Raw genomic sequence first — 68,854 nt, 5'->3', positions numbered from 1 at the left:
CAGCACACGGAAACGCTGTTTACCTTCCCGCCAGAGTGGTACCTCTTTATCTACTTGCACTTTGATGTGCTTTCGAACTGCTAGGTGGGCAGGAGCTGGGACCGAGCAACGGGAGCTCACCCTGTTGCGGGGATTCGAACCGCCAACCTTCTGATCGGCAAGTCCTAGGCTCTGTGGTTTAACCCACAGCGCCACCCGCATCCCAGAGTTCATCTTAAATGATTATTAATTTCAGTCAGCTCAGTGTCTGACATGTTGCATTGTTTCTGTTTAGTTGCATGAGGTGTCTATATCCCACGTGAATAATGTGATCATTTAATGCGTCCCTCAAATCGTAATCTTGGGTAATGAGGGCCAATAGAATACAGTGGTACCTCGGGTTAAGTACTTAATTCATTCCGGAGGTCCGTACTTAACCCGAAACTGTTCTTCACCTGAAGCACCACTTTCGCTAATGGGGCCTCCCACTGCTGCCGCACTGCCGGAGCACTATTTCTGTTCTCAACCTGAAGCAAAGTTCTTAACCTGAAGCACTATTTCTGGGTTAGCGGAGTATGTAACCTGAAGCGTATGGAACCTGAGGTACCACTGTAGTTGCCAAAATGGGGCAAACGGGGTGAGGGAAGAGAGAGTTAACAACATGTTCAGAGAAGCCTTCAGCTTTGCAGAAGGACAGAAAATATTTTTTTAAAAAAACAACAGCATCTGATGTCCGGGCCTGCCCAGTAGCTACAGAATAGTGGTCATTTTAAAAGAAAAATGGGTGTGTTATGTTCTGCTGGAGCCTAACAGCATATAGCATCCTGGAAAAAGGGAGACCCACCTGGCAGATCCCTGAACAAAAGCATTCCTTCTAGGAAGTGAAGGTGCATGGCAACATTTTGTGGCTGGGCCCGTTTGTTACGTTTTTCGGATCCTGCCGCCCTATTGATGTTCACAGTGCAACTGCCAAGTGTTTCAACATGCATAGGCCGGATGAATCGCAGCAATGTGACGGGTAACCGGGGCTGTGGAGGGGCCATTCTCCTGCAGGCAGCCCTCTGCTGGCCGCCAATGCTCTTTCGCGTAAGCACACCGAACGGCTTTCTCGCTGCAATCGCTGTGCTCGGGAGATGCTGGCCTTTGCCCTTTGTGCACTGATGGCAAATTGCTTATGTGTTCTTCCCATGGGATAGAACAGGGGTAGGCAACCTAAGGGCCGGGGGCCGGATGCGGCCCAATCGCCTTCTCAGTCCGGCCTGCGGACGCTCCAGGAATCAGCCTGTTTTTAATGTGTCCTTGTATTTAAAATGCAACTCTGGGTGATTTGTGGGGCATAGGAATGCGTTCATTTTTTCCCTTCAAAATATAGTCCGGCCCCCCATGTGGTCTGAGGGACGGTGGACCGGCCCACGGCTGAAAAAGGTTGCTGACCCCTGGGATAGAATAAACGTTCTGAGCGCAGTTTTCGCTGTAAGAAAAGCACCCCGTGCAAAGCAGCCTCTTGAGGTTCTGTGTGCTTGTTCTGACTGCCTCCCCCTCTTTGCCTGTCTCTCTTTCCAGGGTATTTGACGATGTCGAAAGTTGTTGCGATCTCTCACTATGCCGGGACCATGCTGCTCTTGCTGGCGGGAATCGCCTGCCTCAGAGGTGAGCGTTTCCTGGAGTCTGAAGGCTCTTGGCAGAAGTGGGGAACCTATGCCCCATGCCCAATATCCCCAGACTACAACTCACATTATTCCTGGCTAGTGGCAATGCGTGTTGGGGCTGACGGGAGCTGGGGGTTGTAGTCATCTATGTTTTACTCAGAGCAAATCCATTGAAATTGATAGACCCAAGTTAGCCATGTTCATTAATTTCTGCAGGTCTACTCCAAGTAGGACCAGCATTGACTGGAACCCAACAATGTCTTGGAAACCTTATCCATTGAGTCAAGAGCCATCATTGCCTTCCTTGGATTTTGGTGGCATGAAATTGTCCGATTCATATTTTTTCTGTAGGGCCCTCAATGCATTTAAACATTTGCATGTTTCCTTCGTGGGTCTTGGAAGGCAGTTCACAACATGTTGGGGGCGGTGGGGAAGCTACCTAGAAGCTATCACGCCACACCACAATTATAAATTCAGTAAAACAGAAAGAAAACAGCAGATTAAGCAAAGTAAACATGATGATTTGCATCTAGCTAAAAGCAGACTGGCTGAAATCAATAGACTTTAGTTAGTCGCCACTGGTTTCAGCGAGTCTGCTTCAGATTTTGACTTACTTGGATTCAACCCACCTTGGCAGGGTAGCACAAGGGAAAAAGTCACGTCTGTGCCCCAAGGAGCTTCCAAACAACACTTCGACCAGGAGAACGGCCAGTGGGCGAGAACGACAGCAATAATATTTGTGATATCAAGGGGTTAAACGAAAGGCTTCATAGAAGAGAGAGCTTTTGAGGAGGGGTGGGAAGAAAGTGAGTGGGGAGGTGGTGCTTTGTGGGTGCTGGAGCAGAAGAGGCAGCCAGATGCTGTAGGGCTTCAGTCCTTGAAAGCTTTTCCTCTTCTCAGGCATCGGTCGCTGGACAAACCCCCAGTATATCCAGTTCATCACCATCCTAGAGGATGCACACCGATATGGCACTCCTGAGCACAAGGTAAGAGTGGCAGCGATTGACAGGCCCCATCCTGATTGTCTCCCAAGGCCCTCCCATCATCTCCTGACTACCCTCTGGGAGCTGCAATCCCAACATCTAGAAGGCCGCAGGTTCCCCATTCCTGATCTCTTTAGACTTACTCCTCGCCAGTGGCAGCCACCCCCTCCTCCTGATCCCGAATCTTCCCAGAAGCAGGAGGACAGTATAGATTTGGAACAGTGCCTTGCAGAGGGGCGTAGTTCAGAAGGCAGAAGCTGGGAAATACTGGATGGGGAACAGCTTGGAGAAGAAACACTGGAAGAGAGAGGCTTAACAGATTCACTGTCTCTGGAAAGCATCCATCCGCTTTCCCCAAGGTTAAGGAGAGCTGAGAAAGTGGCAGAACAGAAAGCACAGAGGGTACAAACTCAGGTTACAAGACATAGGAGTGATGTAGGTTAATAGGGATGGAAGGGGAGTAAGCCTTAATTGGGAGCGCCGCCGTTCTAGAGAGATGCGTTCTGTGTCTCTTGCTGTAATTCTTAAAGATTCTAACTGGTACAAAGACTCCTTTTCCTTTGTTCTGCTTATCTGTGGCCAAGGGGGAGGAAGCTGATTCCCAGAAGCCTGACACATGCTTCTCAATTGATCCTGGGAAAGGTTGGTTGATCCCGGGGGAAATATTGAGCGTCAGCTGAAATAGGCGAAAGGTTTGCCTCCTTCCCAGCCTGTGTCTGAAAGGCTATTGAGCCAGAAGCTTTGTTGACCCATTGATTCAGCGTCTACATCCGTGATTTTTCTCACGCTTTCTCCGCATTGCAGAAGAAACTCGCCAGTTACAACTTTGACTTCCGGAGCTGGCCTGTGGATTTCCGGTGGGATGAAGCTACGAGTCGGTGAGTGGGTTGGGAGGAAACAGGAGTCTGGCCTCCTAGTCTCTTCTCCACTCTCCATATTCCTTACCCATGAAGGCAGCTCTCGCTTAGGAAAAGCCGGTGTTTCCTGCTATAGGCTTCCCTTATATAGTTAATCATGTTATGCTTCGGTAGATGTGAATATGCATAAAGGTCCAGCAATGTCCACAATCCTAGGATTGTAGAGTTGGAAGAGATCCTGAGGATCATCTGTTCCAACCCCCTGCACTGCAGGAATATGCAGCCATCCCATGCAGGGATCAAACCTGCAACCATGGCGTTATCAGCACCACGCTCTAACCCACTGAGCTATCCAGGATCTCCAGACATCCCCAGCATTAGCTGGGGATTTGCATGCTAGCCAATGCATGACGTCTCCATGTGATGTGGAAAGAGCATTCATCGGTTGAGACATTTCATACATTTCTGGTTGCTGTGCACATTCTTCCTTGGAGACTTTGCACATTCACCGGCAAATGTATGTAAATTCCAGCGCGTCATTTTTGCACATTACCTAGTTGGGGTAATGTGCAAAAATTAGAAGGGACGCGGGTGGCGCCGTGGGTTAAACCACAGAGCCTAGGACTTGCCGATCAGAAGGTCGGCGGTTCGAATCCCCGCGATGGGGTGAGCTCCCGTTGCTCGGTCCCTGCTCCTGCCCACCAGCAGTTCAAAAGCACGTCAAAGTGCAAGTAGATAAATAGGTACCACTCCGGTGGGAAGGTAAACGGCGTTTCCGTGCGCTGCTCTGGTTCGCCAGAAGCGGCTTAGTCATGCTGGCCACATGACCCGGAAGCTGTACGCCGGCTCCCTCGGCCAGTAAAGCGAGATGAGCGCCGCAACCCCAGGGTCGGCCACGACTGGACCTAATGATCAGGGCTCCCTTCATCTTTTAGTTGGGGTACATAGCTGCCTATTTACCTCCCAGATGTGCATATGTTCTCTGCTAACCTGTTGCCCTCCAGATATTTGGGGCATGGAGCTGACGGAGTCTTGTAGCTCCCCGAGCACCTGAAGGGCACCAGAGAAAAGTCGGGGTAGTCACTTCCAACTCCCTCCTGCAGGTCAGATTCCCGAAACGTTCCCCTCTTGCGGTCAGAACCAAAGCACCGGAGTGCTGTCAACGGCTTCCTCCACGCCCTTAAGAAGCTGCCCTGCCAGATTGCCAGGTAAACCTCCTTTGTCGCTCTTTGCCCTTTTGCAAAGTATAGCTCAGAAGCATGAGCCCCTCCCTGCTAATGCCCACAGTTATCAGCGCTTGGCCTCTGACATGCCAGGAGCCCAACTTGAATGTGCTCTAAAGACTGGCTGTCTCATATCCTACTCAGGGTAGGGTTTTCATAGTTAACCAGGGTCTCTGTTTTCAATTCATAGAGTCCTTTCTACAGGTCAGTTATATTCGCTGTGAGACATTGTTGTCATAGACATGGTGAGGTTGGTGGGGAGAAAGAAGGCGGGTAACGATCCTTATTTTCCTCAGTATATGTGCAGAGTTATTGTGTCGGTGTCATGAGGGTAGGTTCTTTGAGGCGTTCTCAAAGTAAAGGAAGGATTGAACTCTGATTAATAAGAATACACACAGAGGCTTGAACCAGCAAGACTCTGGGAAGGGTGCTGTCAGGGGTGCCTCAGGTCCCAGCTCACAAAGGACCAACGCCAGTGTCTCTTTATATACAAAAGTCTTTATTGAAGTTCATTGTTGGTTTTACATCCGTGGCGCGCATCCCTACGTCTGTATCTCTAGACCGTCGAAGCTCCGTCTGACTCTTCCCCGCCCCTACACCAGTTTAACACCCGAGCTTTGCTCCACCTCTGCTCACCCCAACTCTGCTCTTTTCTCCTCTGGGTCCTCCTGCCCCCTGGGGTCCCACCCTTCCTGGACTCTTCGGAGGCGGATTCCTCTGACTCCTCCCCCTGTCTCCGGCGGGCTTTGGGACCTGGCTCCCAATCCGGATTTTCTGCTGACCCGCGCGCCTGCACATTTGAACTTGGCGCGCGCGCCCAGTTGGCCACTTTCCTCCTAACGGCTACACTGCTCCTGTCACTGCTTCCCCCTTCGGGGGGGCTGGCTGGAACTGACCTCCGCTCCGCCCCTCCACTCTCCGACGGAGGCGTGGTCAGTTCTGACTCACTCTCTCTCCCTGCTGGAGAAGACGCTGGTTCTGATCTGTGGGCTTCTCCCCCCCCCCCCCCCGCTACGCTCTGGCGGGGAAGCTGGCCCTGATCTCCAGCTGCCGCTTGGGGACTCACCGCTGGCCCCCCTTGCCCTGACCCTGGGCGCCTCTTTCTGGGAATCTTCTGATTCGCTGGAGAGACTCATGGAATCTCCCGGTCACTGTCATACCCTCCTAAGCTCCCCTCAGATCCTTCCTCTTCGCTCTCCAACTCCTCTTTCCCCTGTGGCTGAGCCCCTGACAGGTGCGTATAATAATCTGTCTCTCTACCCCTCAGCCCAGGTCGTTTTATTCACAAAAGAACTTTTTACAGAGTGTTCGTAAGAACAAATCAGATTTCTTCTGAGCATTTCAACAAACCCCACGTGGGGACAAAGTTAAACTACAAACACTAGTTAGGCATGCATACTTTTGGGTAAATGAATGAAAACTACAAAGAAGTGCATTCAGCAACCCCGGAGGTCATAAACAATCAATACACATGATAAGAAAGATGGCCAGGAGGACAGCGATCATTATCACCTTTATGTGAGACCTGTTTCCTGGCCCTAAGATTAACATCCTGGGATTAACATATCAGAAAAGCTACAGCAAAGAAACTGCCCACTGTCTTTGATGACCCAGGACGCCTGTCTGTCTGTGTGTACGTGACTTGTGAAGAAAGAGAAATGGAACAGGGATGCAGAGGTGTGGATTGATCAAGAATCATATCAAAATAGTTTAAACCCGGTCAACGCAATGCTTTCACTGCTGACACAGATGGCTTACTCTATATTTGTTATAATTCCTCATAGCAATCCCACCTGATCACTATAGTTCTTCATTTGTCTGCTTGTTTGTCTTTGTCGTGGGTGCAAGAAGTCGAAGAGCCCAGAGCATGGTTGACTGTGGGTGCAATGAGCCCCAAACTTTCCACTGAGTTATGCATCCATGGTTGGAGACTCCCTCAGTGCAAAGCTCAGCATGGCGGATGCATGCTTTGGAGACACCGATCCCTTATTCCTCCTTTTCTTTTCTTTTTTCCTTGACAGCTTCATAGTGGCTCACACCTTTGGACGACGCATGCTGTACCCAGGCTCCGTGTATCTGCTGCAGAAGGCCCTCATGCCCATGTTGCTCCAAGGGCAGGCCCGGCTGGTGGAGGAAGTGAGTGCCAGCTAGCTGAGAAGCTGCCATCGGTTTCTCTGTAGCCGGATGCTGCTTCCCGGCTTCGTTTCTCACCTGGGAAGCTAAGAGGCTTAAATCCCAACCGTGCTCTGTCCCTCTTGTATGTTGCAGTGCAACGGGAAGCGAGCGAAGCTGGCGGCTTGCGATGGAAATGAAATCGACACCATGTTCATGGACCGCAGAGAGACCTCTGAGCGCCAAGGCAGGAAACTGGTGAGTTGACACCCAAGGACCAGCGCCTAAGATCTTGTTCATTCATCCAGTGCTGTGCAGGGGCAAGAGATGAAGGAAAGCGATAATAATAATAATATAATACTTAATAATTTATTTATACCCCGCCCATCTGGCCACTCTGGGCGGCTCCCAACAGAATATTAAAAACACAATAAAACATTAAAAACTTCCCTAAACAGGGCTGCCTTCAGATGTCTTCTAAAAGTCTGATACAGTGGTACCTCGGGTTACATACACTTCAGGTTACATACGCTTCAGGTTACAGACTCCACTTACCCAGAAATCGTTAGAGGGGGATTTTCCACTGGTGGCAGATGGCAGAGACTCTGACTCCATGAGACAGGTGTAAAACCAAATTAAATAAAGGTTTTATTTCAAAAACAACAAACAGCAAAGCTTGTGGGTGTTTTCCCTACAGGCAGGGTTCAAACGGCAGCTTTTCTCCTTTTGTAGCCATGGCCAGCTGCAACCAATTAGCCCAGAGCTCACAAAAACTGTTCTTAAAAGTATAAACATGTTTCTGTTCAGAATGATTCCCAACAGAAATATTACCTCAGGTAAAGAACTTTGCTTCAGGATGAGAACAGAAACCGTGCATCGGCACAGCAGCAGTAGGCCCCATTAACTAAAGTGGTGCTTCAGGTTAAGAACGGACCTCCAGAACAAATTAAGTACTTAACCCGAGGTACCACTGTAGTTGTTTATTTCCTTGACATCTGGTGGGAGGGTGTTCCACAGGGCGGGCGTCACCACTGAGAAGGCCCTCTGCCTGGTTCCCTGTAACCTCACTTCTCACAGTGAGGAAACCGCCAGTAGGCCCTCGGAGCTGGACCTCAGTGTCCGGGCTGAACAATGGGGGTGCAGACGTTCCTCCTGATTTGGCTTACTGCAAGGTACATCTCCTGCTGGCTTCAAACATAATAGCTTCCCTCTCTCCCTTTTTCTCTGCAGGTTATTTGCTGTGAAGGAAATGCGGGCTTTTATGAAGTTGGCTGCCTCTCCACCCCGCTGGATGGTATGATTCAAGTCTCTCTTTTTCCCCACCAAAAAACAAAGCAAAACTGTTAGGGTTAGAATGGAAGATTCTCCTGGAACTTTGCATTGTGCTGTTTGAGAGAGGGAAGCACATTTGGGCGCAACCGTTCTAGTTCCATTTTTCCAGCTTGGACAGAGTTGCTCAGTCAAGACGTTCTGATTCCCAGAACCTGATGCAGGAATTTTTGACTGTGGTGCTGGGGACTTGTGAATTGCCTTTTGCTGCCTCTTCAGATATTTCTGCGACTGAACCAGAAAGCAGGTGACTTTATCATCTGTGCAACTCTCCACTCATACGTGCCCTTCCCTGGGATGCAGAGATATGCTCGGCACTGATACGTTCAAATCTTGCTGGGGAGAAAAAACCGATCTTTCCTTCTTCTGCTCCCCAAATGCTGTACTTCAGTTGCTGTTCCACTTGATAAAATGAATGGCAATTCCTTGTTTATTGCAACTTGGAAGTGGCGCCGCACGAACAGGCTAACAAGTGAAAATGTCCTTCGACCAAAGAAGCAGAGGCGACATTTTGTGAAGCTTGTGGGGACCTGCTTAGGGCAGAACCTGCTGGGCTTTCCAAGCCCTTGTTCATGAGATACCGTATTTTTCGCTCTATAGGACGCACTTTTTCCCCTTCAAAAATGAAGGGGAAATGTGTGTGCGTCCTATGGAGCGAAGAAGCCATAGCCCCGCGACCCTCTGCTGGCTGGAGAGAGGTGATGCGCAGCTATGGCAGGAGCCTCTATAGCCGCGCGTCACCTCTCCAACCGGGAGAGCGCGCGCGGGGCTAAAGCCCTCCACGACCCTCTCCCAGCTAGAGGGTGACGGACGGCTGTGGCAGGAGCCTCTCCGCTGCGCGCCTTTCCGCTTCTCCCCAACCTGCTCTTTGGGGCTGGTGGTGGGCTTCCCCCTGCCAGCCCCAAGGAGCAGGTTGAAAGGAACCTGAAGCCTGGAGAGGAGAGGAGTCGGTGCGCACAGACCCCTCTCCAGGCTTCCAAGGTAGCCGCCTGAAGGCGACTGAACGCACCTTAAACGGCAACTTGTTTTAGAGGGGGGGAAACAAAAGGGGAAAATTCTCCCCCTCTCTGCGCAACGCCTCCTGCCGCTTCGCTGAAGGGGCGCTGGGCAGAGAGGGGGAGATTTTTCCCCCCTTGTTTCCCCCCCCTCTAAAACAAGGTGCGTCCTATTGTCTGGTGCGTCCTATGGTGCGAAAAATACGGTACATTCCTCATTAACCAGGCCTTTGGCTGATTAACATCCGATGCCCTTTTAGAATGTCTTGTGGAAGAGGGGAGGATTATGGGGTTGTCTTTATTTTTAAAATGTATGCTGTGATTTTATGTTGTGGATCACCCTGAGATCTCCAGGTATAGGGCAATATACAAATCGTATCATCATCATCATGCCAGTCACCCATGACAGCACCTCTCCCCACTTGCGATTTCCAGCAGCCAATGTTTAGAGGCGGAATGCCTCTTGACGGTCAAGTTAAAACGCAGCCATCGTGCCCAGTGACAGCCTTACCTCCTATGAATTCACCCTCTCTCTTTCTCTTTTAGCTGGATTCTCAGTGCTGGGATGGAATCACCCCGGATTTGCAGGCAGCACGGTGAGTTACGTCAAGATTTTATAATTTTTATTTTTTTAAATCATTTTTTAAAATTTTCCAATAAAAACAGTCTATTAACATATCCATATAATCATAATCCAATTAAAAACAATAAACTAAAAAACAACCAAATTACAGTCCAAATTATTAATTATTACAGTGATACCTCGGGTTACAGTCGCTTTAGGTTACATACGCTTCAGGTTACAGACTCCGCTAACCCAGAAATAGTGCTTCAGGTTAAGAACTTTGCTTCAGGATGAGAACACAAATCATGACCCGGCGGTGCAGCAGCAGCAGGAGGCCCCATTAGCTAAAGTGGTGCTTCAGGTTAAGAACAGTTTCAGGTTAAGTACGGACCTCCAGCACGAATTAAGTACTTAACCCGAGGTACCACTGTAATTTGTTCTGGGCTTCCCATAGTCTGGACCTCTGTAGTATATCTCCAGTATCTTCGTTCCTGCCTTCTTCTTGTTGTTCTCATTTTTTTCCACATGCGATTCTCAATCATGTCAGAAATCATATATCCTTTCCTCCATCGAGTACAGCTTTGTTTGTGTGTATATATTTTTTACCAGTTTACCAGTGCAGCTTTTCCTGATTCCATTCCAATCTTCCCATCCAGGCTGTTGTCCAAGTCTATTTGTTAAATTATTGAGCATACTGTTTGCAATTATTGAGCATACTGTTTGCAAGTTACGTCAAGATTTTAAATTGGGTTACTTTTAGGCCATCCGGTGAATGTTGTCCGGATAAATCCAATTTAGATGGACCCATTTGGAATCGGGCACAGGGGGTGGTGAGTGCCTGCCTGCCTCCAGTGGTGAGAAAGATGTGCCCTTCCATTTAGACATTTCCTCAAGTCACTCAGAATTCTGGATATCGAGGCTTCTCTCTTCCTGGTCTCTGCTCTCTGCTTTGCACTGTCTCCCTTAATAAAAGAGAGAGCAGCACAGCAATTGGTCCTTCCACAAGGAAGGGTAGTTCCCTGCCATCCAGTAAGCGGCGATAGAATGCCATTCCGTTTAGTGCTGGATCAGTGTTGGAGATTCTAGCACAGAAAACCCCAAACCCATGGCCTGGAGCATCATATCCTTATGCAGCAAGGCAAAATTGGCAAAGCGGTAGCTTTCTTCCTGAAGAGAATTGCAGATGCTTCAGAACAAATAGCAATGACTCCTATTTCAAGTGGGCTTGTCGTACGATCATAGAATTGTAGAGTTGGAAGGGACCCCAGCGGTCATCTAGCCCAACCCGCTGCAATTCAGGGCTCATTGTAACTGCGTGCAAATTGTTTCCAGGTGTTGAAGCTGCCTCTTCTGTCCTAAAGTCTCTCATTCCCCACATGGCTCAGACAGAACTGTGGCACTCAAAACGGAGCACATTCGGCTTCTGAAAAAAGTTCACAAACTGGAACACTTACTTCCGGGTTTGCAGTGTTTGGGTTCCAAGTTGTTTGAGTACCAAGGCGTTTGAGAACCAAGGTACCACTGTACCGTCCTCCTGTTCTCAGGAAGGTTCAGGAGAAGGGGGAGGCAGTCCCCACTATTCCTCCTCAGCCCAGACCTGACAGGATCCTTCTCAAGGGGGCAAGCAAACAATTGGAATCATTCATTTATCCATTGTTATCTGAAGCATTTGTACCCTGCTCTTCGGCTGAGATGGTTCCTGGAACAGCTTACAAAGATTGCTTAGCCAGACAGCCCCTGCTTTCAGGCTCATAGTCTCTCAAAGACATGACACAAAAGGAATAGGGAAGGAGGAAGAATTGGGAAAGGAGGTTTGCCTGAAGGATAAAATAAAATACATTGGTACCTCGGGTTAAGTACTTAATTCGTTCCGGAGGTCCATTCTTAACCTGAAACTGTTCTTAACCTGAGGTACCACTTTAGCTAATGGGACCTCTCGCTGCCGCCGTCCGATTTCTGTCCTCATCCTGAAGCAAAGTTCTTAACCTGAGGTACTGTTTCTGGGTTCGCGGAGTCTGTAACCTGAAGCGTATGTAACCCGAGGTACCACTGTAAAAGCGAGAGGAAGCAGAGAGGAAAGGAAGGCTCTCTTTGATCAGGCACACGACATCATCCCAGTTCTCCCAAGAGTCTTAACTCCCAGCCTCTCCTTGCGCTGACCATTTCCCTCTCCTGCCTCAGGGAGTGCCGCTGCCTCAGAATGAAGCCAACGCCATGGATGTAGTGATGCAGTACGCCATCCACCGCTTGGGCTTCTTCCCTGAGGACATCATCCTCTATGCCTGGTCCATTGGGGGCTTTACAGGTAAGAAGCACTGCTAGCCAGAGCTGTGAGGCATGGATAGAGCTGTGATAGGCAGAGCTGTGATAGTCAGGGGGAAAGGGATTAGCCAGAGATGGGCTAGAACAGGCAGGAGAACGACAGCATGCGATTTGCCATGGATTCCTGGGAATATGTGCAAGGCCTTGTGAAGGAAACCCTTCTTGAAGGCCTAATTATAATAATTTATTATTTATGCCCCACCCATCTGGCTGGGTTTCCCCAGCCACTCTGGGTGGCTCCCAACAGAATTAAAAGCAAAATAAAACATCAGATATTAAAAGCTCCCCTAAACAGGGCTGCCTTCAGATGTCTTCTAAAAGTCAGATAGTTGTTTATTTCCTTGACATCTGATGGGAGGGCGTTCCACAGGGAGGGCGCCACCACCGAGAAGGCCCTCTGCCTGGTTCCCTGTAACCTCACTTTTCTTAGCAAAGGAACCGCCAAAAGGCCCTCAGAGGTGGACCTCAGTGTCCGGGCTGGACGATGGGGGTGGAGACGCTCCTTCAGGTATACTGGGCCGAGGCCGTTTAGGGCTTTAAAGGTCAGCACCAACACTTTGAATTGTGCTCGGAAACATACTGAGAGCCAATGTAGGTCTTCCAGGACTGGTGTTAAATGGTCTCAGTGGCCACATGATGTCATCTCCCTGGAATTGGGCGAGGGGGGTATTTGTGCCCAGAGATGGAAAGTCCATATAGCACCCGTCCTTTCCCCCACGAGTTGACACAATGCACGATCCGCCAGTAAGTTCTCCTTCTATAAGCCAGTGCAAACAAGGCATGTCCATGCCTTCAAGAAACAAACTGTTCTGATATTTCTAGCCATAAACAAGAGCGGGGAGTTGGAGTATTATAAGTTTTGAGAGCAGGAAACCTCAGCCTTAGGATGGAAAGGAGTCAAAACTTTGTGGTAGTCAAACAGGGGAGCGGAGTGACGTCGATGCTCTGTCCAGCGCACATTTGAGTTCTCCAATAACTCCTCTTGTCTCTCTCTTCTCTCCTCCAACCCAACAGCCACTTGGGCCGCCATGTCGTACCCGGATGTCAGTGCCCTTATTCTGGACGCCTCCTTCGATGACCTCGTTCCTCTCGCCCTCAAGGTCATGCCGGAAAGCTGGAGTAAGGGGAAGCAAACAGAAAATGCACATCTTTTCTATGCTCAAATGGTTTCAGACCCTTTTATTTGTTTTGTTTTGAAATAAAATCCACCCCACCACAGAGAGTTAATATGCAAGTGCTCAAACCATTCAGCACCCTAGCAGTAACCCTTGGAAGCCCCTCTCTTGGCTCTTGAATTTAATCCGTTCCGGGAGTCCGTTCGACTCACAGACCAGTTCGAAAACCAAGGCGTGGCTTCCGATTGGCTGCAGGAGCTTCCTGCACGCAGTCGGAAACCACACGCCGGATGTTCGGCTTTCGAAAATCGTACGGAAACCGCAACGCTCACTTCTGGTTTTCGATCGTCCGGGAGCCGAAACGTATGAGTTTCAAGGCATTCAACTTCCAAGGTTCTACTGTGTAGAAACACAAAATACGTACAGTGGTACCTCTGGTTACAAACTTAATTCGTTCTGGAGGCCCGTTCTTAACCTGAAACTGTTCTTAACCTGAGGTACCACTTTAGCTAATGGGGCCTCCCACTGCCACTGTGCGATTTCCGTTCTCATCCTGAGGTAAAGTTCTTAACCTGAGGTACTACTTCTGGGTTAGCGGAGTCTGTAACCTGAAGCGTCTGTAACCCGAGGTACCACTGTAATAAAAACAAAAACAACCCAATAACATTCCCTCTCCCCAACACATTTTTAAAAGGCACTGGATGTCAGTCAGTCCAAGGTCTGGTTAAAGAGGAATGCTTTTGCCTACAATGACAGTGCCAGTCGTACCTCTCTGGGGAGGGAACTACTAAGCATCCATTTTCTCTGTGCCACTTCCTGTCAGTGACCAGCCCTCTCTCCCATCTCCACTGCACAATAAGTGGTGATTCTGGGTGAGGGGAGTTAAGCCAGGTTACTGTGAAAACCACGGGAGAGAATTGAGTTACGGACGTGCTTGCTGGTGGACGAAGCTGATCTAACGCCTTCCCTTCCTTCCGCAGGGGGCTTGGTCACCAGGACTGTGAGGCAACACCTGAACCTAAACAATGGGGAACAGCTTTGCAGGTAGGCAGCAAAGGAAAAACTGGATAGTCAAAAGCGCCGACAGGAAAATGAGGAGAAATTAGCAAACGTGTTGACATCTAATCTTTGGAATAGTGAAGCTGGACTTTGCATATCAGTGAAAAGAAGGTGGAAATGAGCTGGTTTTAAGAACAGGCAGGCTGGCGGCCCCCAGATGGATGGGGTGGTTTTTCCTTCACAGGGGAGTGCAGCTGGCTGTCTGCCTTTCAAGAGGGTTTTTGAGAAAACAGCCTGTTTCCTTGGCTTTTGACTGAAAGCTTTAATTGCATCACACAGATTGCTCTCTCGTGGAATCGATTGTAATAAAATTTCAGGCTTGTTGCCGGTCAGGAGGCCGTAGCTTTGAATGGCAGCTTGGAAAGCACGTGATGTTAAATATTAAACCCTTCAGCTGAACAGTTGTCACGTTTATTGGAGCAGTAGCCGGGATCCCCAAATCACCAGGAATACTTGGGGGGGGAGGGAGAAAGAAATGGAGCCAGGGCAGATTTGGCTTGGTTACAAAATGCTGGATTCCCTCAGCTCATGGAAACGTTTTGTCTGATTAGTGTGCTGAGGAGAGAGATCCGGTGGTACTGGGATTGGGGATTTATTGAGATTGTGTTGTGGAACAAGGGAGGGTCAGTCTATAGCAAGACGGAATCTAGTACCACACATGCTGTGTTTTAGCTCTTGTGGCCAGACCAATAGGCTAATGTAAAATAACATTTGGATGGCATGCTAAGAGGGTCCTGTGCAGAATGAGATGGGAAATTCTGTCTGAGACCGACTTTGAGTCTTTGCCTTCTACTAGCCTTCAGCTGCCTGGTGCCTTTCAGATATTGTCGGACTACATCTCCCATCATCCATTGGCACGCTCTTGGCATTGCGGTCCCAAAGACAACTGGGGTGTACCACGTTGCTGAAGGCTGATCCACATAGTACTTTCCTAGATGCTTTCCCTCAGAGCCACCAAGGACCAGAAATTTGATCCTAGTTGAAATGAAAGCTGTGTGAGTTGCCAGCCTCCAAATCGAGGTTTAACCATTTGGTGGTTACAATCATGACAGCGTCTGCTTTCAGCTGGAATTTGGCCCCGGGTCTCCATGAGATAGCAAATGAGCACTCTTAGCTACCTGGATTACATGAATTCAACAGACTCAGCGGCTGTGTTTAGGCCACCACATCTCAGCTTTTTAAGCCAAGATATGTGTGAACCTGCCGTGAGGTCCCTTCGCATTAAGACACGATTAAACCAAGACGTTTCTGACCACAGCTTCTCATTTTCATCCATACTGGGAGGCTGCAGTTACCAGCTTGGGAACAAGCCAAAATCTCAGCATCAACTTTCAGCTGTGGTTTGTGATCCTGACGTGTTCCAAACCATAGTTTCTTGCTTTGGACAGAACAGGAAGTTAGAATTACAGTGGTACCTCGGGTTAAGTACTTAATTCATTCTGGAGGTCCATTCTTAACCTGAAACGGTTCTTAACCTGAGGTACCACTTTAGCTAATGGGGCCTCCCGCTGTCGCCGCACCGCCGGAGCACGATTTCTGTTCTCATCCTGAAGCAAAGTCCTTAACCCAAGGTACTATTTCTGGGTCAGCGGAGTCTGTAACCTGAAGCGCATGTAACCTGAAGCGCATGTAACCTGAGGTACCACTGTACTTAGAAGCTTCTTGGTTTCATTGTGGCTCGTGCAAAGGGAGGAGCCAAAGGGTCTTTCTCCGCAGGATATGATTGCCTGAACCGTGCCAGTATCTGCTTCACATAGGATATTTTGGGTTGGTTTACTCGGACAGTTTGCTCTTCTTTTGGAGAACTGCAGTGCAGTGTACCTATGGCTTCTAGCCAATCTCCCAGTCATTTGTCTTGTTGAGCCCCGTTAGCTTGGCTTCAGCAGCAGCATACAATCTTCAGACAACGCATGTGCCTTGACATGGTCTCCTTCTCTTCAGATACCAGGGCCCCGTGTTGCTGGTGCGCAGAACCAAAGATGAGATCATCACTACGACGTGAGTAAAAACTGCAGCGGAGAAAAATAGTCTGCTGTCAGAGCTGCCCTAGGTCCCAGCTCACAAAGGACCAACGCCAGTTCGTTGTTATATAGAACAGTCTTTATTGAAGCTCAGTTTAGCTTTTACATCCGCGGCGCGCAGCTCTACGTCTCAAACTCTAGACCGCCAAAGCTCCGTCTGAGTCTCCTCCCCCCAGACACCAGTTTAAGACTCTAGCCTTGCTCCACCTCTTCCTTTGCTCTTTCCTCCTCTGGGTCCGCCTGTCCGCTGGGGTCTTGCCCTTCCTAGACTCTTCTGACGCTGAGTCCCCTGAGTCTTCCCCCTGCTTCTGGCGGGCTTTAGGACCTGGTTCCCAATCCGGGTTTTCTGCTGTCCCGCGCGCCTGTACATTTGAACTTGGCGAGCGCGCCCAGCCGGCCACCTTCCTCCTGACCGTTACACTGCTACTGTCACTGCTTTCCCCTTCGGGGATGCTAGCTGGGTCTGACCTCCCCTCCGTTCCCCCACTCTCCGACAGAGGCGTGGTCAGCCCTGACTCCTCTTCCCTCCCTGCTGGAGGAGACGCTGGCTCTGACCCATGGGACTCTTCCCCCCCACTACGCTCTGGTGGGGAAGCTGGTCCTGATCTCCATCTGCTGCTTTGGGAGTCCCCGCTGGCCCTTTGCTTCTGGTGCGTCCCCCCCTGGGACCCCCCTTGCCCTGACCATCGGCGCCCCCTTCTGATTCACTGGAGAGGCTCATGGAATCTCTCGGGTCACTGTCATTCTCCCCTCCGCTGCCCTCAGATTCTTCCCCTTCGCTCTCCATTTCCTCTCTCCCCTGTGCCTCTGCTCCTGAGCCCCTGACATCTGCTATCCGGCCGGCATTGCTAAGCGGTACTTGTCCCAGCTCAGATGCGAACGATGAGATAACGGAAATCTTGCTTCTACATAATTGCTGTCCCTCAGAGAAGAGGGTGGCCTAGGAGAAAACCATGTCATCTTTGGTAGAATACACAAGAGTAATACAGTCCTAACCCTATGCACTTCTGGTTCTCTAGGGTTCCTGAAGACATCATGTCCAACAGAGGGAATGATTTGCTTCTGAAGTTGTTGCAGCACAGGTGAGCAGATGTTGAAATCACAGTCCCAGCTGCACCATCTCAAAATTATCGTCGGTTCCCTTGTTCTCACATTTTCGCCTGTGTGACATGACTACTGCCAGGGCGAAGCTAAAACACGCTTTCCCACTAACTTGTAAAGGTTCTGAAAATCGATTACGTGGCGCTTTTGTGGGCTGACATGTAGCCACATTGTTGTTGTTGTTTAGTCGTTTAGTTGTGTCCGAATCTTCGTGACCCCATGGACCAGAGCACGCCAGGCACTCCTGTCTTCCACTGCCTCCCGCAGTTTGGTCAAACTCATGCTGGTAGCTTCAAGAACACTGTCCAACCATCTCATCCTCTGTTGTCCCCTTCTCCTTGTGCCCTCCATCTTTCCCAACATCAGGGTCTTTTCCAGAGAGTCTTCTCTTCTCATGAGGTGGCCCAAAGTCTTGGAGCCTCAGCTTCAGGACCTGTCCTTCCAGTGAGCACTCAGGGCTGATTTCCTTCAGAATGGAGAGGTTTGATCTCTTTGCAGTCCATGGGACTCTCAGGAGTCTCCTCCAGCACCAGAATTCAAAAGCATCAATTCTTCAGTGATCAGCCTTCTTTATGGTCCAGCTCTCACATCCATACATCACTACTGGGAAAACCATAGCTTTAACTATATGGACCTTTGTTGGCAAGGTGATGTCTCTGCAGGGTAGCCACATACCCTGATTTTTTGGGTAACCCCATTTTTTCACCCTCTCTTAACTTCTCCTCTGTGTCGCTGCCCTTCCCTCTGCACCCAACACCGACTCTCCTCGCTTCTAATCCTTCTTTGTTGTTGCTGCTTGTCATCCGTTTCAACGAGCTTCTCCCTGCCTCCAGGTATCCCAAAGTCATGGCCGAAGAGGGCATCCGAGTCGTACGAGAATGGCTGGAGGCTTCCACCCCCATGGAGGAAGGTAAAGTTGGCAAATGCCAGGACACGAGCAGACAACATGGTCCGCCTCCAGGTCTGGTGAGCTGCAAACTTCCCATCAGCCCCAACCAGCATGGGCAGTGGTCTGATGGAAATTTGGGGGCCACGACATTTGGAGGCTAATATCACGTTACCTGTTGTTGTTGTTGTTTAGTCATGTCCGCCTCTTCGTGACCCCGTGGACCAGAGCACGCCAGGCACTTCTGTCTTCCACTGCCTCCCGCAGTTTGGTCAGACTCACGCTGGTAGCTTTGAGAACACTGTCCAACCATCTCGTCCTCTGTCATCCCCTTCTCCTTGTGCCCTCCATCTTTCCCAACATCAGGGTCTTTTCCAGGATGTCCTCTCTTCTCATGAGGTGGCCAAAGTATTGGAGTCTCAGCTTCACATCACGTTACCTATCCTTGTGCTGCGCCTCCCCGCTGTCCCCCGAACTTGTGGGGCTGGCCGATGTCTGCCCAGCGTGAGGGGCGCTCTGCTTCAGGTTGCCCCGTGCGCCAGGCGGCAGGCTGCTATTCGCTGCTTGGGGAGCCCTGCGGGAACTCCCGCGGGCTCCCCAGGCTTGCTGATAGCTTCCTGAAGCCTGGAGAGCGAGAGGGGTCAGTGCGCACCGACCCCTCTTGCTCTCCAAGCTTCAGCAAAAGCCTGTATTCGCCCCATAGGACGCACACAGATTTCCCCTTCATTTTTGGAGGGGGAAAAGTGCGTCCTATAGGGCGAAAAATACGGTAATATATAAACTAGAATTCCAGGATGTGCCACAGTGTGTCAGTAAATTTGCCATTTGGCCGCTAGGGCAGCGCAGTTGGCTCTGAAAACCTTCAGGCAGCCAGTCCCTCATTCGCGCTAACCTCTTCCTTGCCCCTGCAGCCTCTGTTTATAGCCGCTACGAAGTGGAGGACGACTGGTGCCTGTCTGTCCTGAAGTCGTACAAAGCCGAAGACGGAGAAGATTTTCCCTGGAGTGTCGGTGAGGCCTGTGCTAGAGGGGGAAAGAGCAACCAGGAGGGAATAACGAGGAAGGGAAATGGAAACGGGGTTATGGAATAATGACCAATCGGGCTTGAACTGGCTAGCGGCCACATTAACCGCCAGAAGAGTAAGGATGAGGATGATTGACTGGGGACGTTGTCCTTCTTGGTACGTGTGCTGGAATTAGCCAGTGGTGAACTTGGAGCCACCAGTCCCTTTGAACGTAACTTGACCAACTGGGAGTTTAGAACAGATCACTCAGTGTTGGAATGGGTGGGTATAAGAGGTGCCAATGAAGACTATTTGACTCCCATCATCCCTAGCTAACAGGACCAGTGCTCAGGGATGATGGGAATTGTAGTCCCAAAACAACTGGAGGGTCGAGTTTGCCTGTGCCTGTTTTAAAACAATCAAAAGTTAAAATACTAAAACAGCTTAAAATTACCTTGGCTTTCTTAGTAGCCTGCTGTGCAGTTTTAGCTTCTCCTTTGGGCTGAGAGCTAGCTGTTCTGTGGTTTTGTTATTGTGGCTTGTGTGGTGTTGCATCTCCCCCTCCCCCCACCCCTCTGGTATCTGTACAGATGTACGGTGGGTAATAAATGTTGCTGTTTTAAAGCCATCTATCCCCACATTTTGTGGTATCGAATAACCCCGTAGAAGAGGCAAGCTGGACTGTGTTGGGTTAGCCATACCAGTCCTGGCTGCCTGTTTCAATCCTGCTAACCTCATCCCTTTATTCTTTTTTTTCAAACAAGGTGATGACATGACATCTGAAGGAAGACGGCAGCTTGCACTGTTCCTGGTGAGTTGCCCTTCCGATGAGGGCAGGAGATCAAGAAAGTGCCGGCCAGGGTGTGAATGATCCCTGAGAATTTTCCTCACTCTCCTGAGGCAACGTTCTTCCGCTATTTCATCCAGCGGATTCACGGGACAGCCCATAATATCTTGTGCTGTATTCACCACCCTCTGTAGGCACTTCCTATCAGTTGATGTCAAACCAGCGTGCCACACTGTGATGCAGTATGAAAGGACACTTTCTATTGTTGACCGGTAGAAGGAGATCATCAAATGTTGATTGACATTGTTTTTTTGCAATACTCTGAGGAGATGGAGTCTCTGTTTGGCTTTCTTAACCACCTGGGTTGTATTGATTTTCCAAGTAAGGTCTTCACTGAGATAAACTCCTAGGAATTTAAAGGAAGAGACTCTCTCCACACAGCTCTCCCCGATGTACTGCAGGGCTAGTTCTCCTCTCTTCCTCTGAAAATCCAACACCATCTCCTTTGTATACTGCTTTCCATGATGAATGACCACAAAGTTCTTCAGGTCTCAAGGTCCTGTCTGTGGCATCATCCCCAGGATACCATGCAGTGAATGGTCTTGATATTTAAGCATCTCATTTTCTACCGACTGAGCCAGGGCTTTCCAAACTTGGGTCTCCAGATGGTTTGGGACTACAACTCCCATCATCCCTAGCTATTAGGACCAGTGGTCAGGGATGATGGGAATTGTAGTCCAAACACAACTGGAGACCCAAGTTTGGAAAGCCCTGGCAGATGTGATGGAATCCTCTTCCTCTAGGTCAGGGATTGGGGACCAGATCTTACTGGACTCCCAGCTCCCATCAGCCATGGTCAGCATGGCCAATGGTCAGGGATGTTGGGAGTTGGAGCCCGTCAACATATAGAGGACCAAATGCAGCATATGGCCTCTTCCATCACTGCTGACTGTGATTGCTCTCTCTTGGCTTGAAATGGCCCTTTTGGCATGAAGGGGGCAAATCCCTCTTGAAGTAGGTGTGGCAGCCGCCATCAGCCCTTGCCTGGGTTCAGTGTTGGTGGAACTGGCCTCAAAGGAAAGGGCCCCAGGAAGCAGTGGTCCATGTGTTGGTATGGTGGTCTGCCCAGCAGGCAGCAAAACCAAAATGCTTGTTTACAGAGCTGTTGTCCTACCAACCTTACTGTACACTTGTGAAACATGGACCACTTATAAATGCCATCTCTAACACCTCGAAAGATGCCATCAACAGTGTCTCCAGAAAAATATTCACATCACTTGGGAAGACAGGCAAACTAATACCAGTGTACTGGAAGAAGCAAAGATCACCAGTGTCGAAGCAATGATTCTTCAACATCAACTTCGTTGGACTGGTCATGTTGTGTGGATGCCTGATGATCGTCTTCCAAAGCAACTACTCTATTCCCAACTTCAAAATGGAAAGCGTAATGCTGGTGGTCAACAAAAGGCAAATCTTTAAAAATGTAGTATAAACACTGATAACTGGGAAACACTGGCCTGCAAGTGCTCCAGTTTACCAAAGGTGTTGTGGGCTTTGAAGACGCTTGAACTCAGGATGAAAGGGAGAACGTGCTAAGAGGAAAGCACACTTGGTGAACCCTCACCGTGATCAACTCCCGCCCAGAAATTATGTCCCCAGCGGGGAAGGACGTGTGGATCCAGAATTGGCCTCCACAGTCACTTACGGACTCACTGTTAAGACCGTGTTCATGGAAGACAATCTTACTCGGCCCATGAGTGATCATCAAAGAAGTAGAAGATTGTGGTCTGCCCAGCAGGCAGCAAAAGCAGTTCTGGGTTTTGCCTGGGAAGGAGGGAGGAGTTTGGTTCTTACGTTAATATAATTTGTGCTTCCCAACACACAAACCAAAACACTAGCGTCCTTTGAAAGTCATTCTTCTCCAACCGTGTGTGTGTGTGTGTGTGTGTGTAAAGAGAAAGTGTGTACAAATGCACATATTAGTGAAAATAACATACAAAAATGTGTTAACGGGGAATTGCTTGCAAAAAAATTATTAGGCATAATTATATGCAAAACCCTGTTGATTAGGAGGGGGGGAAATTGTGGAGACTTTTAAAAGAATAAAACAAAATTGCAAACACTGCAGAAATGTTGTGAACTGAAAACAGGTGAAAGGAGAAATTTGCCCACCCCTAGTTTCACCTCTGACCAGTTTGGGGGGGGGGGGAGGGGAGAGCAGCAGATATACTTTATCACAAAGCTCAGCATCTTTTCCTGTACGTTCTGCCCTCAGATTGTCTCCTTCCATTCCTCCCCCTGTGTCCTCATGATTGGTTACTGATTCTCCAGCAAAACTAGAGGATTGTTGCTTCCGTTGCCCGAGTTTGCATGTTTTTTCCCCCACTGCCTTCCTCATCCTGTCCTTGGAAATTCACTTTAACCTTGTTTTCTCTCCTTCTCACTCCACAGGCCCGGAAGCACCTCCAAAATTTTGAAGCAACGCACTGCACACCGCTCCCTCCCCAGGAATTTCACCTCCCTTGGAGCTTATAGCACCTCCATCACCCCTGCGCCAGTCAAGGCCTCCTGTATTGATACGTGACCACCCAACGTAGTGCATCTGCTTTTCTTGTGTGTGTGTGTGTGAGTGAGTCTGACCATCTCTGCTACCCTCCTACTGCAAGCTGTAAATCTGCTTCCTCTCCCCTGTAATATTTATCCTCCAACACCCTCCTTCGCCCAGAAAATAAAACCACACACAGTTGTAGAGGTTCACAATAAAGATGGTATTTTTTTATACTTACCGAGTCTTTTCCTGGCCCATGTAACTTGGGAAAGGTGGGTGGTGAGTAGGGGGTCTGCCAGCCTTACTGTATGCTTGTGAAACATGGACCACTTATAAACGCCCTCTCTCCTCATAAGATTCCATTAAGGGTGTCTCCGAAAAAGAATTCACATCACTTGTGAAGACAGGCGAACTAATGCCAGTGTACTGGAAGAAGCAAAGATCACCAATGTCTTTTTTTTATTTTTATAAATATTTATTAAAGTTTAAACATTACAAAAAAGAAAAGAAAAACACAAGAGAAATATACAGGACATCAACAATACCTAAAAACAAGAAGAAGAAAAAGAAAACAAAAACATTAAAAAGAAACCGCAAAAAAGAACAGACATACATACAAAAGAGCCCCATATTTTCATATCCTTATCTTTCATTAGCTTATTTCCTCGACTTCCTCACGCCTCCTTTTTTGTATTCTAATTCAATTAAATGTTCTAGCAAGTCCTTTCCCTCTTTCACAAATTTAGTTCCATAATTTAATTTAACAAAATTTTAAACTTAAATTTACATCTTTACCCAATGTTGGCTATTCATACTTAATTCTTTATAATATTTCTACTAAAGTCATATAACTTCTTTCCAGCATCTTTCTAACATTCATTAATTTTAGAATATTTCTGTAAATAAGCTTTAAATTTCTTCCAATCTTCTTCCACCGACTCTTCTCCCTGGTCTCGGATTCTGCCAGTCATTTCCGCCAATTCCATGTAGTCCATCAGCTTCATCTGCCGCAAAGATCACCAGTGTCGAAGCAATGATTCTTCAACATCAACTTGGTTGGACTGGCCATGTTGTGCGGATGCCTGGTGATCGCCTTCCAAAGCAACTACTCTATTCCAAACTAAAAAATGGAAAGCATAATGCTGGTAGTCAACAAAATAAAGTTAAAGACTCTCTCAAGGCAAATATTAAAAAGGTAGTATAAACACTGACAACTGGGAAACACTGAGCTGCAAGCGCTCTAATTGGAGAACAGCCTTTACCAAAGTTGCTGTGGGCTTTGAAGACACTTAAACTTGGGATGAAAGGGAGAAATGTGCTAAGAGGAAGGCACGCTTGGCAAATCCACACCGTGATCAACTCCTGCCCGGAAACCTGTGTCTCCACTGTGGAAAGATGTGTGGATCCAGAATTGGCCTCCACAGTCACTTACGGACTCACAAGTGATTGCCAAAGAAGGAGAAGAACAAACTACCTATGCAATACTAAGGCAGTTCTCTGGAGAAGGAGGGAAGAGATGACTCTCTTTAACACTGGCATTAAGTGGGGCATCTTGTAGCTATTTTCTTACCTTCCTCCTCAAACCAGCTTAGCAGGGCTGAGGTTGAAGATGGGGGAAGCTCCTCTGACCAGGGGGCCACCAACTTGAGTGCTTTTAAGACACATTTAGGTAAACTGGAGGAAAAGGTTGCTGACCGTTACCAGCCACGAATTATGGGTTCTGCTGGTTTAAAATAGTATTTATATGCACCACCCTCTTGCAAAATACCAGGGCAGTGCACAGCGATATGGTAGGCATCTGTCTGTCTTAAAAGACAGGGGATTGCGCCTTTGGGGGTGAAGTCAAACCAATGGGGAATCACAGCGTCTGCTGTGGCTGCAGAGACTGGTAACTCGTAAGTGCCGCCTCCTGCGTTGTTTTTGCTGTCTTAGCAGCACCAACTTGACCTTACTGGGGCGCCAGCCTGGACCATTGGTATGGAGGCCCTGCTGGTCTCTGCCCACTGGTGGGGGCTGCCCTCAGGGGTCTCCTAGGCTCCTTTCCCCCCTTGATGGCCTTTGATTCCCAGTTCAAATATCAGGCAGAGATACCCGTGGCCAGGCTTCGGCCCAAGAGAACAGACACAGGCTATGAACTCACCCGCTGCACCAATTCTGCTTCAGTGCTTCCTTTAGTTCCCAGAAAGTGGGTTTTCTCTTCCAACATCCCAAAGCTCAGCAAAATGAAAATGAAAAACGGGACTAATACAATTCTAGGCTACGCCAACAGAAGTAAGAGTGTTTGAGGTCGAAGGATATAACAGTACCACCAAACATGACTAGAGAAGCAGCATTATGTGGGCCAATGTGTGCATAGCTTAATGCCCTTGTTACAGCTCTCTGTGGTTCCGCACTGCTCAAAACGGTGATTCGGCATAAAATCCAGTTTATGCAAAGTCAGCAAACGCTCCCAAAGACTGCACAGCAGAATTCATAAGTTTAGATACTACTTCCAGGGCACACAGCTGCAACCGCTTGGCATCTCTTAAGTGCTGAAACAAACGAGATTGCACTGTTCACGATGGCAGTCCCCCTCCTGGGTCCTATATGTTCTTGTAAAACCTAGAATATGGCAACAACAAAAAAGTTTGGCTTCATTCATTGCACCCTCACTGGCACTTTTAACGTCTCTCTTTTTAGACCCTCATTCCGCTTGCAAGTTTGCAGGTGCCCTTGTTGCGGAAAAGCAGAGTTAGGCAAAAACAGGCCAGTTTAGTAGCCGCAGGATGCTAACAACTTTTTTTGAAGGGGGTGGGCAGGGATCCCGAAAAGTAACATTCCATACTGCGCCATTTTGTTGCATCTCCCACAAGTCATATAATGAAACTGTTCATTTGCTCCCTGTTAACGGTGTCCTCGTTTTGCTGCTCGGCCATCTTTGTACTATACATTCAAGGCACTATGAAACCACTTTTATCAGTCATGGCTTTACCATCCTGGGAATTGTAATTTGTTAAAGGTGCAGAGAGTTCTTGGGAGGGGGCTATCTATTCCCCTCAGAGTTACAATTCCCAGAGTTCCCTAGGAAGAGGGATTGGTTGCTAAAGCACTCTGGGAATCGTAGCTCTGGGAGGAGGAATAGGGGTTTTCTAACAACCCTCAGCACCCATAACAAACTACATTTCCCCAGATTCTTTTTGGGGTGAGCCATGACTATAAAAAGCAGCAGCATAAGACTTGACATGTATAGTGGAGGTGTGGCCTCTGTTTGCTAAAAGGGTCTGCCCAAGTGGTAAAATGAGCTGAATTTTAAACTGCTGGTTTTATGAGGGCCCATCTTCAGATGGTAGCATCTATTACAGACCCTCCAAGTGTTCCTATTTTTCCAGGAATGTCCCTGATTTATAGAAGCCATCCTGGTTTCTGATTCAATCCCGGAATGTCCTGCTTTTCCTTAGGATGTCCCTATTTTCATTGCAGAAATGTTGGAGGGTGTGGAGTCATCCGGCCCCTGAGCCTTCTAAAGGCAATCCTGTAGAGGGAAGTTTGTTTAATGTTTTATTATGCTTTTATATATGTTGGAAGCTGCCCAGAGTGGCTGGGGCAATCCAGTTAAGATGTGTGGGATATAAATAGTACAATTATAATTATGGAATGGGACGTCTCTTACTTTCTTCAGAGAAACGTCGGAGGGTATGCTATCATTTCAAAACGTGGTAAATGTTGTACAGTGGTACCTTTGGATGCGAACAGGATCCGTTCCGGAGCCTCGTTCGCATCCTGAAGCGAACGTAACACGCGACTGCATGCCTGTGTGTGCACAGGTCACGTTTTGCCGCTTCCGCACATTTGCGTGATGTCAGTTTGAGCGTCTGTGCATGCGCAAGCGGCTAAACCCAGAAGTAACACACTCCGTTACTTCCGGGTCGCCGCGGAGTGCAACCCGAAAATATTCATCCCGAAGCCACTTCAAACCGAGGTATGACTGTACTTCGGAATTTGGTAGCATCTCCTCAATTCCTTCACCAGTGTTGTTTTCCAGAAGCCCTCAGAGATGAGGGAAAAGGTAAAGGGACCCCTGACCATTAGGTCCAGTTGTGGCCGACTCTGGGGTTGCGGCGCTTATCTTGCTTTACTGGCCGAGGGAGCCAGCGTACAGCTTCCGGGTCATGTGGCCAGCATGACTAAGCTGCTTCTGGCGAACCAGAGCAGTGCATGGAAATGCCGTTTACCTTCCTGCCAGAGCGGTACCTATTCATCTACTTGCACTTTGACGTGCTTTCGAACTGCTGGGTGGGCAGGAGCAGGGACCGGGCAACGGGAGCTCACGCCGTTGCGGGGATTCGAACCACCGACCTTGTGATCGGCAAGTCCTAGGCTCTGTGGTTTAACCCACAGCGCCACCCGCGAGGAAGACGGGCATAAATAGAAATAATCCTAACTGACTGTGAGTCAGCCTTCCAGGCTCTCATTCTCCTCTCCTGCAAAGTCCCACATCCAGTTATACTGTGTCTGCCGGGAGGCGATTAAAATGTAGCTCTTTTCCGTTTGACTTTTCTTAGAAAAGCCCAAGACACCACCACAGGGAGAGATAACATTTCTCAGTGAATAATGCTTTCCTGTTCTGCGCAGTTCACCCTCTCACTTCAGGAATTATCGTTGTTATGAAATAAATGGCAGAACACTGAACAATATGGAATTTTGTTGGCTGAGGATACTGACAGGATTATTCATCCTGAGGAAAGAACACGGTAATAGATCTGTCTGTGAGGATCAAGAAGGAGGATGGGTGGTGGCTGGGAGATGTCGTTGGGCCCTGAATGAATGTTTGCTTCTCAAACGGGTGTAATTGGCAGAATTATTTTATTTATCTATAGGATTTTTTTCAAATTTTTTTGGTAAGTGAAAGGTTCGGCATGGGAAAACAGAGAACAGGACACGGATCTGTGTGGTTAAATAATGGAAAGTGGCCCCTGTGTTGATGACTGTGAATAAAACGTTCGAAGAATCCTAGCATGGAGGGGTCTGCTGTTGCCAAGTCAGAAAGTGACTGAGAGGAAGGGCAGGGCAGGAATGCGAGGCTTTTGGGAATTATAAGGACAGAACTACCTAAATGTATTCATGTATGCGACTACAGCGGCAAGAATGTTACTTGCCCAAAATCTCAAAGAAGAAGTCATCCCAGCGAAAGAAGAACGGATACAAAAACTTACGGAATATTCAGAAATGAGGAAACTCACCGGAAAAACTTTTTAATAAAAGAATGGAAATGGTTTATTGAATATTTACAAATAAACAGATGAGAACATTGGCAGGATTATTGTAATAACCTGCAATTTTATAAGAGTATACAGTGGTACCTCGGGTTACGAACTTAATTTGTTCTGGAGGTCCGTTCTTAACCTGAAACTGTTCTTTCCCTGAAGCACCACTTTAGCTAATGGGGTCTCCCACTGCCGCCGCGCCACCACCATGCAATTTCTGTTCTCATCCTGAAGCAAAGTTCTTAACCCGAGGTACAATCTCTGGGTTAGGGGAGTCTGAAGCATCTGTCACCTGAAGCATCTGTAACCCGAGGTACCACTGTATATTTAAAGTAGATGGATAAATGAATAAGTTAAGTAAATTTAGAATATGCATAAAATATAATATAAAATAAAGGAACCGCAGAAAGAGGGGGGAAGGAAGTCGAGTTTTGAAACGTTAAAATGATTGTAAAAATATTGAAATGTATAAAATAGAAAATCATAAAGGAAGGGATAAAGGAATGCGAGGCTTAAATAAACCAGACAACAGAATCTCCAAAGCAAAGAATGAATCAAGAGGGCACAGAGTCACAGCTCAATGGCAGGACACCTGCCTCGCATGCAGAAGTTTCCAGGTTCATTTCCTGGACTCTCTAGGCAGGGCTGGGAAATAATCCTGTGTGAAATCCCGGAGAGATGCTGCCAGCCAGTGTAGACATTGCTAAGCCAGATGGACCAGTATAAGGCAGCTTCCATCGTTCCTTTGTGGGGGGCCTTGCAAGTGTGGGGTGAGGAGGGATAGGGCTTGGGCAGAGGAGACGTTAACACTTCCATTCCTCTTCTCCCTCAGCTTTCGTCCCCGAGAGAATCGTCCGCGCTTCTGGGGAGCAGGCCACGCTACCCTGCGAGTCCGTGAGCCCCTGGATCCGTTGGTTTTGGCTCCCTCTGAGTTCCAGGTGTGCTGAAGTCCAAAGCGGTTACGTGGAAATAACCTGGAGCCTCACTGGAAATGAGGTGGCTCCTGTTCGGTTCAACCAGCGGCTGGCAAACCAGACATCAGGATCCCTGGTCCTCCGGAATCTGGTCATGAGCGATTCAGGCACCTACGTCTGCCGTTCGCCCGACGGCTCAGAGACTCGAACCATGCTGGACGTGACCGCAGGTATGTTTCTCAAATAATAGCAAAAGTTCACCTTCTCTCTATTGTTGTTGTTTAGTCGTTTAGTCGTGTCCGACTCTTTGTGACCCCCTGGACCAGAGCACACCAGGCACTCCTGTCTTCCACTGCCTCCCGCAGTTTGGTCAAACTCGTGCTGGTAGCTTCGAGAACACTGTCCAACCATCTTGTCCTCTGTCGTCCCCTTCTCCTTGCGCCCTCCATCTTTCCCAACATCAGGGTCTTTTCCAGGGAGTCTTCTCTTCTCATGAGGTGGCCAAAGTATTGGAGCCTCAGCTTCACGATCTGTCCTTCCAGTGAGCACTCAGGGCTGATTTCCTTCAGAATGGAGAGGTTTGATCTTCTTGCAGCCCATGGGACTCCTCCAGCACCAGAATTCAAAAGCATCAATTCTTCGGCGATCAGCCTTCTTTATGGTCCAGCTCTCACTTCCATACATCACTACTGGGGAAACCATAGCTTTAACTATACAGACCTTCAAACAGAGGACCTCTTGAAACAGAAGCAGCGCCGGATTTACGTATAAGCTAAACAAGCTATAGCTTAGGGCTCCACTCTCTTGGGGGCCTCCAAAAAAATTAAAGGGAAAAAACCTGGATGTACATTTCCAAAATATAAGATAAAAGACATATAAAATAAAACCTACATACAGCAACAGTGTTTTGTGTTGTGTAGGCTCCTATGATGTAAGTAATGGGCCCCCCAATCATTTTAAGTTAGAGCTTAATATTTATTTCACTATTAATATACTTCTTCTTAATTGTATTTCACTATTAATATGTTGTTGTTGTTGTTTAGTCATTTAGTCATGTCCGACTCTTTGTGACCCCCTGGACCAGAGCACGCCAGGCACTCCTGTCTTCCACTGTCTCCTGCAGTTTGGTCAAACTCATACTGGTAGCTTCGAGAACACTATCCCACCATCTCGTCCTCTGCCGTCCCCTTCTCCTTGTGCCCTCCATCTTTCCCAGCATCAGGGTCTTTTCCAGGGAGTCTTCTCTTCTCATGAGGTGGCCAAAGTATTGGAGCCTCAGCTTCACGATCTGTCACTATTAATATACTACTTCTTAATTGTATTTCAGTTCACAATTACTTTGATAACATGCATATTTTGTTATGTGTAAATGGCTTTAGATACCTATTAGGTCCATAAATTACCATATAGCATATATTCAACACAAAACACAGCAACAATTTGTTGTTGACAAAGGACAGCTGGTCATATAAAGGGCCCCATTACCTTCAGTAGCTTAGGGCTTCATCAAACCTAAATCCAGCCCTGTAGCACTGGCCTCTGTAACACAGAATACAAGGCCACCTTGTTCTTGGCTTGCGACAGAATTACAGAATTGGGGAGTCACATATCCAACATACAACATAGAAACAAGATTCCAGAGAATCTCCTGGACTTCCCTCCTCCATTGTATCCAAAACTTCACCATTAAATTACAAGTGTTATTCCAATCCTATTAATGATTGTAATGGTTTACAATGGTTTTTAAGGTAAGTTTAAAAAATTTCCCATTTCCTATTAAAATTTTGGTCTTCCCAATTTCTGATTCTTCCGGTCATTTTAGCCATTTCGGCATAATTCATCAACTTGGTCTGCCATTCTTCTCTGGTAGGGACTTCATCTTCTTTCCATCTCTGAAGATCTCTGCTCTTTTTGTCATAGCCTTGTAGCCTCTCCTCACAGCAACTGCATGCCAACCATCTTAAGCTGTAGGAAGGCAGCTAGGGGGAAAAATAGCACAATAAATGCAGCCACGTCTAGGATCTCTCCCACAAGTGCCCTCAGCCAAGCGATGCTGTTCATCAGACCAGGTGTGTTGACACCCAGCACCCTTGTGCTTCTGCTGGGTCCCAGTACCTTGACAGCACCCCCTCCAACTCCCAGCACTGACCCTTGCCTTGGGATGGCCAGGACTATGAGCCGTCATGTACAGCTCCTCACAATTCTACTCATTGACAGTGCTATGGCGCCACATTGAGAGTCTTGGCTTCCCCCCCAAAGGATTCTGGGAGCTGCAGTTTGTTAAGGGCTTGGGAGACCCCTGCTTCCCCTCACAGAGCTGCAATTCCCAGAGTTCCTTGGGAAGAGGGATTGACCACTCCAGGGATGAGCACCCTTAATGAGCTATCCTTTCCAGGAATCTTTGGCTGTTAAAGTTGTACAGTGGTACCTTGGTTTAGGAACTTAATCCGTTCCGGAAGTCCATTCTTAAACCAAAGCATTCTTAAACCAAGGCGTGCTTTCCCATAGCAGCGGGGGACTCAATTTACAAATGGAACACACTCGACAGGAAGCGAAACATGTTCTTATTCCAAGGCAGAGTTCACAAACCAAAACACCTACTTCCGGGTTTGCAGCGTTCTTAATCCAAGTTGTTCATAAACTAAGCTGTTCTTAAACTAAGGTACCGCTGTATAGCGCTTTAAAATTATAGTGTGGATTTGGCCCGTGTTGAATTGCTCCAATAGGGGCATTGTGAGCGAGGTTTGATGCGGCTCAGAGCCGCCCTCCATTGCTACCAAAGAAGGCCCGAAACATAAGCCTATGAGGGGGGGGGGGGGCTGACCAGAAAGTACCATATTTTTCTGTGTATAAGACAATGCTTCCTGCTAAAAAAAATAATGAGCAAAAATTGGGTGTCATCTTATACACGGATAGTGAATGCAGAGGGGGGACGTGCAATTAATGGCAGCAGCAAGCAGGAGATGGGCAGCGGCGACTGGGTGCGTGATTATTGGCTGTGGCTGAGGCAATTGATCGCCGAAGAATTGATGCTTTTGAATTCTGGTGCTGGAGGAGACTCTTGAGAGTCCCATGGACTGCAAGAAGATCAAACCTCTCCATTCTGAAGGAAATCAGCCCTGAGTGCTAACTGGATGGACAGATCCTGAAGCTGAGGCTCCAATACTTTGGCCACCTCATGAGAAGAGAAGACTCCCTGGAAAAGACCCTGATGTTGGGAAAGATGGAGGGCACAAGGAGAAGGGGAAGACCGAGGACGAGATGGTTGGACAGTGTTCTCGAAGCTACCAGCATGAGTTTGAGCAGACTGCGGGAGGCAGTGGAAGACAGAAGTGCCTGGCGTGCTCTGGTCCATGGGGTCACGAAGAGTCGGACACGACTAAATGACTAAACAACAACAACAACGAGGCAATTGAGCAGGCGATTGGTGGCGGTGAGCGGGCAATTGGTGGCACTGGCAAGGTGTGCGATTGGCAGTGGCTGTGCAAGCGATCGGCAGTGGCGGGCAGGCAGGTGAGCAATTGGTGGAAGTGACCTCCCCCACCCCCGAAAGCTAAACAACTTAATTTCTTAATTTGGGGTTTAAAAAAATAGGGGTCGTCTTATACATGGGGGCATCTTATACATGGAAAAATACGGTACTTTGCTGAGGACCTCTTTGAACCTGGAGCTCGGCCTGCTAATTCGACCCTTTTCCTCTTCTCTCCTCAGGCTGCCACAACAATGTCTATGTCTCCTTCTGGTGGCTCAACGCCTCCTCTTTGCGGCTCAGCTGCCGTCACTGCCGCTCGCCAGGCAACTTCAAGGAAAACTCTTTTCGCTGGATGCTGAACTCAAAACCGCTGGGCAATGAGCGCTGGTTCGAGAAGACCAATTACGGGTCCCTTGTCCAATTACTGTCCACCCGGCGGAGGGCTTGGGGGCGCTGGGAATGCCACTCGCTTGCCAATCACACTTGGGTCTCTGAAATTTGCTTGGAGCCACCCGTCCGAGAGAGGGGTGCAGGTGAATTTGAAATACTCTGTGCGGTTGTCCAGCTTACATCCAGCCTCTGCGTTAAAGCAAGTATGGAAAACCTATGGTCCTCCAGATGTTCTTTGACTACAACTCCTATCCTCCCTGGCCATTGGCTGATGCTGGCTGGGGTTGATGGGAATTGGAGTCCAAAAACATCTGGAAGGCAGGTTCCCCATCTGGCTCTGAAGACTTGTGCAGAAAAGGAAGACTGCAGCAGGTACAGCTTTTTCCATCTCAGTGCCAAAGGGATGGAAGAAATCCCACCTAGTGCAATGCTATTTATTTCATTTGGTTTGATAAGATTCATATGCCACTTAATCAACAGGAACCTCCAAGCATTTTGTGTATAAAATAATACCTACCTAGCAAGTGTCGTGGTAAAAGCAGGACACCCCGTTTTCATGTAAGAGCACGGTGGCCATTCTGGGCGCTGCGACCCCACACAATTTCATGCTGCAATCTTGCTCCAGAAAAAGCACTTTTGTGGTGGTACGATCTTCCACAGCTTTTGGGGAGCTCCATGCGCACCCCCCCCCCAAAAAAAGTGTGTCTTTTGGGCTCCATGATCTTGTGTGTGTCATGTGTGGGAGCATGTCCAGGAAGATGCGGGTCCCACCTTTGGGACCCAACGTATTGGAGGGTATGACAATATATCCCTTTTCCTCACCCTATAACACCACTGTGAGTGACCTAGCTGCTCTCAGAAGTCTGTGGTCATGCTGTAGTGCCATCTGTGGGCCATCAAGGGAGCTGCAGCGTGATGACATACTTACATTTTTGTTATATGTGTAGCGATAAGCAGTGTTAAAACAAACACAGAGACACAATAAAATGGCATGCCATTATGTCTGGGTCGGCTTGCCTAAATGAAAATGCTTTCAGTTATGTGAATCTTGGATGCACAAGAGCCGGCCTGTAGCCCTGAGATGGATTGTCTCCTACTATCCCTTGACAAAAGTGCTCAGCATCTCAGGGCTACAGGCCTGGGATGAGGGATCAATTATGTTACAGAGGTTCAGGAGTGAGGACCAACCAAAGCACTTGCAGAAGGTCCCAAGTCCATAGGAACACATGAAGCTGCCAATGCAGAGTCATACTATTGGACCATCTAGCACAGGATCGAGATTCCTGCATTGCAGGGGGTTGGACTAGATGACCCTCAGGGTCCCTCCCAACTCCACAGTTCTATGATTCTATGACTGCCTACACTGGCTGGCCTTCTTGCTTCCAAGGAAGGCTGACAGGCAATTTTGAGGTCAGGGTGAAAAGCGCCGTTTGTCCCTCATTTCAAAACAACCTCCCAACCCTTCCCTGAAGGTTCTGCTTCTGCTGAGCTGCCTCCCTATTTGGTGTCATTTCTCTCGCCAAGTCCTTCCGCTGCTGAGACTACGGGCGCTGCGCCTGCAGAAGCCGGTGGAGTGAAGGGCACCGAAATCTGGATTTGGGCCTTGCTGTTCCTTGGTCTGGCTCTGGTCCTGGCTGCTCTTGGAACAGCTGTGTGGATGTGGAAGAGGCAGCCGGAAGCCAGGTGAGTCAAAGGTGTTTTCCGTGGAGGGACTTGGCGGCGGTGAACGCAGTGCTGTCTGGTGTCTATGGAGCCTGGTAGGGCGGGAGACAGGGAGGCCAACAGTAGGTGGCGCCAAAGCCAACGACAGGAGAAGGCAACTCATTCTAGTTTAGTCCCCATCCTCCAAGGTCAACTCTGAGACTAAGGAGGAAGAAGCTGACAGCAGTGGTGGACCTTGGAGGTCTAAAGTTTAAGCACTAAATATTCTTCAGGAGCTCTTCCAGGATTAGGAGCCCTGAAGCTTTAGCTTCATGAGTTTCAGAGTAGATCCACCCCTGGGGCTGATGGGAGTTGGACAATATCTGGAGAGCCATAGGTTCCCTCATCCCTATAGCAGACAGACCAGTGCTCTGACATTTTCATGCAAGACAGTTTCATATCCCTGCTCCACGGCGACACACATCTGGGCCTTCCTGTTAGTACCAGGCAGGGTTAAAATCAAAACAACCCCTTAGAGCCAGCAAATATAATGAAATGGTACTTGTATTATGATGGCATCATAGTGTGTCATTCTCAATCCCCGTCACTGGTAGCCATGGATAGGGAAACACACTTTGTTGTTGTTGTTTAGTTGTTTCCGACTCTTCGTGACCCCATGGACCAGAGCACGCCAGGCACTCCTGTCTTCCACGGCCTCCTGCAGTTTGGTAAAACTCATTCTGGTAGCTTCAAGAACACTGTCCAACCATCTCGTCCTCTGCCGTCCCCTTCTCCTTGTGCCCTCCATCTTTCCCAATATCAGGGTCTTTTCCAGGGAGTCTTCTCTTCTCATGAGGTGGCCAAAGTATTGGAGCCTCAGCTTCAGGATCTGTCCTTCCAGTGAGCACTCAGGGCTAATTTCCTTAAGAATGGAGAGGTTGGATCTTCTTGCAGTCCATGGGACTCTCAAGAGTCTCCTCCAACACCATAATTCAAAAGCATCAATTCTTCGACGATCAGCCTTCTTTATGGTCCAGCTCTCACTTCCATACTCTCACACACACTTTATGAAGACTTAATGATCTATTCCTATAAATTGGTGAAGGAGGGATGGAGAGTTTAATTCAGAGTACCACTGTTGCTGACGTTGCCATGTCGACCATAAAATGTATGTAGCCCTAAGACTCCTGCAATTTTCTTTCTAGGAAGCAGAGAGGAAGGAAGGAGAGGACAGGTGAGGAATGAATGAGAAGTTCTTCCTTTTGCCATTTAAAAAAGCTTCATCTTCCAGACTGGTCAGTGGTCAGGGGTTGGTGGGAGAGAAATAATAATAATAATAATAATAATAATAATAATAATAATAATAATTTATTATTTGTACCCCGCCCATCTGGCTGGGTTTCCCCAGCCACTCTGGGCGGCTTCCAACAAAGATTAAAAATACATTAAAATGTCACACGTTAAAAACTTCCCTGAACAGGCCTGCCTTCAGATGTCTTCTAAATGTCAGGTAGTTGTTTATCTCTTTGACATCTGGTGGGAGGGTGTTCCACAGATGCACTCCAAGAATATCATGTTGGGAGAAGGCATCTTTCCTCATGAAATTCCCACAGCAGGGAGTTCCACACATGGCCCAGAGAGATTGCCCTGATAAATGATTTCATGTTTCTTTCATCCCACTTGCCACGGCGATCCCAAGGCTGCACTTCTGTGATAAATCCAGCCAGAGTGAATGAGGAACTTTACCAGAGGAAGAGTCTGGATGAGGTAAATACCGGCTGGGCATTCCTGGCGGAGCTTGGGGCTAGGATATACTGTATTTTTTGCTCTATAAGACTCACTTTTTCTTTCCTAAAAAGTAAGGGGAAATGTGTGTGCGTCTTATGGAGCCAATGCAGGCTGCGCAGCTATCCCAGAAGCCAGAACAGCAAGAGGGATTGCTGCTTTCACTGCGCAGCGATCCCTCTTGCTGTTCTGGCTTCTGAGATTCAGAATATTTTTTTTTCTTGTTTTCCTCTTCCAAAAACTAGGTGCATCTTGTGGTCTGGTGCGTCTTATAGAGCGAAAAATACGGTAATTTGGGGCAGGCGCTGCACATTCAACTCCCTAAATCGCCCTTTCTCTTTTCTTGCTTCTCCTCGCAGGGACCTGCTTCCCTTCATTATGCACAACTGGAATATCCCCGAAGGAAATCCATCTCTGCTTGCGCTCAAGACAGCACCACGGTGTATGCGGTCATTGTCTGACGCCGTCACTTCCGACGCCCACACTTCTAACATTGGCAGCCACAAATTCTACATCTCCTCTGCACAGTTCCTTTTGCTGCTTCCTCTCAAAGCCTCCGGAAACAGTGGACAAGAGGTTCCCACACATGACTTTTGCTCCTCAGACTCCATGTCCCTGAAAGCCACCCCAGCCTCCTGCTTCCTTTAAACAGGCCTGCTTTTTGTCACCTTTTCTGCTTCCTGCCTCTCTCTCTCTGGCTGTGAGAGAGAGAAAAAGCACAACAACTTTGTTCGGATTTTCACTTTGGGGAATATGGCAACCCTATTTTAAAATATATTCAAAGCGCATTCTTGCCCCCTCAAAGAATTCTGGGCCTTGTAGCTTGTTAAAGCGGTGCTGGGAACTGCAACTCTGTGAGGGGTAATCTACAGCTCCCAGAATTCCTTGAGGGAATGATGGTGCTTCTAAGGTGTTTTAAATGTATAGTGCAGTGATAGCGAACTTTGGCACTCCAGATGTTTTGGAACTACAACTCCCATCATCCCTGACCACTGGTCCTGCTAGCTAGGGATGATGGGAGTTGTAGTTTCAAAACATCTGGAGTGCCAAGGTTCACCACCACTGGTAGAGTGTGTGTGCACCACACACACTGTCTCTCTCACATACACACCCCTTTCCCATCCAATGCTTTCTCAAGATTAATCTCTCTTCCTTAATCTCACAGAGTCAGGGCCAGATTTAGAGGCCCCAAGCACTGAAAATGTCATGGTGAAGCCCGCCACATCATTCAAAATGAAAACCATGCTAAACTGTAAAATAAACTTAAAAAAAAAAAAAAAGTAAAACATTGCAGCACAAGACAGGATCTGATTTCCTCACATTATTTCAATTTGTATCCATAGGTGCCCCCTGGTTTAGGTAGGAATAAGTAATAAATAAAAAGAGAACCGGGGGGGGGGGGGACCAGGGCAAGGGTATAGAGTGGAGTTGAAGGAAATCTAACAAAATTCTGATTCCCCCCCCATGGTGACTACTTCAATTATTATTTTTTAAAAATCAAATGTCAAATTCTTTACAAATATATATTATTTTCTGTTCCTGCTTTCCTGGTGTCCTGAGCATGTGCTTAGCTGTCCTGTTGGTTCATCCAGTACGACAGGAAGTCAAACTAGAGTTGAAATTAACTATCACCAAACCCGCTACATCCATTTTACTTCCATCAGCTGATAAGAATGGATGCAAGTTCCCAGTGGTTGTTTTTTTAAAACAACAACAACAACTCTTTCGCACAGAAGAGTTCTTACACAAAGCAGCTGCATTAAAAAATGAAAAATTGCCCCTGCAGGCAAGGAAGGAAAGGAAGAAGCAGCCTTTCGTGCGAGAAACCCCAAATCCTTGCTGGTCTTGGAGCAGCAGTTATTATTATTACAGTGGTACCTCAGGTTACAGACACTTCAGGTTACAGACTCCGCTAACCCAGAAATAGTACCTCAGGTTAAGAACTTTACCTCAGGATGAGAACAGAAATCGTGTGGCGGCAGCGGGAGGCCCCATTAGCTAAAGTGGTACCTCAGGTTTTGAACAGTTTCAGGTTAAGAACGGACCTCCGGAACGAATTAAGTTCTTAACCCGAGGTACCACTGTATTACTATTAGTGCTTTCCCCCCTCAAGGGTACGCAATACCGGCCCCTCTTTTTTTGATTTTGCTAAAAAGTGTGGCACTTACTGTTAACAACTTCATGGTGAGTACCTATATTTCTAGGGGGGAAAGCACTGATTACCATCATTCTCATTACTTCTGCCGTTTTGTGCCGAGCTGGAATATTGAGAAAATGGTATTATAAAATGAAAATCAAAGGTGTCCAGGCATCTACAGAAATGCCTCAGCACATGCCCAAAAAAGACCTCAGGTTTCCTGGCAGGAAGAAACACAGATTTACTTATCACGACTGAAGTTGTTTGCACCCTCCTCTTTCCTTTGCATCCAGTGTGTGTGTGCACACAGAAAATAATAGATCTACCTGATGGCCAACCCATGGAGACATTGCTATGTAGCCCCAAGTATTATTATTGTGTGATTATGAAATGATTGTATACCGTATTTTTCGCTCTATAAGACGCACCAGACCACAAGACGCACCTAGTTTTTGGAGGAGGAAAACAAGGGAAAAAATATCCTGAATCTCATAAGCCAGAACAGCAAGAGGGATCGCTGCGCAGCGAAAGCAGCAATCCCTCTTGCTGTTCTGGCTTCTGGGATAGCTGCGCAGCCTGCACTTGCTCCATAAGATGCACACACATTTCCCCTTACTTTTTAGGAGGGAAAAAGTGAGTCCTATAGAGCAAAAAATACGGTAATCTTAGAAGGTTGTGTAAGTTTAGAAGGAGTGTGGCTGTGACCTTCGTCATGGAGTGGCTCTTCTGAACTCGCCACTGCACAATTCACAGGAGACAAAAATGTATTGCAGTGCGTGTGGTTTCTAATATTTTGTAATCCAAAGGCAGGAAATTTCCTTTCAAACGGCTGCCACTTGTCCGCCTTCTCTGACCCCAATAGTTCACGGCTGCTGACACTTCCTGCTCATACTTCTTCAGACAGTGTCTTATCAAGCTTTCCTGGTATCCTGAGCTGTTAAAACGTTTGCAGAAATTCCTAAGTTCGTCGGAAGGAATTGTTTCTGTTCGCGATCCTTGAGATGTGCAGTGGCAGCAGCAACTAGCCAACCCTCTTGGTTAAGTCGCTCTTGGGTATTTCGGCGTATATGACGGCTGGCGTCCCGTTATCCATCTTAGTCTGGCACCCTCCAGCCTCTCTGAACTCTAGAGCTGTGTATTCGATTCGATCGGCTCCCTGGATAGCATTGGGTAGGGAAAGAGAAAAGAGACACGAGAAGGAGAAGAAGAAGAAGTGGAGGAGGAGGAGTTTGGATTTGATACCCCGCTTCATCACTCCCCTTCAGGAGTCTCAAAGCGGCTAACATTCTCCTTTCCCTTCCTCCCCCACAACAAACACTCTGTGAGGTGAGTGGGGCTGAGAGACTTCAGAGAAGTGTGACTGGCCCAAGGTCACCCAGCAGCTGCATGTGGAGGAGCGGGGAAGCGAACCCGGTTCCCCAGATTACGAGTCCACCACTCTTAACCACTACACTACACTGGCTCAGAGCACAAGGCAAAAATAAATAGTTTTAAGAACAGCCTGGCTAGATCAGACCAAAGACCCATCTTGTCCAGTATCCTTTTGGCCACAAGGGTCAGCCGGGTGCCAATGGGAAGCCTGCAAGCCGAACTTTCCATATTTATTTATTTAATATCCTACCTTTCCTCTGAGATCAAGTGAGATGTACGTGCATCTTTCCCATCCCCAAAACAATCCTGTGAGGTAGTTTAGGCCAAAAGCGTGAGCTTGGCCCAAACGGCTCAAGGTCACCCACGGAATGGTATATAAAGAAGTGTGAGATACAGCGATTAATGATAAATTAACAAGCGCTGTCAAAGTACGGAGGGGAATATGGAAGAGAAACGACTTTGAGGAAATTGGGAAGATATTTGTAGAAAGGGGTCAAACCATCTCAAGAAGTGGTTTCGGGGGGGTTGGAAAGTTGGATAGTTAGGATAAATAATGGTCTCATTTTTATGCACATTTTTATTTATATTATTATTACTTTGTTTATTTGTTTATTTAAAAGGTCACCCAGTGAGCTTCATGACTTAGTGGGGATTTGAACCCTGATCTCCTATGTCCAGTCTTTATTAAGCCTTTACCCATACCAACCCCCAACTCCTATAACAATAGGAACAGGCTCCCTGTTTATCCTCAGCAGGAACAGGAGAAGTTACCCAGTTAGAAGTTACCTCCATGTAGGTGGGGTCTTCCGTTCCAGGTTCTGCTTCCATTCCAGGTTCTGTTTCCTCTCTTCTCTTTGAAGATCCTTCTGGTCCTGGGATCGAAAGAAGGGCATAAGACAGGAAGAGTGAACCCACAGCCCCAGGCATTGGACTCCAACTCCCATCATCCTCATGCAATAATTGCCACATCAGAAAGAGCCATAAGTAGGACAAAAGCCCTACAACTCACCATCTGGGTCCTTCCTCCCTTGCATTTCCTTCGCCTTCGTAGTCTCACTGGGGGTTAAAAGAACGACAGAGAAATGCTTTCTGCGCATTTGCTATTCACACTGTTCATTTGGACAGGAGAAATGTGCTGTGTTTGAGTGGGCATTTTATATCACCAACAACAACACACTTCTGATAAGACATGGTAAATTGAGACTCTGTCCATACAGCTCCAATTTTGTGAGTTGGTTGTGCGGCTGTTGTTTCCAGAGCCTCGTGGAATGCTAGTTCAAGATTGGCTGGTTACATTTTAGATGCTTGAGCCAAGTCATGGCTTTCAGAGCATGTGATGACATGGCCAAGATCCTGAGAGGGTGTAAGTCCACAGCATCTGGTTGGAGACCAGGAGTTGTATCCAGGGGACCCATTGAAATCAATAAACCTAAGTCAGTTGTGTCCATTGCCTTCAATGGGTATATTCTATGTATGAGTAGCATTGGATATGACCCCAAGTTCCAAGGAGACCAAAGTTCTGGGGTGACAGAGCATATATTTATTGGACTCTGAGAGACTGATAAAGTTGGTCACTTAACAGAGTTGGATTTTAAAAGGTAAAGGTAAAGGACCCCTGACAGTTAAGTCCAGTCGTGAATGACTCTGGGGTTGCGGTGCTCATCTCGCTTTACCGGCCGAGGGAGCCGACGTTTGTCCGCAGACAGTTTTTCCAGGTCATGTGGCCAGCATGACTAAGCTGCTTCTGGCAAAACCAGAGCAGCGCATGGAAACGCTGTTGACCTTCCTTCTGGAGCAGTACCTATTTATCTACTTGCACTTTTTGGCGTGCTTTCGAACTGCTAGGTTGGCAGGAGCTGGGACAGAACAACGGGAGCTCACCCCGTTGCGGGGATTCGAACCGCGAACTTCCGACTGGCAAGCCCAAGGACCAATAGCGAGAAAAATTCCATCTCTGATGTAAGTGGACTAGGAAAAAAAGTCTTGGAATTTCTGAGAATGCTTCCACTTTAGTGCTAAATTTCCATTACGTAAAAGCTAGCCATTTCAGTCCACTTGGGTCATTGCTAAAATAAAAAGATCAAACTTGGAATGTTGATTCAGAAATAAAACCCAGGATATTTGCCTATTCAGGAGTTCTTCTAAGGAGTATCGAACCTCAGCATCTCTAGGTGGCGCTGTTGGTCTGATTGTAAAGGGGTAAAGGTAAAGGGACCCCTGACCATTAGGTCCAGTCGTGGCCAACTCTGGGGTTGCGGCGCTCATCTCGCTTTATTGGCTGAGGGAGCCGGTGTACAGCTTCCGGGTCATGTGGCCAGCAGGACTAAGCCGCTTCTGGGGAACCAGAGCAGCGCACAGAAACGCCGTTTACCTTCCTGCCGGAGCGGTACCTATTTATCTACTTGCACTCTGACGTGCTTTTGAACTGCTAGGTTAGCAGGAGCAAGGACTGAGTATCGGGAGCTCACCCCGTCGCAGGGATTCGAACCGCCGACCTTCTGATCAGCAAGTCCTAGGTTCTGCGGTTTAACCCACAGCGCCACTGGTCTGATTGTATCCGAATATAAATGTATGTTACAACTTCATGGTTGCGTGGAGACATATCGAATCCTTTCAGAAACCAGTGTTTTGCAGACACAAACGGATGCTTTCACAGACTGGAAACTCCAGTCTAAGCGACATACATAAAAAAACCACCCCAATTTCGGTACCTGATGCTGTGCGAGCGACGATTCCTGCAGATGAGGAATACGACAACTCCCACCAAGATGAGAGCAAGGAGTCCAGCAACGCAGCCCCCAATTATACGCGGGTCAGCCGTATTCCCTACATCATTGGGGGTGTGGGGAGGAAACGACAACCAGCTTAGAAATGCAAACACCTCATTGGGCAGGAGGAAGAAGGGGTGGGGCAGCTTTACATACAAAGGGGACTCCCACCCCAAAATCCCCCTCCCCACCTGCCCTTTCTCCTGAATGCAAAAATTTATTTATTTATTTTCAAATGCTTTTTATTGAGTTTTCTTTAACATAAACAAACAAAATAAATACTCTAAAATTCAAACAGTCATGTGTCCACTTATTTTCTAAACGCTCTACCGCGTGCGGACTTCCCTCCCTCCCTCCAACAGGCTTTCGTATTGAATTTTCTCTTTTTTCGCAGATTCTTCATAGCATCCTATACACATCACAAAACTAATTTTAATCCTACTACCGTCTTTAAACTTCTACAGTTATTACCTATATGCTCAACAAATTTACTCCATTCATTTTTGAACTTGGATTCCTCTTGGTGATGGATCTTGTGGGTCACGTTTTGCTAATTCTACATATTCAGCCATTTATGCCTGCCACTCCGCTAAAATGTTGGTATTTCCTGAGTTTTCCATTTTGGGGCTACTAAAATTCTGGCGGCAGTCGTAGCATACATAAATAATCTCTGATCTGCTTTTCTTATTTCATCCCCTATCAAAAATTTCTTTTTCAAAGCTGAGCAAAAACAAGCCTTCGGCTTAGCTCTAACTGAGGTGTGTGGAGTCTTTGGTTCTCTGGGTGTTGCTGAACTTCAACTCCCCTTAACCCTGGCCATTGGCTATGCTTGCTGAGGCTGATGGGAGTTGTAGTTCAGATATACCTGGAGGGCCAAAGTCCCCCACTCCCCACCCCTGCTGTAAAGGTATCTCCATGGTGGGAAAAGCAGCTCCTATTAATAATAATAAATAATAATTTCTTATTTATACCCTGCCCTTCCCAGTTCAGAAAACTGGGCTCAGGGCAGCTAACAACAAATTTAAAACACTTAATTGATGCAACAAAAAAAACAGCATAAAATACAGTATAAAACGTGAATAACAATAAACTCAGAATTCAAAAATCAATTTAGGGGGGAAATCCATCCAATAAACATTAGATGATCACCAGGGCTAGCTGGCTAAATTAGTCCTACTTGGGCCAGCGAGGAGACCTGGGGAGAATTAGCTGTGGGATCCCAGAGCGGGCAATCTTCACAAAAAGGGGAGGGGGAGGGAAGGAAGGGAGGGGAATAAAAGATCAGGCTAAGTTCAAATTGAAAGCCAGGCGGAATAGCTCTATCTTACAGGCCCAGCAGAAGGAACTTAAATCCTGCAGGGACCTAGTCTCATGGGACAGAGCATTCCACCAGTTCAGAGCCATCACTGAGAAGGCCCTGACCCTGGTGGAGGATACTCTGACTTCCTTAAAGCCTGGAACCTCTAAACTATGGTTATTCATGGACCTTAAGTTCCGCTGCGGGGCATACCAGGAGAGGTGGTCCCATAAATACGAGGGCCCTAAGCTATTACAATACAGTAAGGTCATGCATCCTTTAAGGTACAAAAACCCGTCTTTGTTTCTTGTTTTAAGTGGTGCCTTGTCATCTATGGGCTGTTGCAGACATGCATGGGGTGGTGATTTGTACGTATGAATAAGCCATCACAGATAAAAGATACAGTAATAGGTCTCTTACACAGCCTCGGACCAGTATACCTGAAGGAGCATCTCCACTCCCATCGTTCAGCCCGGAAACTGAGGTCCAGCTCTGAGGGCCTTCTGACGGTTCCCTCACTGTGAGAAGCAAAGTTACAGGGAAGCAGGCAGAGGGCCTTCTTGGTAGTGGCACCCGCCCTCTGAAACGCCCTCCCATCAGATGTCAAAGAAATAAACAAGTATCTGACATTTAGAAGACATCTGAATCTGAAAGCAGCCCTGTTTAGGGAAGTTTTTAATGTTAGATCTTTTATCATGTTTTTAATATTCTGTTGGGAGCCCCCCAGAGTGGCTGAGGAAACCCAGCCAGATGGGCGGGGTATAAATAAATTATTATTATTATTATTATTATTATTATTATTATTATTATTATTATTACAACATCACATCAACACTGAAAGGTCAAACTTCTCAGTTAGGAGTCGGTCCACACATTCAGCTTGCAGCCATCAAGGAATGACTAAATGATGGAGTTAGAAGAAACCTTGGAATGAACACTTATGGATGAACTAGGCCCGTTTATCGTAGCTAAAATGCCTACAAGCCTTTGCCAAACTCGACACTCACCTTCCAGATGAGGATTTTCTAAATTGCCTTCCAAACAGTAGCCATTCTGACAGGCAGGGTGAGAACAGTTCCAGAGACCATAATAGCGGCTAGAAAAACGTTCTATTGTTATGGCGTTCCTTTTTACCCGGATATCTGCACTATTGTTGGAAACCGGCAGGCCGTTTTGGGTCCATGTGATCTTCGTGTTGCCATCAGATTTATCCCCTCTCTGGTCCTTACAGGGTTTACAGGAGAGGGTTACCGAATCATGGTGTCCAGGGGGTGTGGTAGAAGGTCTGACCCGAATTCCATTTTCTTTATCTGACATAAATGAACAAAAGGATAAGAACAATCAGGCCTGGGGAACTGACCTCAGTTCTTCCCGTGACAGGATTTCCTCCTATGCTATTCCTCTAACAGAGACTACGGTTCTTTCATCCCAATTTACAGTTCGAGGTCCTGATCGCATTTCCTTCCATGCCCCCATTGTGGCAGTGTTGGGAAAAAGAAAACAAATTAACATGACATTGGGGTGAGCAGAGAGGTTCAAATCTCTCTGTCCAGCACAGTGTTCTGATGGGGTTACAAATTGCTCTCCTCCTTGGCGGCTTCCAACATATATAAAAACATCATAAAACATTAAACATTTTTTTAAAAAAAACTTCCCCATGCAGGGCTGCCTTCGGATGTCTTCCAAAGGTTGTATAGTTACTTATTTCCTTGGCTCAGTGGGTCACATAACACCATACCCTCCAACATTTCTGTGATGAAAATAGGGATGTCCTAAGGAAAAATGGGACATTTCGTGATCAAATCAGAAACCAGGACGGCTTCTGTAAATCCAGGACTGTCCCTGGAAAATAGGGAGACTTGGAGGGTCTGAAATCATCTGAGGTCATGTTGGATCCACACCACAAATTTAAAGCTTATTCCACTTTTAACGGTTTCTTATGGCTTCCCCAAAGGAATTCTGGGAACTGTCTTTGGTTCAGGGTGCTGGGCATTGTGGCTCTGTGAGGGGTCTTCTAACAAACCTCAGCACCTTTGACAAGTAACAGTTCCCAGGATTCTTTGAGAGAAGCCTTCTTGGTGGTGGCGCCCTCCCATCAGATATCAAGGAAATAAGCAACTATCTGACTTTTAGAAGACATCTGAAGGCAGCCCTGTTTAGGGAAGCTTTTAATGTTTGATCTTTTACCGTGTTTTTAATATTCTGTTGGGAGCCGCCCAGAGTGGCTGGGGAAACTCAGCCAGATGGGCGAGGTATATATAATTTATTATTATTATTATTATTATTATTATTATTATTATTATTATTATTAACTGTTAAACCGGTATAACACTGCGTTTAATGTGGATTTGTCCTATGTGCATCCAAGCCCCATCCAGGGCCGGATTAGGTTTGATGAGGCCTAAGCTACTGAAGGTAATGGAGCCCTTTATGTGTCGAGCTGTTCTTTTTCTTTTTTGGTATATAATTTTTATTAGTTTTCTTTTCTAACAACAAATATCAAAATCATTTCCAAACATACACTCTACATTCCCCCCCCCCCTTCCTGTTGACTTCCTTCAACTTCCCCTCTGGTTTGTTACATTAAATGATACAATCTGCTATTCCTTACCTGTCAAAATGTTATTAAAATGTTATTCTTCAGGCATTTTGTTAAGTAAAGTTGTGAATGTTTATGCAAATCCTGCTACCAAGTCCATTTTTTCAGTTGTTTCTGCAGATAGTTCATTAGTAGGCAAACTAAGGCCCTGGGGCCAGATCCAGCCCAATCGCCTTCTAAATCCGGCCCGTGGACGGTCCTGGAATCAGTGTGTTTTTACATGAGTAGAATGTGTGCTTTTATTTAAAATGCACCTCTGGGTGATTTGTGGGGCATAGGAATTCGCTCATTTCCCCCCCTTCAAAATATAGTCTGCCCCCCCCCCCCAACTAGGTCTGAGAGACAGTGGACCAGCCCCCTACTGGAAAAGTTTGCTGACCCCTGAGATAGTTTATGAGAGGTTCCCATTCTTTTAAAAAAATCACTACTGTCTTTTTCATGGCACTTATCCGTTAGCTTTGCTGATGTCTTTTGTCAACAACAAATTGTCGGCAGTTTCTTTTTTGTTGTTGAATATATGCTATATGATGCTTTTGAATTATGGTGCTGGAGGAGACTCTTGAGAGTCCCATGGACTGCAAGAAGATCAAACCTCTCCGTTCTGAAGGAAATCAGCCCTGAGTGCTCACTGGAAGGACAGATCCTGAAGCTGAGGCTCCAATACTTTGGCCACCTCTTGAGAAGACTCCCTGGAAAAGACCCTGATGTTGGGAAAGAGGGAGGGCACAAGGAGAAGGGGACGACAGAGGATGAGATGGTTGGACAGTGTTCTCGAAGCTACCAGCATGAGTTTGACCAAACTGCAGGAGGCAGTGGAAGACAGGAGTGCCTGGCGTGGTGTGGTCCATGGGGTCACGAAGAGTCGGACACGACTAAACAACAACAATCTGCTATATGGTAATTTATGGACCTAAGAGGTATCTAAAGCCATTTGCACATAACAAAATATGGATTTTATCAAAGTAATTGTTGAACTGAAATACAATTAAGAAGAAGTATATTATTAGTGAAACTGGGGGGGGGGGGCGAGAGAGTGGAGCCCTAAGCTATAGCTTGTTAACTTATATGTAAATCCGGCACCCATACTGCTATGTAACCTCCCAGTATTTTTACCAGGCTCCACGGAGACGGAGATCTTTGATGAATTTCTGTTGCCGTTGGAACAGTAGAAAGTGCCCGAGTCGTTCATGTAGAGGCTTTTGAGGACAAGGACCAAGTTCCTCTCTCCCTTTTCTCCCTGCTTTTCTGCTCGCGATTGAAACCGCTCCAGCAGCACCTGGTCTTCTCCAACAGAACTTGTAGAGAATATTTCCTTCTTGCCTCTATCGCTGAAGCCAGCACAGATGGGGTATCGCGGAATCCAGTACCAAGTCAGTTTGGGCCCCTGAAGTTGGCAGGGAATTTCGACCTCTTCTCCAGCCTCCACTGAAAGCACTGGATCAGCTAAGGTGTCTCCTGCCTCGAAGTTTCCTCGCCCCTTCCTGGGAAGGGTTTGCAGCTTACCCCTGCGAGCGTCTGTCATCAAAACAGCCAGGGCGGTCGCGGCCAGAATTAAGAAAGGAAAGGGCTTCATGGGGGAAAGCGGAGAGGGGGGTTCTCCAACTGTGCCTTTCCGCAGCACGGCAGCTTCTGCTTCTCAAGAGGAACTGTGGCAAGAACGTGCAAGAGGGAGGCCGCAAAACTCGACAGCAGAGGGAATGAGAAAGAGGAAGGGCAGGACGGTGCTCTATGAGGAAACATGACTCTAGGCTACCAAAACAGACTGTGAGTGGATAGTGTAATTATACTGTTTGGCCACTAGGTGGCTCTGGATAAAATTGTATCTAGACCTGAGTCCAGGACTTCTTGTGTCTGTTTTGTTCTGTTAGGAGAGGGGTGATCAAAATTCCTATCCGGCTTCCTGACTTGTATGTCCTCTTAAGTCTTCCGTGAGGTGTGTTTGTTTAAAAATGTTTTAAGATAACTGTAATAATAATAATAATAATAATAATAATAATAATAATAATAATAATGTATTATTTATACCCCGCCCAGCCACTCTGGGCAGCTCCCAACAGAATTAAAAGCACAATAGAACATCACACAGAACATTCAATTATGGTGCTGGAGGAGACTCTTGAGAGTCCCATGGACTGCAAGATCAAACATCTCCATTCTGAAGGAAATCCGCCCTGAGTGCTCGCTGGAAGGACAGGTCGTGAAGCTGAAGCTTCAATACTTTGGCCACCTCATGAGAAGAGAAAACTCCCTGGAAAAGACCCTGATGTTGGGAAAGATGGAGGGCACAAGGAGAAGGGGACAACAGAGGACGAGATGGTTGGACAGTGTTCTCGAAGCTACCAGCATGAGTTTGACCAAACTGTGAGAGGCAGTGGAAGACAGGAGTGCCTGGCGTGCTCTGGTCCATGGGGTCACACAGAGTCGGACACGACTAAACAACTAAACAACAACAACAAGAAGACTTTAAAATTCTTATCACAGTATCTATTTGCAGTGTGTGTGTGTGTGTGTGTGTGTGTGTGTGTGTGTGTGTGTGTCCATAGCTTTCACCAGATTCTCAAAGGAGTCGATGACCCAAAACATGTTAAGAAGCACTGCTTTCGAGGGAGGAAAATCTCCCTTCTTGTTGCTGTTATTAGATGCTTAGGATTCAGGGACTCAGGCTGCCTGGTTACAGCATCTCATCTAGAAGTTCACCTTCCGCCCACAAGTAACTCATTGCTGACCACAATATATTACCACAATGGGGGTTTCTTGACTCCCTTTAAGATTTTCTTTCCATGTGGTCGAGAGTTTCCTCCCCGTCCCCCAGCTCAACACAGAACGTAGGCATGTGTGTTTCAGCAGGGCCTGGAAATTTGCAGTTGTCCTGGGGCGGGGAGTCCCTCTGGTCGACAAGTAGGTCATACGATGATGACAGCAAACGTGGCAACAGATGGGGGACGAAAGATCACCTGAAATTTACCACCGAAGCTTCCTTTTCTCACTTCCTGCTTCTGCTTTTCTGACCTGAGGGACTTTCCCCACCTTCCTCCTTCTCGATCCTGGAGATATTTATATTTTACCCGGTTCACAGCTGGCCCGGGCAGGTGAGGAGGTGAGTAAACTTAAGGTTGCCAACTGAGGGCTTACACCTCCCTTTTCTAATACAGTCTGGCAAGTATCTGTTCAGCTGAGCACACTATCAATATGCGGAAGAGATTCAGGAACTGAGTATTTACCATCACAAAAGAATGGCCAGACTGCCCAGAAAGTGCAATCAGTAACCATTATCAGGTATCTGGCAGACAGAATTTCTGTAGTCAAAACAAAAAAAAAAATTTTTCCTTCCAGTAGCACCTTAAAGACCAACTAAGTTAGTTCTTGGTATGAGCTTTCGTGTGCTTGCACACTTCTTCAGATACCTGAAGAATCTGAAGAAGTGTGCATGCACACGAATCTGTATCTGAAGAAGTGTGCATGCACACGAAAGCTCATACCAAGAACTAACTTAGTTGGTCTTTAAGGTGCTACTGGAAGGAAAAAAAATTTTTTTTTTGTTTTGACTATGGCAGACCAACACGGCTACCTATCTGTAACTAGAATTTCTGTAGACCGCCTCCTCTGCTATTGACCGCCTCCTTCTGTGATGAATGTATGATGTTTCAAGGGGGTGGTCTTGGGCTACAGGGTGGGCAATTTCAAAAGTCTGTATAAGAGCTTGCACACCAATGTTCTGGGTTCCTCCTCCCTCCTGCGTGGGGTGTGGGGTGAGCACCCTGTTGCAACAGCTCTAATAAAGATCAGGCTTACTAGCTGCTTTGCTTCTCAATATTCTCTGGTTGGCCTCTGTTATTTTCTCCGACCAATAGAGAACCTACATAAGGACTCTATACATGCTCTTGGGAAAAGGAGCAGTTTTTTGGGGGACAGGAGGCAGGCAGGTGTGGGGGACTCCCTGGTCCTGAATAGGGTAACTGTGCCCCTGAAGGACCAGGCGCACAGCCTGGGAGTCATTCTGGACTCACAGCTGTCCATGGAGGCGCAGGTCAATTCTGTATCCAGTGCAGCTGTCTACCACCTCCATCTGGTACACAGGCTGAGACCCTACCTGCCCACGGACTGTCTCGCCAGAGTGTTGCATGCTCTGGTTATCTCTCGCTTGAACTACTGCAATGCACTCTATGTGGGGCTACCTTTGAAGATGACCTGGAAACTACAACTAATCCAGAATGCGGCAGCTAAACTGGTGACTGGGAACGGCCGCCGAGACCATATACCACCGGTCTTGAAAGACCTACACTGGCTCCCAGTACGTTTCCGAGCACAATTCAAAGTGTTGGTGCTGACCTTTAAAGTACTAAATGGCCTCGGTCCAGTATATCTGAAGGAGCGTCTCCACCCCCATTGTTCTGCCCGGACACTGAGGTCCAGCGCCGAGGGCCTTCTGGCGGTTCCCTCCCTGCGATAAGTTAGGTTACAGGGAACCAGGAAGAGGGCCTTCTCAGTAGTGGCACCCGCCCTGTGGAACGCCTTCCCACCAGATGTCAAAGAGAAAAACAACTACCTGACTTACTCTAGAGCATATATTCTTTTCCTGTGATTTTGGCAGTAATGCCAGAAGACAATTATTTGAGGCCCTAAAATTTAATAGACATATTCTTACACAACCAACTGTTCAGGACCTGCTGGCGGACAGTGAGGATCAAATCACTTTAATAGTGGCTGAATTTTTAAGTGCTGTCCATGAAGAAAGAATGGGCCATGATAAAGAGACTTAGTGGTTCTTAATGGTAAGTAATGTTGCTGTGTTGTATTATATTATCTATGTACATTGATTTATTTCTTGGAGTTAAGAATAGGACTGGGATAAATTGTGCTCGCTGAGCCTGTATTTTATACAGTCTGTATATGATGCTTGTTTGACAATGTGTGGTGTGTTATGCCTAATAAAGGATTTTGAATTGAACTACCTGACTTTTAGAAGACTTCTGAAGGCAGCCCTGTTTAGGGAAGCTTTTAATGATTAATAGACTATTGTATTTTAATATTCTGTTGAAAGCCGCCCAGAGGGGCTGGGGAAACCCAGCCAGATGGGCGGGGTATAAATAATATATGATGATGATGATGATGATGATGATGATGATGATGATGATGCGTTAGTTGCAGGGGGTTGGAAGGGATGACCTCGCAGGGTCCCTTCCAACTCTGTGATTCTGCAATTCAGCATGCAACGCCTGTGGCTTTCCCCCCAACGAGTTACTTACCACCCTTCTGAAGCTGGCTGAGCAAGTTAAATCGAAAGCCCTCTTTGTTTTCAGTTCTGATTTTCATTTGGCACGATGACTTACCTTGGACTTCCTCCCTGGCTCTGGGATTCCCCCACCCAGCGGCTGTGACGGCCTCCGCGGCCAACCAATCAGCTTTCCCTGCCCACTCTGCTTGGGTACATCCAAGGGAAGGGGAAAACTTCATCCTGCTTTCAGATGGGAAGCCAGAAAGCTTCAGAAAGAGAGAGGCACATGACGGGCATCTTCAGGACCCAGGAAGACAATGAGGTACATGGTTGGTGGCAGGAGGGGAAGGCGACATACAACATTGTTTTCAGGGCTGGAGGGTGGATGGATTTCAGCAGGGGTGACTTTTCAGTCGAGAGAAAAGGCAAGCGACAGGTGACACGCTAGCAGCCTTTCTCAAACTGTGGGTCCCCAGATGTTCTTGAACTGCAACTCCCGAATTTTCAATATGGTTTTGCAAGTATCCTTTAAGCACCTTCCAGAACTCCGAACTCCTATTAGAATAAACAAGTTCCGTTTTAAATACTGAAATACTAAATAAGACGGATAACAATGTGTAACAGAAAAAGAAGCGTGAAATTAGGTTAAAGGTGTGTGAAAGAAAGCAATAGAAGTGGAAAGAAATGGCAGTTGAGTAGATTGGAAGTCTCAGTGGCGTAGCGTGGGGGGTGCAGGGGGGGCCAGCCGCACCGGGCGCAACATCTGGGGTTAGGGCAAATCCATGGGTTAGGGGGCGCAAATCCACAGGTTAGGGGGCGCAAATCCACGGGTTAGGGGGCGCAAATCCACGGGTTAGGGGGCACAAATTACTTGCCTTGCCCCGGGTGCTGACAACCCACGCTACGCCACTGGGAAGTCTAACACAAAGGTGGGGTGAGGGGTGGTGGACGGTGATTGGAAAAGGAATTATCTGTGAAATAGAAATAAAAAAAATAAAAAAGAACTACAACTCCCATCACCCCTAGCTAGCAAGGCCAGAGCTCAGGGATGATGGGAGTTGTAGTCCAACAACATCTGGGGACCCACAGGTTGAGAACCGCTGTAGAGGTTTCTAGCATTGTGTAAGCATAGACAGTTTTTTCGCCTCCCTCCCTCCCGATGCTAGACCTCGTGAACATCCAACGAGGCTGAAGGTTCGAATATTCGGGACAGAAAAAAGAAAACTCTTTTTTCATGGGTCACATAGTCGGAACTACGGAACTCACTGCCACAAGAAGCAGCGACGGCCGCCAAATTGGACGGCTTTAAAAGAAGACTGGGTGAATTCATGGAGGATACGTCTATTCGTGGCTAATAGCCACAATGGCCAATGCTCTCTCTTCATGCTCAGTGGCAGTCAGGCTTCTGCTGGAAACCATGGCAAGGGAGAAGGCTCTTGTGCTTGAATCCCACTTGCGGGTTTCCCCAGATAGCTCAGCCAGTAGAACAAGAGGTTCTTAATCTCTGGGTTGTGGGTTTGAGCCCCTGGTTGGGAAAAAGATTTTTGCACTACAGGGTTGGACTAGATCATGGGTAGGCAAACTAAGGCCCGGGGGCCGGATCCGGCCCAATTGCCTTCTAAATCCGGCCCATGGACGGTCCTGGAATCAGCGTGTTTTTATAAGAGTAGAATGTGTCCTTTTATTTAAAATGCATCTCTGGGTTATTTGAGGGGCAAAGGAATTCATTCATTATTTTTTTCCAAAATATAGTCCGGCCCCCCACAGGGTCTGAGGGACGGTGGACCGGCCCCCTGCTGAAAAAGTTTGCTATAATATCCTAGTCACTAGATGACCCCTGGGGTCCCTTCAAACCCAGCAATTCTACGCTTCTCTTATTTTATCTGGTTGGCCACTGTTAGAAGAAGGATGCTGAAACAAAGGGGTCTTTGGCCTTTGGTTCTTATGTTCTTGATGGAAAGGAGGGTAGGGAAGGCAGGAGTTTTTAGCTGCCTGTGTCTTAGGGAAGTTTGGGCAATTGGTCCATCAACTCAGCATTTTCTGCTGTATTAGTGGTTCTCTGGGGTTTTGAGCGGCAGTTTCTCCCAGCCCTACTGGGACATATAATCGCAGAATTGTAGAGTTGGAAGCAACCCTGAGGATCATCTAGTCCAACCCACTGCAAGGCAGGAATACAGTGGTACCTCGGGTTAAGCACTTAATTCGTTCCGGAGGTCCGTTCTTAACCTGAAACTGTTCTTAACCTGAAGCACCACTTTAGCTAATGGGGCCTCCCACTGCTGCTGCGCCGCCGGAGCACGATTTCTGTTCTCATCCTAAAACAAAGTTCTTAACCCGAGGTAATATTTCTGGGTTAGAGGAGTCTGTAACCTGAAGCGTCTGTAACCCGAGGTACCACTGTAATAATAATAATAATAATAATAATAATAATAATAATAATAATAATAATAATAATTTATTATTTATACCCCGCCCATCTGGCTGGGTTTCCCAGCCGCTCTGGGTGGCTCCCAACAGAGTATTGAAAACACGATAAAAAATATGATAAAAGTTCGACTTTCCCCTATGAGAATCAAACCTGCAAAGTTGGCATTATCAGCACAATGCTCCAGCCAACTGAGCTGCCTGTGGCAGATTTCAGGAATAGAACCTGCATGCAAAGGAGATGATCTACCAGTAATAATAATAATAATAATAATAATAATAATAATAATAATAATAATAATTTATTTATACCCCACCCATCTGGCTGAGTTTCCCCAGCTACTCAGGGAGGCTCCCAATCAAATGTTAAAAACAGTACAGCATTAAATATTAAAAACTTCCCTAAACAGGGCTGCCTACCAGTGACCTACTGCCCCTCAAAGGCCCAAGAGACTGCCTTCGGTGGCATGGCTCAGATGTGGGATAAAGAGGGGGCATGCTTTGAGGACCCACAATGACAGCTACCTTGCTTAGTCGTCCCCCCCCCCAAAAAAAAAAAAAAACACCCGTAAAATGCTTTGTGCGCCGCCCGGGAATCGAACCCGGGTCGCAAGAATGGGAATCTTGCATGATACCACTACACCAGCAGCACTGATGACAGCTGCCTCCCTGAAGCTTAAAGGGGTTTGTGTCCGGTCAGAGCCTGGATGGGGAGACTGCCTGGGAAACTCATGCATACAGCCTTGAATTTTATGATGGAAAAAGGCAGGACATAAATGTGCGAAAGAAAAAGAAAATGGTTTTGGAGCACCTGCAGTTATGCCCTTCGCTCTCCTTTCCTCCTAAAATATCCACATCTAAGCCAGAATTTACAGGTACAGTGGTACCTCGGGTTAAGAACTTAATTTGTTCCGGAGGTCCATTCTTAACCTGAAACTGTTCTTAACCTGAGGTACCACTTTAGCTAATGGGGCCTCCCACTGCCGCCATGCGATTTCTGTTCTCATCCTGAGGTAAAGTTCTTAACCCGAGGTACTATTTCTGGGTTAGCAGAGTCTGTAACCTAAAGCGTATGTAACCTGAAGTGTCTGTAACCCAAGGTACCATTGTACAGCTTTTCGGTGGGGGCACGACCGCAGAATCAGCTCTGTCCCTCCCTCCACCTTCTCCAAAACTAAATTTGGGACGGATTGCAATTGATGAGACCTGTCCCACCAACAAGAGCCCAAAACACTTTAAAATCCCTTGGATGAAGGGCTAAAAGAACTCCCAGTGGCTACACGGTGGCAAAGAGAAAATACTTTGCACATGCTCAAAGGAACGCCGCCGATTGTTCAAATCCTCGTGTGACAAGACTGCAGCTGGAAACCGTGGTCCGGGGTGAAGCTAGGAGTTGAACTAAGTGTGGGAGGGGGGCAAGTTTCAACCCCAGCATTTCCACAACACGTAGGGCTGGGGATTCCCAGAGTGGTTTAACGCTCAATTCCTCTTCACGGGAAGCTCTGGGAATGGGAGAGGAATAGAGGTCTCCTAATTCAAAGCACCTTTAACAAACGACAGCTCCCAGAATTCCTGTGGGGAGGGGTGGAGCTGTTTGATGGATTTTTTAACTTGGGTGGGTGCTGTTTTATTTGGAGACCGGGGTTGTTTTAAATTGTAAAACATTATATGTGGGTTGGATTTTTGTATTTGTAGGCTGGAGTATTGTTTAGGGGCTTTTGTTGGGGAGTGTATTGTTTATTAGTGTGTATACATTTTCCCTGGAAAAGACCCTGATGTTGGGAAAGATGGAGGGCACAAGGAGAAGGGGACGACAGAGGACGAGATGGTTGGACAGTGTTCTCGAAGCTACAAACATGAGTCTGACCAAACTGCGGGAGGCAGTGGAAGACAGGAGTGCCTGGCATGCTCTGGTCCAGGGGGTCACGAAGAGTCGGACACGACTAAACGACTAAAAACAACAAAACAAAAAAATACATGAGTACAGTGGTACCTTGGGTTACAGACGCTTCAGGTTACAGACTCTGCTAACTAAGAAAAAGTACATCGGGTTAAGAACTTTGCTTCAGGATGAGAACAGAAATCACACGGTAGCAGCAGAAGACCCCATTAGCTAAAGTGGTACCTCAGGTTAAGAACAGTTTCAGGTTAAGAACGGACCTCCAGAACGAATTACGGACCTCCAGAACGAATTAAGTTCTTAACCCGAGGTACCACTGTACGGTTACTTGTTTGGATTATTTTGATTGTGCTTGGATTATTCTGATTATGTACAGGGTGAGTCCTTTAAAAGAGGCCCCATGGATACACAGTGCACATGTTCCACGGGACTTCTTTTAAAAGACTCACCCTGTATTTTGTGCTTTTATTATTTTGATTATGCAGTTTGTGCATTTGTTATTTTGTTTGTGTATTTTGTGCTTCGCATATTGTAACTTTGACCTATGGGTATAGAATCATAGAATCATAGAATCATAGAGTTGGAATAGACCACAAGGGCCATCGAGTCCAACCCCCTGCCAAGCAGGAAACACCATCAGAGCACTCCTGACATGTGGTTGTCAAGCCTCTGCTTAAAGACCTCCAAAGAAGGAGACTCCACCACACTCCTTGGCAGCAAATTCCACTGTCGAACAGCTCTTACTGTCAGGAAGTTCTTCCTAATGTTTAGGTGGAATCTTCTTTCTTGTAGTTTGGATCCATTGCTCCGTGTCCGCTTCTCTGGAGCAGCAGAAAACAGCCTTTCTCCCTCCTCTATGTGACATCCTTTTATATATTTGAACATGGCTATCATATCACCCCTTAACCTCCTCTTCTCCAGGCTAAACATGCCCAGCTCCCTTAGCCGTTCCTCATAAGGCATCATTTCCAGGCCTTTGATCATTTTGGTTGCCCTCCTCTGGACACGTTCCAGTTTGTCATACAAATCAATAACAACAAAAACAATAATAATAATTAATAGAAGTGGCATCATGGCACTTTAAATGTATGGTCGTAAACGTGGTCCAAGCGACTCTCCCCCTTCCCACTCTGGAAAATGCCTGTGCCATTCTCAGCTTACATGAGGTCCTTCCTTCTTCCTGAAAGCTGGGGAATTACATTTTGCCGCTGCCTCCATCCATCCACCCACCCACTGCTTCCCCTCCCCTGCACATCTCAGAAGTGGGGTTCCCCTGGGGCTCTCTCCCCCCTGACCACAGAAAAAAAAATTCCCTGACACTTCATGTCATCCGGTGACAAAGCTGAGTGGAATAAACGTCGGCTGCATCTGGGGGGAGAAACTGTGATCTCCTCGCATGACTGGCAGGAATGTTGGGGGAAACCCAGAATGTTTGAATTGCAGCCTGAGTAACTAAATACATGGGGGAATCCAAAGCGGGGGTCCCAGGCACAATAGGGAGGGGATGCAAAATGCCTGTAATCATTTGCAGAGGGTCTACCCTATACTGCGCTTGTGGCAGTTAAAAACCTCTGGCAGCGGCTGAACGGCAAGGAATCTGGCAACACGGCCGGCAGTCCAACTCCATTGATAGATAAAACTTTATGCACATTAGCCAATGGCCATAGCAACAGTCAAACATTACTGTATACGCAGAAAAGGAAATTTGATATAAAAGCACAATTTAAAGTCCTGAATCGGCTGTCAGTTAGTGGCCCTTATTCTGATTGCCCCGGCTACGAACCTAGCAACCTTTGCTGTTATCTGCTCATTTTGATCTGCTAGAAGAAAGGACATTGTGGCAGTGGTTGAGCGCCCTGGGATGGTTAGTACAAGTGGGGGTGATGATCTCGTTCCTCAGGTCTTTGTAGAGAGTACAGGACAGGAGGACATGTGCCGCTGTTTCGGTGCTACCATCTCCACAGGGGCAAAGACGTTTCTCAGGCGGGATCTTTTGGAAATGACCCTCAAGTACCGCAGATGTCAAAACATCCAGTCTTGCAAGTGTAAAAGCACGTCTGTATTTTGGGACAAGAAGTTTGTGCAGATATGGGGCCAGAGAATCAAAACGGAGAGGTGGAAAATGAACATACCAAGGGCAGAAATTCCTTATAGTGGCCAGGTTGTTCTGATGCTCGATATCTTTTAGACGTTGACCAGTTAAGACTGTTTGCTTTAGTAGGGCCCATGGTGAGTAGGCGTTGTGGGGATAGGACACAAGAGTTTTTGATAGACGGTTTTAAGCCAGGCACTTTTATGAGAGTCTTGAAGTACCAGGGATAGTAAACCAGGGTGGGGGGGATTTGAGTTTAGGCGGAGCCAGAAGTTAAGAGTTCTTTGCCAAGTCCGTACTTCTACAGAAGGGAGACTTGCCTCCAGTCTCAATGATGCGTTTGGGACGCATGGCGGTACAGAAAAAAATCTGCCTTAGAAACTTTGATTGAGCAGCTTCCAAAGTTCCGAGCCAGAAAAAAGACTGGAGCTTAACTCCATTGAGGGAAGGGGAGGTTGTCCCCTTCTTCCCTGGCAGAGAGGTGGGACACCATTTTTTGGTTCACCTCAGGCGACAAAATGTATTGGGCTGGCCCTGCTGCCACCGCACCAGTTGCTGATGCAGGCCAGGCCTGGCCAATGGACACAAGAGCTAAGTGAAGCCTCAGAGGCACCATACTGTCAGACAATAAGAGATGGGCATTTTCTTCCTGTCTTGCTCAAAGTATCAGGTTGGCCACTATGAGAAGTAGGCTATTGGACTATGTAGGTCTGAGTTGGCAGGAGTGGTCTTGACCTTTCTTTTCTTTACTTTCTTGCCTTGCAGCTGTGAAATGTTCTCACCTGAATGCCTGAAGGAGAAAGGAATTGAGCTCCCCACCCATTTTGACAAGGTGGGTCTTAAGAAGATGATAGATGGTAGGTAGGTAGGTAGGTAGGTAGGTAGAAGAAGACAAAGAGTTTGGATTTGATATCCCACTTTATCACTACCCGAAGGAGTCTCAAAGCGGCTAACATTCTCCTTTCCCTTCCTCCCCAACAAACACTCTGTGAGGTGAGCGGGGCTGAGAGACTTCAGAGAAGTGTGAGTTGCCCAAGGTCACCCAGCAGCTGCATGTGGAGGAGCGGGGAAGTGAACCCCGTTCACCAGATTACGAGTCCACCGCTCTTAACCACTACACCACACACACTGTCTCTAGGTAGGTGTAGGTATAGGTGGGTGGGTCCCCACAAGGCAAGACACAGTGATAACAGCAAGAACCTTTATTGAACCTTTTTATTGAACAAACAGGACTGGACAACAGGGGCAAAGCAACTGCTTATAGACATTTCTGAAGGCCTGGGCCACTCCCACTCCCAACGTGATTGGCTGTCCGAACTTCCAAGCTGTGAATCATAAGTCAGAGTTTAAGGGCCAGTGGCAGAGACCCAAATCCTGAAATGTCCTGTGATTGGATATCATGTATTGAATCAGAACACAGGGGCTCAGAATCCATAGTCCAGACTCAAGCTCAGGCAAACACAAACCACTGAATACATAACAGATTAGATAGATGATAGATAGATAGATGATAGATAGATAGATAGATAGATAGATAGATGATAGATAGATGATAGATAGATAGATAGATAGATAGATAGATGATAGATAGATAGATAGATAGATAGATAGATAGATATAGATAGATTAGATAGATAGATAGATAGATAGATAGATATAGATTAGATAGATAGATAGATAGATAGATAGATAGATAGATGATAGATAGATGATGATAGATAGATAGATATAGATAGATAGATAGATAGATGATAGATAGATAGATGATAGATAGATAGATAGATGATAGATAGATAGATAGATAGATAGATAGATAGATAGATAGATAGATGATAGATACACTTCTCCTCCCTGCGAACACAAATGAATGGCTGGAGGCAGTTGCGGAGGAACCCTCTCCGGCACCTGGGACAGGGCAGACTGTATGGAGTGCACATGTGCAGCATCCCGTACGGTCGCTGTGCGAGAGGCAGCCAGTGTGGATGGCGTGCAAGCAGCGCCCATGGCTGCTCTACAGCTGGGGAGAGGCAGGAGCCATCTTGTCACTAATGAGGGTGTGGGAGAGATATAAAGATCTAATAGAACAAAAAAACACCCTGGTGGACAAAAAATAGAACAAAAGACAGTGGCTGGGGAACAGTGGCGCAGCGTGGGTTGTCAGCACCCGGGGCAAGGCAAGTAATTTGCGCCCCCTAACCCATGGATTTGTGCCCCCTAACCCGTGGATTTGTGCCCCCTAACCCGTGGATTTGCGCCCCCTAACCCTAACCCCCAGATGTTGCGCCCAGTGCGGCCGGCCCCCCCTGCACTCCCCACACTACGCCACTGCTGCGGAAGCCCAACCACATGGGCGGAGTATAAATAATAAATTATTATTATAATTATTACTTCACCAATTGAAGCTTCATTACTTAAACCGCTTGGCAAAAAAGGGAAGTGGCCTACCTATAGAGATTTGCTGAAGGATCAAGAAGGAAATTAAAAGATTATGAGGAAATAAAAGATCGTTTTCAGAGTTGGTTACACTATAGACAATTACATGAGATGTACAAGGAAGACAACAAGAAAGGGTTTAGTTATACAACTTCTAGATTTCAAAAGGAAGTTATAGAAGAAGAAGTGAAGCTGCTGAAGAAAGCGTATACAGTGGTACCTCAGGTTACATACGCTTCAGGTTACAGACTCCGCTAACCCAGAAATAGTACCTCAGGTTAAGAACTTTGCTTCAGGATGAGTACAGAGGCCCCATTAGCTAAAGTTCTCAGGTTAAGAACAGTTTTAGGTTAAAAATGGATCTCCAGAACGAATTAAGTTCTTAACCCGAGGTACCACTGTAGTATCTTGCTAGAATGGGAAACAAAAGATGAGGAGGTCAAATTAGCCATGATCAAATGGGTACAATATATAGGACATAATATACAATTTGAGGAGTGGGGGAAACTGAGGAAAATAGTTTTAAAATTTGCAGACTGTTCTCTTTTGAAAGAAAACTATATGAAAATGATGTATAGATGGTATAGAACACCAGTACAGATAGCAAAAATGTATAAAACTGGGTCAAACACATGTTGGAAATGTAAAGAAAAAGAAGGGACTTTTTATCATATGTGGTGGGAATGCAGAGAAGTTTAAAAAAATGGGAAATGATATATAATGAATTGAAAAAAATGTTTAATTTGACATTTGTAAAAAAAAGCAGAAACATTTTAGTTAGCGATTGTAGGACAAGACCTGCCAAGAAAAATAAAGAACTTATTTATGTATGCTACAGCAGCGGCAAGAGTCTTGTTAGCACAAGGATGGAAGAATGAGGAAATCCCAACGAAAGAACAGTGGCAAGAAAAATTGATAAGCTATGCGGAATTGGCCAAATTGACATATAAACTGCGTGAAAAGGACAACAGTGACGTCAAGGGAGAATGGAAACTTTTTACAAATTACTTAAAAAGTCAACAAAATTATTTGGACTCCTTGACAGGTTTTGAATAAACACCCACACATTTATTAGTTGAACACAGGACAGATAAGGCAAGGATATGTACAATTTTATAATATGCAGAGAACAAAATGTGCAAAGAAATCAGAGAGGGGAGCTGAGGGAAGTCCTTGGTGGGAGGGAAGGGGGGGAAATAATGTGATTGATTATGTGGACTGATATTTTGTTATGCCGAAATTGCTTAATAAAAATACTTTTTTAAAAACAACAACAAAATGACAATGGGTGATGCTCTCCTGCAGGTTAGCCTTCGATATCAGCAGGCTCACGACGAACAAGTAGGTGGAACTATGGCGTCCCAGCACTCTCACCTGCTCGGGGCTTTGCAGCAGTTATCGGGTCTGGACAAGCTGTGGGAGAGGCTAAAGTCCGACCTTCCGTGTAAGCAGAAGCTGGGCGAGCTGGAAACACGGCAGAAGACCTTGGAGAACATTGTCTCGGTTTTGAGTCGGGAGCTGGGCAGGAGAGAGGAGGCCCCTGCAAATGCCCTCGGAGAAGCCATGGCCAGGATCCTGTACCTGGAGGAGAAGGTAGGAGACAGCCTCATGCAGCTTGGAAAGACTAGGATTCACTCCCAGGAAACACTGGAGAAGGAACAGGGAGCCTATGGGCCTGTAGATTTTCTTGGGCTATGACTCCCCTGTTCCCTGACCACTGGCTATGCTGGTGCAAACTGGAATATGGCCATATCTGGAAGGATGCACCCGTCCCCACAACAGACCTTCTGCAATGTTATTTAGCATTTGTTTTGTTTTGTTTAAAATTTGTTTAATCATTTTCTCAATACAAACAACAACCGCAAAAGACACATACAACAAAAACCATAATAACACTAATAACACAATTTGACATTTCAGATTTGAATACATTGATATACCTATGACTACACCTTTTTAACAATATTTTTCCACCTCCCCCCCCACTTCCCACCACTATCCGCCTTATCGCTTAAATATTCCTTAAGGATTCCTTCACATTTATCCAGTCTTAATTTGCGTCGACATGCGATTCGTTCGTATGTAGCTAATCTGTCCATATTATCAATCCGTGTGCTCAATGGAATCTTTTTGCGGCTCTTCCAGTTCATCAAAACAAGTTTATTTTTGCTTCTAATATAGCATGGTACATCCATTGTTATATAGCATTTGTTGGCATCCATCTGTCTTAGGAGACAATGGAGTGCATCTACGGGGGTGAAGGCAAACGGCTGTGTTAGCAAAGTGACCTTTTCGGAACGCAAACCTGGGCAGTGTGTATGGAGGTCCTGGGCTGGCCCGATGACAAGTCCCTGCTCTCAGCCTCGCTGATGTGGTCCAAAGGAAAGAAGAGCAAGAGTTTTGGCACCAGCTGGGCTGCAGGAGTTGCCAAAATGAGGCGTACAAGGCACATATTCAACCACCTTAGGGACTCCATTCCAGATTTGTGTAGGGTTTATTCCTTAGCATTTATAAGGGCACTACTGGAACACTCAAAGCAGCTCCGCTACATCAGCAGGCTGAGGAGCCTTATCTTCCCATGCCTGGAGGGTCAAATTTGACAGGTGGGTGGGGCTGCCCACCTGTCAATCACCTTGCACTTAGTGGTAACAGGTGACACTGTGCTTTGAAGTCCTTTTGCAAACACTCTTATGCTGCTATTTAAACGTCCGGTTTCCAGAAATTTATAGAGTAGCGCAGGGCTATTATTATTATTACTATTTTGCAAAACACTGGTCCAGATGAAACAATGATATGACTGCATTAGGCAGCTTCCTCCATTCCTCCGTTACTGAAGGTATGAATAATTTGATGCAAAAGACTTGGAGGAAGAGCTTTGAGCTCAGTGACAGAGCACAAATTTTGCCCACCACCTCTAGTTAGGGCTAGAGAACTGCTGCCAGTCTGCTGTTTTTGGACTGCAGTTCCCATCATCCCTGACCACTGGTCCTGCTAGCTAGGGATGATGGGAGTTGTAGTCCATAAACAGCTGGAGACCCAAGTTTGGGAAACCCTGGTGTAGACAATACTGAGATGGTTGGAGGCAGCTCCTCTCATGTCCCTACGAGCATTTTTGCTTTATGTTCTGTTCACCTCACACTCAAACAGACGGCAGCTTCCTCACAATACTCCGTTCATTTCCTTCCAGGTGCAACAACAAGACTCCCTCTTGACCCTGAAGGATGTGATGATCAGCAACTTAGCATCCCGCCTCCAAGTCTTGGAGCAAACCACGTACGACGGGTGTTTCTTTTGGAAAGTCCCCGAGATGGGACTCAGACTGCAGGAGGTGCAAACAGGAAACAGGCCTGCCCTGTATTCCCCTAGTGAGTTGACCTGAAAGCGCGAGGAGGAAAGAAATGCAAAGGGGGGTTCTGGTTTTGTAAGAACGTTCCCTGTGAAGAGGGGGCAGTTTTAAAACTGTGGTGTAGTGGTTGAGAGCGGTAGACTCGTAATCTGGTGAACTGGGTTCGATTCCTCACTTCTCCACATGCTGCTGGGTGACCTTGGGCCAGTCACACTTCTCTGAAGTCTCTCAGCCCCACAGAGTGTTTGTATCAAATCCAAACTCTTCTTCTTCTTCAACCACTCTGGGAACTGTATCTCTGGGAGAATAGGGGTTCCCCAACAACACCCAGGACCCTTAACAAAACTACAACTCCCAGAATCCTATGGGGCAAGCCATGACTGTGGTGTGAAGAAGAAGAGGAGGAGTTTGGATTTGATATCCCGCTTTATCACTCCCCTTCAGGAGTCTCAAAGCGGCTAACATTCTCCTTTCCCTTCCTCCCCCACAACAAACACTCTGTGAGGTGAGTGAGGCTGAGAGACTTCAGAGAAGTGTGACTGGCCCAAAGTCACCCAGCAGCTGCATGTGGAGGAGCGGGGAAGCGAACCCAGTTCACCAGATTACGAGTCTACCGCTCTTAACCACTACACCACACTGGCTCTCAACATGAACATGGCCTTGATGTTAATAATAATAATAATAATAATAATAATAATAATAATAACAACAACAACAATTTTATTTATATCTCGCCCTCCCCAGCCGAAGCCGGGCTCAGAGCGGCTAACAACAGTAAAATAATACAACATTCTCAAATACAACTTGGGAGATGCAAGGAAGGGATGTGAGTCAGCACCAATGGTGCCTCTCCATCTCCAGCCCAGCTTGGGACAAACCAAGTTTATCCACTCAGGTGCCATTACCCTGTCAGTTTGCATTTCTTAGTACAGAAAGTATTGATCTGATGTGTAGAGATCTTTCCTATTCTACTTAATTCAAGAGGGTTCTGGAAGCTTCTTTGTGTGAAAGAAACAAGCCGAAGGCTCGTGATGTTTGAGTTATTATTTCAGAGAAGCTGAGTACAGCTGGCCTAAACAGGTTCTCTTATCTCTTTCAATAAAGGTCATGCTGACTATAAAAATAGGCCAGAAGGAGCCTGGGTTTCACTTTCTCTTTCTCTCTCTCTTCCTTCTGGTGCATAGCATGCTTAGTGTTAAGGTTTAGACCTATTATAAGTTACTGTAAGTTTAAGTTAAATCTGCTGCAACTGGATTTCTTATGGGCAGTGCCAATTCTGAACGTTTTGGATTTGTGACCATTATGCTCATTTGCCTTCAGTAAAGCTCTGCTGGCTGAAATATACAGTGGTACCTCAGGTTAAGTACTTAATTCCTTTCGGAGGTCCGTTCTTAACCTGAAACTGTTCTTAACCTGAAGCACCACTTTAGCTAATGGGGCCTCCTGCTGCCGCTGCGCCGCCAGAGCACGATTTCTGTTCTCATCCTGAAGCAAAGTTCTTAACCTGAAGCACTATTTCTGGGTTAGCGGAGTCTGTAACCTGAAGTGTATGTAACCTGAAACATATGTAACCTGAAGCGTATGTAACCCAAGGTACCACTGTAATTGCCTCTGGTCTACAGTCATACCTCGGGTTGAAGTTGCTTCAGGTTGAGCGTTTTCTGGTTGCACTCCATGGCGACCCGGAAGTAACGGAATGCATTACTTCTGGGTTTCGCCGCTCACGTATGCGCAGACGCTCAAAATGATGTCGCGCGCATGCACAGAAGCGGCAAATCGCGACCCGCGGACGCGGACGCACAGACATGGGTTGCGTTTGCTTCAGGATGTGAACGGTACTCCGGAACGGATCCCGTTCGCATCCAGAGGTACCACTGTATTTGGGGGGAACCCTGCAACGTGTTTCAGTTTTTACTCTGCCAACGATACGCATTGGAATTTGCTCTGGATCAATATTGAGTAGACTTTCAATGACAGACCCATCTTTTTGATGCCACCTGTTTCCTTCCCTTTTGCCCCCAAAGCGTTTTACACCAGTCGCTACGGTTACAAACTCTGCCTCAAGCTGTTCCTGAACGGAGACGGGGCAGGAGCAGGCAGCCACCTCTCGCTTTTCCTCGTTCTGATGAGAGGAGAACATGACTTCCATCTCAAGTGGCCTTTCCGGCACAAGGTACGAGGGCTTTTGTGCTTGGGGTATAAAGGTAAAGTAAAGGGACCCCTGACCATTAGGTCCAGTCGTGACCGACTTTGGGGTTGCGGCGCTGATCTCGCTTTACTGGCCGAGGGAGCTGGCGTACAGCTTCTGGGTCATGTGGCCAGCATGACTAAGCCACTTCTGGCGAACCAGAGCAGCGCACGGAAACACCGTTTACCTTCCCGCCTATTTATCTACTTGCACTTTGAGGTGCTTTCGAACTGCTAGGTTGGCAGGAGCAGGGACCGAGCAACGGGAGCTCACCCCGTTGTGGAGATTCGAACCACCGACCTTCTGATCGGCAAGTCCTAGGCTCTGTGGTTTAACCCACAGCGCCACATGGTCCCACTAGGGGTATAGGAGAGTCGAATAAGAACCATAAGGCAGTGGTGTGGAGCCTGTAACCTTCCAAGCATTGCTAGACTCCAGTTCCCATCATCCCTGACTAGCTGGAGCTGAGGGGAGTTGCTATAACAAAACTAAACAAAACAAATACCCTATGGAAAAAAGCGTATTCAAAATTTCCTGCTCTCTGCTGCCATCTGGTGTTGCATATTTGTAGCACATCAAATCATTGTTTCTTTTCTAATGTTGCTGCGTTTTTAGAGCAGGATCTGAAATCTTTTCCTTGAAGCTGGATTTGGTTTTATTCTGGATTGTTCCACTTGATGTTTCAATGTTTTTGCAAACCGCTTTGAGATTCCCCCCCCCCCCAAAAAAATATAAAGCGGTATGATAATAATAATAATAAAAACTCCATGGAAGACGGTGCCTAGACATGCCGTTGTGGTTTAAGGTTCCATTTGACAATGAGCTGATATATATCTAACACTGCCAACGACGTATGAAAGGCCACTCGGAAGCTGTGATGGTTACAATTGATTTGAGATTTGCAATTGAGAGACATGCCTTCTTTTGCCCTCTCCCCCCCCCCCCAGGTCACCTTCACTCTCCTAGATCAAGTCAACAAGCGGCACATCTCCACCTCCTTCCGCCCCTTGGAGACCTCGTCCTCCTTCCAGCGCCCCATGAGCGAAGCCAACGTGGCCAGCGGCCTGCCCGAATTCTGCCCCTTGAACTTGCTCCACGCCCCGGGGGCTACCTATATCCATAACGACACATTAGCCATTCAAGCTGTGATAGACACAAAGGCTTAGACTTCAGGCGACGTTCGCCCTTCCTACCATATATGGCTGCTGCTCTGAGAGGCCGAGGTGGCAAGTTTCCAAAGGGAACTCTGCCCAAAGGGACCCTTTGCTGCATTCTCCACAGTCTCTTCTCAAACAGGGTGCGACTGGAAAAAGAAAAAAAAAAGGAAACCTTTGGAAGCTTCCCTTGTCCCCCCAAAACGCTAGCAAGACAGGGCAGCGAGCACTCTGTGCTATCCGAAGAAGTAAATTCAGCACCCAAAACATGGCAGGTTCTATAAACTTAGTAATTTATTCCAAAAGCTAAGTAGCGCTTTCGTGTAAAATCCAGGCTGTTACGGCACGGATGAAAGGTGTGAACTTAAAAAAAAAAAAAAAGTTTCTGCCTTAATTCTAGTATCTCAAAAGGTAAAGCTTCCCCCCTCCCTGTGGCACCATGCCAAGACTGCACCTGTTGGTTTTCCGCCTGCTGTACCTAAAACCAGCGACCCACCAAGCTGGTGTTGTGCCCTGCCGGTGGTCTGATAGGCCTTCAATGTTGTTGTTCTCTTCTCCCTTGCCTTCTTAGGACTGCAAGGTCAGGGAGGTTGTCAAGTTACCCGAAAAGACCACAATACACGATGGTCTCCTTGGATGCGCAGCGTAGCACCATCAGTCTTGTTTGTAGGCGCCCAGAACTTTTGGCCATTAAAGTATTGAGATATGAGGTCTACTTCCCTTGTATTATGGTGGGTGGGATTTGTGCTTTTTATAAGTATGGATGGGTGAGCATTTGTAGGGTTTTTTTTGTTTTCGTTTTCCCAACTGGCTTTGATGCGTTTCGCCGTTATTTGTATCTAAATTCGTAATTGCTCTGGAACCTAAATTCGTAATTGCTCTGGAACACATTTGTGTGACACGCAATGGGATAATGATCATAATAATGATCACAAAGACTGCAAAAGATGCGCTGCAGTCATGACGCGCTAAGAACAGAACCCAACGCTTAGACTTGATTTCTTCGGAACTGAGTGAAGATGGCGGCTGCCAGCCGCGAAAAGACCTTTGGATTGATGCGGCAGAAACACCAGCGTGTGAGGAGATGCTGCGAACTTATAGAATGTAGCGTTCCCAAAGCAAGGAAGGATTGGACTCTGATTAATAAAATACACACGAGGCTTGACCAGCAAGACTCTGGGAGGAGTGCGTATAATAATACTAATTCTCTCCCACCCTCGTTTTATTCACAAAAGAACTTGTTACAGAGTGTTTGTAAGAACCGATCAGATTTCCTCTGAGCATTTCAAAAAAACACACGTGGGGACAAAGTTAAAAGTTAAAACTACAAAGAGCTAATCTGAGCATGCATAGTAGTCCAGAGTAAATAAAATACCGTAATTTTCGCTCTATAACACACAGATTTTTTCTCCTAAAAAGTAAGGGGAAATGTCTGTGCGTGTTATTGAGCGAATGTGTGGTCCCTGGAGCTGACTCACCGGAGCGCAGGGGCAAAAATAGGCAAAAATCAGGTAAAAATAAGATTGGGTGGGCGGGTGGAGGGAAGGCGGAAGCTGCTGCTTTCCTGCATTCTGCCTCGGGGTCTTACTGCCCACCCGCTTCTGTTGCTGCCTTTGCTCAAACTCAACAAAGAGCAGGGAATCCCCTGCCCTCCTGGCAAGCAGAGGGTTAAGGAAAGGATCGAGTCCTTCCTTCTAATTCTTTCCTAGTCACACTGCGTGCCTGCCACCTCCTCCTCTCCGTGCTCTAGGGACTCGCAGGCAGCCAAAAAACATGCAGGTGGGAGAGAGAGAGAGTGGGCTGGCTTGGGGTGGGACTTTTGCCTTCCTTTCCCCCCCACCCCCGTTAAACCCCTCCCCTGCATTCTTAGCCAGCTGCTTCTCCGCACACCCCTCTTGTGCTCCTTGTCCCTTCTGTGTTTTTCCTTCCCTCCCCATTTAAAACGTGGTGA

General features: G+C 47.1%; 4 protein-coding genes, 2 long non-coding RNA genes and 1 other non-coding gene across 7 annotated transcripts in view; 4 read left to right on the top strand and 3 right to left on the bottom strand.

The window, feature by feature from the left end:
* ABHD16A (abhydrolase domain containing 16A, phospholipase) overlaps positions 1-22,767 on the top strand; it is a 31,572-nt gene extending 8,805 nt beyond the window's left edge. Inside the window, exons 4-20 of the mRNA XM_028719816.2 lie at positions 1,543-1,629; positions 2,529-2,614; positions 3,416-3,489; positions 4,572-4,676; positions 6,713-6,827; positions 6,960-7,061; positions 8,034-8,097; positions 9,674-9,723; positions 11,874-11,997; positions 13,029-13,133; positions 14,110-14,173; positions 16,130-16,186; positions 17,229-17,291; positions 18,144-18,220; positions 19,108-19,206; positions 19,964-20,010; positions 22,438-22,767. Coding sequence (XP_028575649.2) covers positions 1,543-1,629; positions 2,529-2,614; positions 3,416-3,489; positions 4,572-4,676; positions 6,713-6,827; positions 6,960-7,061; positions 8,034-8,097; positions 9,674-9,723; positions 11,874-11,997; positions 13,029-13,133; positions 14,110-14,173; positions 16,130-16,186; positions 17,229-17,291; positions 18,144-18,220; positions 19,108-19,206; positions 19,964-20,010; positions 22,438-22,521 — 1,403 coding nt within the window. The 3' untranslated portion in view covers positions 22,522-22,767. The remainder of the gene's footprint in view (positions 1-1,542; positions 1,630-2,528; positions 2,615-3,415; positions 3,490-4,571; positions 4,677-6,712; positions 6,828-6,959; positions 7,062-8,033; positions 8,098-9,673; positions 9,724-11,873; positions 11,998-13,028; positions 13,134-14,109; positions 14,174-16,129; positions 16,187-17,228; positions 17,292-18,143; positions 18,221-19,107; positions 19,207-19,963; positions 20,011-22,437) is intronic.
* A 4,067-nt stretch (positions 22,768-26,834) lies between these two features.
* Positions 26,835-33,242, top strand: LOC144326199 (uncharacterized). Its single transcript, XM_077922641.1, has 3 exons — positions 26,835-27,264; positions 28,610-28,921; positions 32,403-33,242. Exons 1-3 carry the CDS (start codon positions 27,207-27,209, stop codon positions 33,056-33,058), a joined length of 1,026 nt encoding a protein of 341 aa, XP_077778767.1. The 5' UTR covers positions 26,835-27,206; the 3' UTR covers positions 33,059-33,242.
* A 111-nt stretch (positions 33,243-33,353) lies between these two features.
* LOC114590962 (uncharacterized) lies at positions 33,354-37,085 on the top strand. The gene is made up of 4 exons (XR_013391507.1): positions 33,354-34,236; positions 35,400-35,428; positions 35,894-35,961; positions 36,339-37,085. It is a non-coding gene; the product is annotated as an uncharacterized LOC114590962 (long non-coding RNA).
* A 1,602-nt stretch (positions 37,086-38,687) lies between these two features.
* LOC144326417 (uncharacterized) lies at positions 38,688-43,876 on the bottom strand. The gene is made up of 4 exons (XR_013391504.1): positions 42,199-43,876; positions 40,497-40,543; positions 40,274-40,359; positions 38,688-39,272 (listed from the first exon to the last, which is right to left on the bottom strand). It is a non-coding gene; the product is annotated as an uncharacterized LOC144326417 (long non-coding RNA).
* A 327-nt stretch (positions 43,877-44,203) lies between these two features.
* Positions 44,204-58,133, bottom strand: MPIG6B (megakaryocyte and platelet inhibitory receptor G6b). The gene is made up of 3 exons (XM_077923543.1): positions 58,103-58,133; positions 47,265-47,783; positions 44,204-44,862 (listed from the first exon to the last, which is right to left on the bottom strand). The coding sequence occupies exons 1-3, from the start codon at positions 58,131-58,133 to the stop codon at positions 44,453-44,455; spliced, it is 960 nt and encodes a 319-aa protein (XP_077779669.1). The 3' UTR covers positions 44,204-44,452.
* TRNAG-CCC (transfer RNA glycine (anticodon CCC)) lies at positions 54,372-54,442 on the bottom strand. The gene has a single exon. It is a non-coding gene; the product is annotated as a tRNA-Gly (tRNA).
* A 376-nt stretch (positions 58,134-58,509) lies between the features above and the next one.
* Positions 58,510-67,939, top strand: LOC114592029 (TNF receptor-associated factor 1-like). The gene is made up of 5 exons (XM_028719843.2): positions 58,510-58,614; positions 61,521-61,808; positions 63,403-63,580; positions 65,586-65,734; positions 66,697-67,939. Exons 1-5 carry the CDS (start codon positions 58,555-58,557, stop codon positions 66,913-66,915), a joined length of 894 nt encoding a protein of 297 aa, XP_028575676.2. The 5' UTR covers positions 58,510-58,554; the 3' UTR covers positions 66,916-67,939.
* The last annotated feature ends 915 nt before the right edge of the window (positions 67,940-68,854 follow it).

Source organism: Podarcis muralis, chromosome 2, assembly GCF_964188315.1.
Source record: "Podarcis muralis chromosome 2, rPodMur119.hap1.1, whole genome shotgun sequence".
Lineage (NCBI taxonomy): Eukaryota > Metazoa > Chordata > Lepidosauria > Squamata > Lacertidae > Podarcis > Podarcis muralis.
The sequence above is the reverse complement of the archived record's forward strand: the minus strand, read 5'-3'. Positions and strand labels throughout refer to the sequence as shown.

Bases quoted from the DNA above. Each gene is read 5' to 3' on its own strand.
- MPIG6B (XM_077923543.1), bottom strand. From the start codon at position 58,133: ATGCGTCCCAAACGCATCATTGAGACTGGAG. The intron at 47,784-58,102 runs GCAAGTCTCCCT...CCTCTTGAGAAG, and splicing joins ACGCATCATTGAGACTGGAG to CAGAAGCTGCCGTGCTGCGG. The intron at 44,863-47,264 runs GTAAAAATACTG...CATTTATGTCAG, and splicing joins CTCCGTCTCCGTGGAGCCTG to ATAAAGAAAATGGAATTCGG.
- LOC114592029 (XM_028719843.2), top strand. From the start codon at position 58,555: ATGTTCTCACCTGAATGCCTGAAGGAGAAAGGAATTGAGCTCCCCACC. The intron at 63,581-65,585 runs GTGAGTTGACCT...TTGCCCCCAAAG, and splicing joins GCCTGCCCTGTATTCCCCTA to CGTTTTACACCAGTCGCTAC. The intron at 65,735-66,696 runs GTACGAGGGCTT...CCCCCCCCCCAG, and splicing joins AGTGGCCTTTCCGGCACAAG to GTCACCTTCACTCTCCTAGA.
- LOC144326199 (XM_077922641.1), top strand. From the start codon at position 27,207: ATGGAATTTTGTTGGCTGAGGATACTGACAGGATTATTCATCCTGAGG. The intron at 27,265-28,609 runs GTAATAGATCTG...CTTCTCCCTCAG, and splicing joins CATCCTGAGGAAAGAACACG to CTTTCGTCCCCGAGAGAATC. The intron at 28,922-32,402 runs GTATGTTTCTCA...TTCTCTCCTCAG, and splicing joins CATGCTGGACGTGACCGCAG to GCTGCCACAACAATGTCTAT.